The sequence below is a fragment of the Misgurnus anguillicaudatus genome, chromosome 8, assembly GCF_027580225.2.
Source record: "Misgurnus anguillicaudatus chromosome 8, ASM2758022v2, whole genome shotgun sequence".
Lineage (NCBI taxonomy): Eukaryota > Metazoa > Chordata > Actinopteri > Cypriniformes > Cobitidae > Misgurnus > Misgurnus anguillicaudatus.
In genome coordinates, this window is record NC_073344.2 from 11,305,270 (window position 1) to 11,377,358 (window position 72,089).

The 72,089-nt window shown below is 36.3% G+C and overlaps 3 protein-coding genes across 3 annotated transcripts in view; all 3 read left to right on the forward strand.

The window, feature by feature from the left end:
* Positions 1–17,267: 17,267 nt before the first annotated feature.
* Positions 17,268–23,557, forward strand: rhcgl1 (Rh family, C glycoprotein, like 1). Its single transcript, XM_055214254.2, has 11 exons — positions 17,268–17,537; positions 17,650–17,842; positions 18,149–18,299; positions 18,375–18,522; positions 18,632–18,798; positions 18,879–19,016; positions 19,221–19,357; positions 20,962–21,083; positions 21,171–21,244; positions 22,103–22,182; positions 22,444–23,557. The coding sequence occupies exons 1-11, from the start codon at positions 17,351–17,353 to the stop codon at positions 22,445–22,447; spliced, it is 1,401 nt and encodes a 466-aa protein (XP_055070229.2). The 5' UTR covers positions 17,268–17,350; the 3' UTR covers positions 22,448–23,557.
* A 30,941-nt stretch (positions 23,558–54,498) lies between these two features.
* The window catches only part of LOC129450915 (uncharacterized), a 20,881-nt gene continuing 3,290 nt past the window's right edge, over positions 54,499–72,089 (forward strand). Inside the window, exons 1-2 of the mRNA XM_073870958.1 lie at positions 54,499–54,742; positions 56,728–58,332. Of these exons, the coding sequence (XP_073727059.1) occupies positions 56,734–58,332 (1,599 nt within the window). The 5' untranslated portion in view covers positions 54,499–54,742; positions 56,728–56,733. The remainder of the gene's footprint in view (positions 54,743–56,727; positions 58,333–72,089) is intronic.
* Positions 62,581–65,414, forward strand: LOC141365657 (uncharacterized). Its single transcript, XM_073870288.1, has one exon. It carries the CDS (start codon positions 62,596–62,598, stop codon positions 64,849–64,851), a length of 2,256 nt encoding a protein of 751 aa, XP_073726389.1. The 5' UTR covers positions 62,581–62,595; the 3' UTR covers positions 64,852–65,414.

Here is a 72,089-nt window from a genome sequence, read left to right on the forward strand (position 1 = left end):
TTATTTATTTATTAAACTGGTTTTGTGTTTGTTTTTGTCGTTATATATGTTTTTATATATTTCCGCTGGTTGGTACTTGGGTTGACCTCTTTTCTGCAAATTTTCCACTGCCATGATGGCTATTAGGTACAGTATATGGTTTTGTGTTCTTGAAGCGATAGTGTAATAGAGTGAGAATTGATTCATGGGTTTAGCGTTCACTTTCTATGTCAGTTTTGTTTTTTCTCATTTTTGTCTAGCCAGAGGCTTGTACCTTAAAGATGGTTAAACAAACTCGGGTTGCAGGATTAGTTTCGAGTTGCCAAACCACACTCTTAAAAATAAAGGTGCTTCACAATGCCATAGAAGAATAATTTTCGTCTATAAAGAGCCTTTAACATCCAAACTATCTTTCTGTTTCACAAAATGTGACCCGTGCTGAACGTTTGACCGTATGAAGTCAAGCACATCCGCTTGTTAGTTCTGACACGACACAAATTCGGGGTCCAAATGCTCTCACAAGAAAACAAATAAACAATACACTCTAAAAATGTTAGGTTGTTTCAAACCCAAGCGTTGGGATATAAACAAACCTATGCTGGATTGTTTCTACACAGGCTCCCCATGAATATGCCAAGTGATTGATGTCCTCAGGGCAATATTATGTTGACCCTGGGACAACATTTCAATCAACCAATCATATTTCAGGAAATATGGCTGCCTGTTGTCATCGTTTATGTAAGAGAACTGTGACAGAAGATCAGACCAAATGTTTGTGGCGTTTAAGTGTTCCCCTCCGTGTTACAAATTAGAGTTTTTTGTTTTCCGGAAAATCAGTTTCGGTTTAGTTTTTATTATGGATTTTCGATTAAACCATCACTCGGTTTGGAGCAGGGAGGTGATGGTCCGTTGGACCATCCGAAGTGATCGGACAGTCTAACGGACTATCGCCACCCCCAGAGACCAGACGGCACTCACCATACCCGGAATTCCTGCCCACCGCAGGTGGAGAACCCGGCAGTGCGACCTGACAGCCAGAGCTACCCTCGGAGCCCAGCGTCGCCAAAACCCTGGATGTTCCCCCTGACCAGGTTGCGTGAACAGAGTTTCCGGTGTTTCGCCGCGGGAGCTGCTAGTGACATCATGGAGGTCGTCCATCTCCCCCCGCCGATGAGGGTGAGCCAATAATGGTCCCTGGGGTTTTCATCATCTGCTACGAGTGTGCTTTGGACTTTTCCACCCCTTATCGTCACCGCTGGTTCCGTTCAACCCACCCCTCATTAGTCATTCTTGGATAGCGCTGCCGGTCACGTCCGGTTTCCCTTTTCTCTCTCCCTTACCAGCCAATCTGAAGCTGCATCATCAGACACTGCGACACACCTTTGCTCATCCTCAACGTGTCACCGGCGCTGGTTTGTCGGAGCCTAGGTTTGCCTTTTTGCTCACTGTCTCAGGGGTTTCTCCAGTTCTCCTCCCCCGTTCCCTGAGACCTAGAGGCCGCCTTGGCCGTCGGACCAACGGCCTCGCTTCAGGTCTCTCCTCCCTCTTCTTGTCAGCTCCCGTCTCCACAGCAACGTCACCAGGCTTCGGTCACCCCTCTGGTTCTGCCCCTGGTCAGTCGCCGTCCCGCCCTCACCTCTGGTTTTTCCTTGTTCCCCATTGTGTCTCTCACTCCACCCTTCCGGCTTGTTGTGCTCCTCCTTCTCGTAGACGTCACCTTGGGACTCCCTAGCTCTGGCTCCGCCTTGTGGCTCCAGAATCTCTCCTACGTCTTGCTCGGGAGACCCACCAGCTCCACCCCATCCCTCCGGATCCTCGGCTAACCCAGGTTCTCCGCTCGCGTGGCCGCACCCTGGATCCTCCCTTCTAGTGTCAACGCCGTCGTATGCCCCCAGGGTGGGACTAGGACTTCCATCACCCTGGTGCCCTCCGCCAGCGTCTCCACCCTGGGGCTTCGTCTTGTCTGGTCTCTGGGCCCCACTCCAGACCATTCCCTCACCTCTCATAACAGTTTTTTTACTTTTTTTGTTGCTCCCTCCCTCTCGCCTCTTTTGTTTCATCTTCGGCGTGAGGTCGCACCTACCAGGAGGGGGCATACTGTCAGGGTTTTGGTATCATTTTATTTCATTTTTATCCTTGTTCATTAATACTCTTTGTGTTTGTTACCTTTAGTTAGTCTCACTTGTGACTAGTTAATCAATCATCATAATTAACAGCTATTTATCATTATCACTTACCCTTTATAGTCTGTCCTAATGTGCCTGTCCATGGTCTGATTTCATCTGTATGTATCCTTGTCATCGTGTTTTGCTGTCCTTCATGATTATTAAAGTCCTGTAAGTTTTATAATCCTGCCTTTTGTCATCATTTAAGTTAGAGAACTGTGACACTATCTAAATCCCATGACCACAAAAGCATTTTTTGTATTGGTGTGCGGGATGTCGTAAACCTGTAGAATGTAGTGTACACCATGAGTTAAAGGCATTCTATGCAGTTTGACGTTTTTGTCAAACAGCAACCCCTAGAGTCGCTGGGGAAAACTTGCAAATGTCCTAATTTTGCACCCCCACTCTGTACATACCTGTAAGGATAGTGTTGGGCGTGAATATGCAGAGATGGACTCTGAAGATAATGACCAGGTAATGTTTCACAATTTCATACAAATATTAGGCTACTGCATGTCTACTAAACTACAGATGATGGTAATAGGATAATAAGAAGTTTATGCCAAGTGTAGAGTAGGCATATAATAATAAAGTAGCCTACCGCGTTTGCTGGCTAATTACGTTTTTACAAGATTGCAGCTTAATCACAAGTAAACAGTCTATAGTCTTACGTTATGTCTACTGTATAATTTCATTTGTTTTTTTAATTGTAATGTAAACATTACAAAATGCATTGACAAAGTTAATTGTATACGTTGCATTATTTCATAACATTGGCCGTTATTCGTTGGCCATAAGAAATCGAAATTAGACAAATGACTACGTACACATCACAACACAACACTTGAGTTTAGATGGCAAAAAAACATGTAAGAGAAACGAGTGTTTGTTAGCAAGTCTGCTAAATGCTCTTATGATCGTAAGCTAGCTAGACCCATGTTGAAGTTATTTTACTGGTCTAATTATCAACACTGGATGAATGAACAGCATAGTAAAAAAATACACACTACAAGCAAGCGCAACCACATACAACATAGACTGCAAACAAATTTACAAATAAGAGATGTACTTACTTGTCCATCAACAAGATCGCCAGATCAGCATCCCTTTTGCATCCAGTGCTGTCTATTAGTTCACGCCAACGAGTAAAAACCTGACCGAGTGGGACTCTTGTCTGGTTCCTAACTCGGTCAGATTCTCTTTTTCGCTTTCTACTCTCTTCCGAACGGGTTTTTTTAGCTGTTTCCCTCATCGAGCATCACGTCTCAAATGCGCGCGTGCAGTTGTTGTCATAGGCTTGTTTGACTTCATGCAGCGCTGCAGGAACCGACAGCCGGATGACGTCAAAGTGCTGTCTCGGATCATTCTCGCGGTACTTTTACGTCATCCAACTGCCGGTTCTTGCAGCGCTGCATGAAGTCGAACAAGCCTAACGTGTGTGACGTCGTTGCCGTAAAGCAAGTCGTGATTCTGGCAAGATTTGTCAGGGGCGGTTCTCTCAAGCCTGCATTGGTGGTTTTGCAAGCGGCGTCCTTCCCGAGCTTCAACAGGAGGATGATTCGCCATACTATGACTTCGTTTACCATCGAAATGACTTTGAAGCTGTTATATTAAGGTAAAATAACTGCATAGTGTGTCTTTAATAACAGCTTAGCTTAGATGTGTGATATGAATACATTTCACCCAGCAGCATATCATATGATTAAAGTGGATGCTTGCAACCAGAAACGTTATTCCTTATGTCACGACTTAACAAGAGGATTGAGTAAAGGGCCTGTGTCCAAAACCTGATCAACTCTTTAAACTTCAAGCCATAATAAATTGCATAGTCAATATCCTTTTTCCTCTCACACACACAAACAAATAAATTACTATAAATAATTTACATTCTTATTAACAGTCTTTTAATGATTAAAAGCACTCAAAAAAACAACAATTTAAAAAACCTGGAGTGCCAGTCTATTATGCACTACCTTCAAGAAAATAATGCATTGCCTGCTGAGGCACTCAGGGCAAAATGTTTAACTTATTTGCTACATTGACCTCTCGAAGAGCAAATTGCAGGAGAACTTTGTCTAGCACCACAGCCCTTCCACATTTTTCATTTCACATAAAGTGTAAAGGGTAAAAACACCAGAGATATTACAATATTACCCTAGTCTCTCATTAGGTCGTAGAGCTGTATTGAAGTGTTGGACATTTTCATTCTCAGCTTTACCTCAGCTGTAGAGTACAGTCAGAGCCCATGGGAGAACACACTCCGAACTGGCTGTGCCCAGTGTCGGGAATGAGCAATGATGTAAACGCTCAGGCCGAAAAGAGCAATATCGCACCGAAAGCATGGGTTTCCTTGGCCCCAAGATAAACAGAGCTCATTATATATCAGCATTGATGAATTGCATACATGTTAAAATGTGCATTGCTGTATTTTTTAACGTTTGCATTCATGCACCAAATGTGACATGCTTTTTAATATGTGGTAAGGGAATGCGTTCATTGATGCCTTGTTAAAACAAAAGCTTAGATCATTATAAGCAAAGAAAAAAGGGTAAGGTTAAAGATAAAGGTTATGGATATTTGCAGAATGAATTCAGGATTGGGATTTAGGTCACATATGTAAACCTGACTTCAACACTTTAGGGTCCATGTGAGTCTTAATAAAAATTCAATTCATGAACAGCCTACTGTGAAAGCCAGTGAAAGCATTACTGAAAACAAAATGACCTACAGGTCTAAACCTTTCATCCCCTGACAAAGAAAGCAAGATTTAGTATGTAGGCCACATGAAAAATGGAAGGAAGATGCCCTTTGCTTTCTTCTCGCATTGTTACTTTTTAAGAGACTGCAGCAATACCTTTTTTTCCACATGAAATGATATTTACTTACTTACTTAGCATGCAATACAGAATAACAAATCAATTACGTTTGATTTTATGTGCTTTAAGGTCCAGTAACTTACAGTTTGCCGTCTGCATTTTCAAATAAATCAAATGCACATTGACAAAGTACCCAGTCCTAGGGCTGTCTGCAACATGCGTGTTTATTCAAATAAGTAATTTTTACATATTTTTTGCTGAGTGTATGTCTCTGAACATTGCAGTGTGCAGATCTCTGCAAACCTTCATTTTAAGACAAGGACGAGGAGGTAATTGTGCTAGGAAACATTAGCAAACCTGTGAATTAAATGTACCCTAAACTGAGCATTTCATACATTAACAATGCAATCGTTGTACATTGCGCATTTGTCTTCTAATTAATTTACTTTTTTTAGCTGAGTATATGCAATGACAAGCCATTGATTCTCCATCAAGACAAGTCAATTTATATATGACAGAAAATGCTGTTGATGGGTTCATAGAGGTGATTTCTTTAATGGACAATTACTGTAGATAACAGGTTAGCTGTTCTGTACTTTAAGTGTTTCATGTACACTGTCAGATAAGGTACCTTTTATACAATGTTGTTCCTTTTGGGTACATTACTGTACCTTTAGGATCTATTGTCCTACTGTACATGAGGTGTAACATGCTTCTTCGTTATGCTGTGTTGGCTCCTCGTTTGGCCCAAAACAGGGAAAGATGCAATTATCAGAATACTAATGTCCATCTGGCATGACTGCATCAAATGTACACTCACCTAAAGGATTATTTCGAACACCTGTTCAATTTCTCATGAATGCAATTATCTAATGAACCAATCACCTGGCAGTTGCTTCAATGCATTTAGGAGTGTAGTCCTGGTCAAGACAAGCTGCTGAACTCCAAACTGAATGTCAGAATGGGAAAGAAAGGTGATTTAAGCAATTTTGAGCGTGGCATGGTTGTTGGTGCCAGCCGTGCCGGTCTGAGTATTTCACAATCTGCTCAGTTACTGGGATTTTCACGCACAACCATTTCTAGGGTTTACAAAGAATGGTGTGAAAAGGGAAAAACATCCAGTATGTGGCAGTCCTGTGGGCGAAAATGCCTTGTTGATGCCAGAGGTCAGAGGAGAATGGGCCGACTGAGTCAAGCTGATAGAAGAGCAACTTTGACTGACATAACCACTCGTTACAACCGAGGTATGCAGCAAAGCATTTGTGAAGCCACAACACGCACAACCTTGAGGCAGATGGGCTACAACAGCAGAAGACCCCACCGGGTAAATAGGAAAAAGAGGCTACAATTTGCACAAGCTCACCAAACTTGGACAGTTGAAGACTGGAAAAATGTTACCTGGTCTGATGAGTCTCGATTTCTGTTGCGACATATCAGTGAACACCCCTGACCACTCGGTGAGTTTTACGTCTTTGTAAACGAAAGTTTAATGCATTTTAGGAAGGATTGTTCCAGTGCACCTATACAGCCATTAGAGGTGGGAGGTGATACTACAAACACCCGAAAATTCTCGGGCCAGCATCATATGTCCAAATTTCAGTCAAAACCGTTCTATTTCATCATAAACAATCTGAAAACAGGGCTTTAAGTGTAAAATACCGAACTTGTCCTTTAAAGGTGGATCGAGATCAACATGTTTGGGCATTGTTCAAACCAGCCTTTACATAATAACTTGTTCTCTCACATTTACTTGTATTAATACCCTATAAAACATAAACTTAGCATGTGGATCCTACAGTATATAACATCCCACTTTAATGTTAAAAAGGTCATATGATCAACTTTTCTTGATTTTGTGAGATAAAGCAGTTCATTAAACTCTAAAGACATACCGTATCCTTCAGAACTCAACTTGTGTAGTTTAAAACGCCCACCAAAAGCAAGTTACATTTTAAAATTCTTGGTTTTCTTACATTAATAATCTTAAACATCATGACCATACACATTTACACGACAGTGAGCTGTGACATTGACTAGTCAGAACACAATTTAAAATTTTCCATTTCAAGAAAGTCCCGTTTAAAGTTGCACGACCCATCCAGTAGGGGGATACTAAATCCAAACATTTTTATTTCTCCTTTAACATCTAAAGAACATTTATTTGAGGAGTTTAAAAGTGCCAAAGTGGCACCCAAAAGTAATTATTCAATGTAAGTGTCAAAGAGAGGCTGAAAACTAAATCACGACTATAAAGATAAATGGTTTCCAGCATGAAAATCCTATCTGAAGATCTGATTGACTTTCCTTACAGTAGCTTTTGATATTGCCAGGCCGACAATAGCAACATTGGCATGATCAGTCTAAAAAGCACCACCCTTCCCCACCTCCCAATGTTCACAGTACCCAACAAACCTGAGTTTCTAGATATACCTACTTTAAATCCAAACAATACTTTTGTGCAATCAAGTTGTCAAAATTGCATTGTTAATGAAAGACATGTCATGTGTCTTTTGGAACCCGTGACAGCATTTAGTCGGAAATAGGCAGCTTAACCCGTCAATCTTTTGAGTACTTAATCCCAGAACATGTTATCTTTTATAAGCATGTACATGAAATCTTTTGATATGTAGTCAATCATTTTGCATCTATTTTGTTTTTACTGTAGCTGTTTTTAGTCTGATTTAGATTGGGGGGCAGGTTTAGACAAGCACATAAAGCAAAACTAGTTATTGGCTGTCATTAGGTGCACACAAAACACTTTCGATAAATCCAGAACATTGGGAAACTGCTGGGTATCACTGGCTTGTGCACATAACTTGAGAACATTGTTATCTGTAATTGTACATCATTATTCAGGATAATATTCTGCCTTTTCCAAGGCTGCTAAAATCACACACACCTACTTTTACAAATCTATACCTTACTGTAGATAGGATTTAAGGGAAACGCTGAGCAAGGGAACTTAATGCAGTGGACTAACACCAAACAATGTATCTGGAATAATTTTATAATAAAGTATATGAAAACGTCCTTTAAGTGTACCCCGAAAAATGAATACACAACACAAATGTTTCCGGTTTGCTTTGCAGAAGACACAGTCCCAGACAATGAAACTGCATTCATTTGTAGATGTGGCATGTTTTGCTTTCATAATAGCAGATCATTTACAGCACGTTGTACCTTACCGGTAATATTAGACCTATTGGTAACAGTGCTGGCATTTCTTCTTCGGTTGAGATCTTTCACTTTAGAGTTAAAAATTAAAACTAAGAATTCTTTTTAGGGAATAAACACAAACTTTGACTGAAACAGCAAAGTTTGGAAAAAGATACTTTATGCATTTGAATACACCACAAAAAATTCTGACTAATGAGATTTCGTGTAGGGTTGAGCGGGGCACAAACTAACGTGGGGTTATTTGTAACCCAGCTACTTTACATATTTCTACAGGGCCGAGCAATCTGTGCTTTTGGTCTTTTTCTCTTACTGTCAGAAGATGATCTCCTGTGAATATGTGAAAAGTTTGAATGTGTTTTGTTTAAGATGTTGAACAAAGAGTGTTTTGGAGGAATAAAAGTAAATTTCTTCATCTTAAGTGTTTTTTGATTTCTGAGTTGGGTGTGTAAGTCACCAAATCCAACCTTATTCTATTTTAATCACTCTCTTGTTACCTAAAACATAACACCATTTTGAAACATGTCAGCAACTCTTAATAACTGATAGTTGGGATTGAAAACATTTTTACACAGCGGGGTTATTTGTAACTAGGGCCGCTTTAACCTAATGTGAGGCCCTGGGGCTGAGAGGTTTTGTAGTACCCTCAATTTATAGGCTCTTTTTTAAGTGTAAAATCACTGTGCAACCCTATATCACGCAAATGCGTGACTATTTCGCGTGTGGACCAACGTGAAAATGTCACGTTTTGCCGGGTTTGAACGTGAACATGTCACGTTTTCTGTTTGTGTCACTTTTACGTTTTGGTTACTAAACTTTTTTGTCCTATTTTCAAACCATTTTCGCTTCGGTTTAGGGTTAGATTTGCTGCTTGTGTTATATGTCACTTTAAGTATTGGTTTATATAAAACAAGATACAAGACTTATTCTTTTATATTTTCTAAACTTTAACCAATTGTCGCCTGACGTTGGGGTTAGAGTTTGTTTAGGTAAGGATGTCATTTTATGTAAGTCTAACCCTAAACCGAAGCGACAATGGTAAGAAATTAGGACAAAAAAGTTTAGTAACCAAAACGTGAAAGTGACACAAACAGAAAACGTGACATGCTCACGTTCAAACCCGGCCAAACGTGACATTTTCACGTTGGTCCATACGTGAAATAGTCACGTATTTACGTGAAATAGTCACGTATTTGCGTGATATTGGGTTGCACTGTAGGTAATCTACATCACAAAATGCATTAGTTTGTTTTGAGACATACAACAGTGAGTTTTCCCTCTTTGACCCAGAAAACACCATAATATCATTATTAACATATCACTGAGCCTACTTGAGTATAAACTCAAGACACTTTATTTAACAACCACATACAGCAACTTGTGGTGATAATAAAACCAACATGTGTGAAAGTATATGTTTATAAGCTTTATATTGTTTTTGGAATATACAAATTTGCAGAAAATTCATTGCCACACACTAACCAAATATTCAGCACAGTTTTAAAAATATAAGATGTTAAAGTTTATTTTAAAAGTGAAAATGCATTCATGATAACAAAAGATAAGTCTTTATAGACAAAATCTTATTTTTTAATCAGTTATTTATTTTGTAGGATATTGAAGATATAGTATGCATTGTATTTAGTACATACATAAGCATGTAAAACGAACAAGCATGAATACGCACAAAACAGATAGGGAACATACCTGTATATAAGATCTTAAGATAAGGAGATTATAAATATGAATGGTGCTATCAGGGGATGATCATTTGAGATGGTCTTTTCGCTCTTTACTTTCTAAGACTTGCACCTTTACCGTTGCATCTCTTTCTCGTCTTTCTAAACCAACTGTACTTGTACTGTGAGCAAACAACATCGCTCCAGCTGCGCACGTGTCACTGATATAAACGCAAGTAAACTTAAACTTTATAACAACTAACAGCATTATGTGCGGGAACTCCTTTCTTTATTTGGCGGCACAGTTTCTTACGCACGGTTGGAAAGACTTCTGCATGCCAGAGACTCAGCTGCACGAGCACAGAGAGAGCGAGCACGCGGGCGAGAGAGTGAGAGAGAGAGACCTGCACCTCACTGGAATTCAGAAATTACTCTTTCATTTGTTGGTGGATTATTTCCCGTTTCTCTGTCTCACGCAGTCTAACATGCAGGAATGCAAGTTGACAATGAGCACTTAATTACATTATTCGGTATGTTACCACGGACCAATCAGCAGACATGTAACGTGCAATTAAAGTGATTGACAGAAAACCTGACAAGTTACAAAACAAAATGACATTTTCAGCTCATCATGGTAGGCCCCTGAACTTCGGAGGCCCCTGGGCTTCAGCCCAGGTAAGCCGGTGCATTAAGGCGGCCTTGTTTGTAACACAGTGTTTACAATGATAATGAAATGAAAACAATGTAAATACTATTAATTAAAATTAAAACTGTTAATACAATATCAGGGTAAATAACTCACGATTATGATTTTTTTTGTCTTAATTGTCCAGCCCTTTTATTGATGCCTAATACAAGAATAGTACTAAATAGACAGAATTGTATTATTTGTGTTTAAACAAAATTTTCAAGCAGGTGTTACAACTCTGCCTGTTACAAGGAACCCCTGGGATAAGTTGTAACGTTTGCACTCCTGTCACTTTTTTGTGAAATTGTACGATAACGGTAGGTCCCACAAACAAACTTTAAGTGTTCATTTGTAGCAGAAATGTGTGTGTTAATTGTAAAAAAAAATATTAATCTAACTTAAATATTTTTTGAATGATAGAGCCAGTGTCAAAAGTGTTAGGTTGTGCCCCAATCTCCTCTACTTTTTAATAAAGATGAAATTTGTTGTGTGAGGCTCATTTTTAAAATTCACTAAAATTCTTGTCCGGGTCAAATCTGGTGTGCTTATGATCATTACAACGTAACGCATTACTGTAATTCCACTACTTTTATCAGTAACGAGTATGTAACGAAGTATTTTTTTTAAATCAAGTAATGCAATTACAATTTCTGAAATTTAAATGAGTTCGTTACTCGCGTTACTCTATTTTGTAAAAAATAACATTTACAGACAAGACATTTCTGATTTAATGTCGCAAGACTGTGGTGGGCGGCGCAATGAATCATTACACTTCATCATGGCTGACAGTTCATATAGAATGAACATGAAAAATCTAAACGGGACAACATACCTTTGTTTAAAAATTGTGCGAAAGTCATAATCCATCCGGTCTCATGTTTGTAAATTATCTTTGTCAAGCAATCCCAGTATGACCTTAACTTGCATTTGTAGTCCACAAAAGCAATAAATCTGAGAAATGTTAACATTTATCTTAAATGTTTACATCGGCCTTCATGGAAGAGAACGATCCGCGATTCTTGTTTCCAGAAAAATATTCACACTGCGCTGTACAACTGTTAAAACATGTTAAAACTCCATAGTATGTGTGAGTGCGCTTTAGTTTCAGGTTCACTCGCTTCGTATCCGACAAAACAATCCACTCGCTCTGTGTCCGTTGGACAAAACAATCCACGTACTCTGTTTTCTGATTAAATATCTTCCTTTAATCCTGAGTATCATTTAAATCCAACAAAAAACATATACTAACAATATATGACCAAAGAGCGCACTACCGCCGCAAGCTTCACAAGCTGTGTCACAATTCTATGGCCGCACCCTGATAACCAGGCGACCTAAAAAGGTGAGCACTCGGTCTTTCAAGGTGGAAGCCTCAGAAGTTCGCGAAGAGAACTGAAATGAGACGGTCTAACCTTCGGAGGACCCATAATTTGCGTCAGCTGCTGCATGCGCACACCGCAAGACGTTTCTGGCTTATTAAAATAAATATGGAATCATAAAAAAGATAATTTATTATAGAAAATATGACATGTTGCCACAATTGTCTCATAATTCTTAAAGAGACACTACATAATTTTAACACACTATATATTTTCATTGTAGACACACAGAATATTTGTCTAAATGATCTAAATGATATACATAAATAAACTAAGCTTACATATTAAGATAATTTCTAACAAAAATATTCAACTGCTGAATCTAAAGCAAAATAGGCTCCTACAGTATGTGATATATTAGAGTCTTACGTGTAAAATAACCCATCCATATCATTTTACTGTTTGACTGTTTGAGTAAATTATCATATAGTGTTCACTTATGTGAATTAGGGTTTAACTTCCGTAACAAGTGAGATGGAAGTTAGAGCGAAAATGCTAATAAGTTATTCTTGCCAAAAATAACCTTGAAAATTGATTCTGATTAAAGATATAAGCACACCAACCACCCACAACGTTCTGCTCAAGAGTGTACAGACTACACAGCATGAATTTAAGAACAAAGCTCATGGGTTTGAGTCCTGGGGAACAGACAACATTTGCAGATTTAATGCACTGCTGCCTCTTTGGATCAAAGTGTCTGCTAATTAAAAAAATGAACAGCAGTGACGTTTTATGTTGTATATGAACTATGCTTAAGAGTAAATAGTGACCAATATTACTTTAATTATTATTACTTTTGGGTTTAAACTATTATTTAAGTGATGCAATGCTAATAAAGGGGGACATATCATGAAAATTGGACTTTTCATGTTTAAGTGCTATAATTCAACGTGATCTCATGAGAATACGTATGTATACGTTTCAGTGTGGTTGTACCATACGTACATTTACTTATGTTTAAAACACACTGAAACGTATAATTTCAATGTTTTGACAGGACTAATATGTAAATTATTTACGTATTTAGAGCTTTACAGACGTACAAATTTGTGCGCAAGTTATTTCTGTTCATAAATATTAAAATTATGGGCATTGGCATTTCTTACTCATATTATGACATGTTTTCAGTCATATTTTCTGACTTATTCATTTAACACAGTTTACCCATTTACTTAATGAAATGATTATGATATTTAGAGAATTACACAATATTGAACATTTTAAAATGTTAAAACGAATAACATTTCTGTAATTATTTAAATAATTTTTTAATATTTAGTTTGTTTGCCATGACACACAAAAAAAACATGTTTTCTCCTATGCTGTCATATGCAATACGTTATTATTACTACTAAGCAATAATTACACCAAAATACCACATATTCACAAAAGATGTTACTTGTATTCAATTGAATCCATAATTTAATACTATTTTAATACTATTTAATCCACATCTTTAAAATTCATACGATTGCGAGGAACTGATCCAAATTCAGCCCTTATTTTGTTGCTTTGAAATTTTTTGTTGAATCAACTCGGATTTACAAATTATTTCAACATACTATTATTTATCTTGACAAGAGATGAGTTGTTATAAATACAGGTGAGTTGTTAGAACTTATAAAATTAAGTTGACTTTTCTCATCTATATTTTATAAGTTGTGACAACTCATCTCTGTTGACATGACTTGTAAATCTGAGTTTTACAGTGCAGCGATCTTGATCCGAGTTCCCACCAGCAACCGTAAATTGCGCATTTGTTATAATATTATAAAAATAGAAATTATATAAAAATACATTTGAATTCAAATATCGCGCCTCAAGAAGCTTCACGACAAATTGATTTACGGCAGTGATATCAAAAGCTCATTGGCTCACTGCCACGTGACACATTTGCGTAATTTCCATTTTCGGATCAACGTTTACTTGGAATAATAACTTTAATACTTCTCTTTACTTTACTTTATATACTCCAGAGAGGACCTTGGCTGCAGCACATCGTCATTTTAACTACTTATGGTACTGATTTTAATATTTTACAATAAATAAGTTGTTGTGGTTACACTTGTCTGTCCGTTATGCTTTTTGTAACAGTAACATTACATGATTTTAATCGACTCTTTTGCGCAGGACTGTAGTTGCTATATCTTTTAAATGCTATATTGTTACTATTGTTAGTAAAATGTTCCTAAACATATCTGTCCGTTAAGTTGCATAATATAAAAAGAGTACATACGTTTTTAACATTTTGTATAAAAAGGGTTTGGGTTTAGGGTAAGGTTTGGGTTTAGGGGAAGGTTTGGGGTAGGGTTAAGGTGGTAAGATATCCCTAAAATGGTTAAAGGGAAATTATACACCAATCTTTATGTAATGAAAGATAAATTTTTTAGCTGTAAAAATGTAATAATGCTACGTTTAAATTATGTAAAAACGTCTACATTGTACGTTTTAGCATCTATTTAAACATACAAAATTTTTGGGATTTTTTAAAGTTAAACCACAGCATTGCCATTTAGTACAGAGATCAGCTCATTTGCATTTTATGGGACACACCTAAAAAAGCACATTTTTGCTCACACCTACAAAGTGGCAATTTTAACATGCTATAATAAATTATCTGTAACTTCACATATGTACTCTGGGGACATCAAAGATCTATTTGACATCTTAAATAAAGTCTTGTGAAATGTCTCCTTTAAGACGAAGTTAGCATTGGTATTTAATAATGCAGTCATACTAATTAAATGGGGCACACAAACTATGCTGTCTGAAAAAAGAAAGAGGTGGAATGCTGCAGTTATGTCAGTTGTCACGGGTTGTACCTTTCATCTGTGACAGACCTTGCTCTTAAGAAATGACTGGAATGTATTACCAATCGAATGATATCCTAGACAAAAGAAACCTGACTCTGAACACAGAACATCAGATGTGTAAACAAATGGTGTATGGCATCTTCACACGTCTTCGTGGTATGTTTTCTATAACATACTGTTCCATAGTTCCAGCCCTGGAATCTGAGTTAATGAAAGAAGTATTCCGCAGAAATAGATCACTAGTAACTGTTAAAACTACCTTAAAACAATGTTATAGATTATGGCCTTTCATTGCAGTGCTCTGAAATGCTTGATTCTGATTGGCCAGTGTGATTCCAAGATAAAATGATAATGCAGCCTCATCCAGGTAAAAATTACAAATACATAATTAATAACACATAAGATTATGCAACCCTGTATTACGAAATTATGTACCTATAGGCATGTATGGACCAGCGTGACAATGTCACGCTTTGCCGCGTTTGAGCGTGAGCATGTCACGCTTTTCTGTTTGTGTCACTGTCACGTATTGGTTACTCAATTTTTTGTCCTATTTTCAAACCATTGTTGCTTCGGTTTAGGGTTAAATTTGGTGCTTGCGTTAGTATGTCACTTTAAGTATTGGTTTATAATTTTTTTTTTTAAAGATACAAGACTTGAATTATTTTATATTTTCTAAACTTTAACCAATTGTCGCCTGACATTGGGATTAGAGTTTGGTTTGGGTAGGGGTGTCATTTTATGTAAATCTAACCCTAAACCGAAGCAACAATGGTAAGAAATTAGGACAAAAAAGTTGAGTAACCAATTCGTGACAGTGACACAAACAGAAAAGAGTGACATGCTCACGCTCAAACGCGGCAAAGCATGACATTGTCACACTGGTCCGTACGTGCCTATGGGTACATCATTTCTGGATTATGCTGTTTCCCTAATGCTGTCTTGTTTGAACTTTGCATATTTGCTTAAAGCTGTTAGAAGGTTTCCAGAAGGTTTGCATTTCTTACAAATGAGCTAATAAAAAATGTCAAATCTATATTTTATTTATCTAAAATATTTATATATTTACTCATGTGGCAAGTCGCTGTGTAGTAAGTGGGATAATGTACATCTTGTACATCACGCAAAAAATAAAAAAAAACCTTCATGGTGATAAAGACCCGTCAGATTCAACTCCTGTTGGGATTTATCCTGCCAACCAAATTAAAAACTTTTAACTGTTTTTTACTATTTTAACTTTACTCATTTTATTCACTTTGCTCATTTACATGAATATAAAAATGAATGTGCATTTTATACCTACTGTTATGCGTAGCGAAGCAAAATTCCTTCACTTTGTACTGAAGTTGATCGATGAAGCTTGTAACAGATGCGCAGACTGTCTGATGTGTTATGTAACTCGTGACACACTGCAAGATATTCTGAGTGCCTGGTATGAGTGACTGAAATACAAAATGCTTTTGGCAGATTGTTATTTATTTATTTTTACGTTTCACAGCCCAACTCCTTACTGCCCATTTGCAGCTGTATGTTTTCCTTTTATTGCACGGGGACTGAGGGACCAGAGAACATTTTCGACATTATTTTCAGGCTACACATTTGTACTCATTTGTATTTCCGTACCTACTGTATTTGTTTGTGTGTGTCCTGGAAACTTGCATGAATTATTAAATCATAAAGAAAAATGTCTTCAGACCATTCAAGAATATAATCACTCCCCCTTTAAACAACATTGTAATGGACACCATGCATGTAGAGTTGCTACACATTTTCTTTTCATTGGTTGCAATAACCACTGGCGTCCTTATAGCAAATGCTTCATAAAATATATCAAGAAATAAAATAGGCCAGTTTTAGTAATTTATCTGTAGATAAGAAGCATTAAAATCTAGAAACATTGGTTCACTGAGTTAAAAGCCACAGTACCCAAACTGCAAAATGTTATTGAAAAAAATGATTCATTGAATTTATTAATTTATTTAAGCTACATTTAAACAAAAAAGATTACTAACGTAAAATGAAATAAAAAACTTTGATTAAATTGAATGAATCTTTTTTTTCAGTGCAGGATTCAGGAATAAGTTAAACTTACATTGAGAAGTTTTGTGATGGTATGCCACAATAGGAGGTTGTTCAGTTACCTGAATATTGTACATACCACTATATGAACATTGCATACGCCTTTGACGTGGGAAAGACCACAACCAATAATATGTTTTTTTAACTACTTTTAAAGTAGTGGTATTGTAAAATAGTACACCATGTGCAAGGCGGTAATTTCTGTAGAACATAAAAGTTTAAGGAGGGGACAAAATATGCATGAGTTTAAAATGACAATCAAACCTTTTCAAATGAAAGGTTAAAAAGTGCAATACACAATGGTGCAACAAATCTAATGAATTTTTTTTCCATGTGTTGCATAAGAAATTCATAGCATTGCATATATTAAGATCACCATAGCTTCCTCAGCCAATCTACAGACTTCTTTATGTGTGTGTGTGTCTTTGTGGGAGTGTCTAGTTGATGATGTAATGACACACCCCAAAACCTCAATATAAAACATATATGATGACAGGTGAGTCACATGTTTCTCTAGAACAGATAGAGATCAAATTAAAAGGAAAAGATTTTCACAGTGATCTCCAGAACTCTTCAAAATGAGCAAAAATACCAATATTAGAATCAGTCTTCCAGCAGTTTGCTTTGTCTGGCAGATTGGTATGATCATTTTATTTGGTGTGTTCATACGTTATAATGAGGAGTCCGATGCCCACTGGCATGAACACAGGAGAAAGAGAAACATTTCCAGTCATTTAGAGAATGACTTTTACTATAGATACCCGAGTAAGTATCATCACCCTTATTTACGCTGCGGTATTGTTTGTGCATCTTTAATGTTTTTATAATATATCAAACATTAAAACTCAACCTTTGTTTTTTTGTTGTGTCACATCAGGCTTTCAGGATGTGCATGTAATGATCTTTGTCGGTTTTGGGTTCCTCATGACTTTTCTGAAGCGCTATAGTTTTGGAGGAGTCGGCTTCAATTTCCTCATCGCAGCCTTTGGGATTCAGTGGGCTCTGCTGATGCAAGGATGGTTTCATTATTTTGACAATGAAGATTGGAAGATAAAAATTGGGATTGAGAAGTAATTGATCATTCCTGACCTACTTGGGTTGCACACTTGTAAAGAATAGCAATTGTTATAGTCACACAGAGCATTATGAAAGCTTTCCTGTATTTCATCAAGAGCATGGCACTACTGTAGCAATGCCTAGGTCTTGGGTTTAGTTCCCATGGAATGCACAAATTCATTTATTGTATAGCTTGGATGCAGTGCATAATGTACTATAGATGTCCAAATGCAATCTAAAGTAGATTTTGTGATAACCATCTGCGTAACATTTTTGCATAATAAATAGAACATGATGATACTACTTTTTTTCTTAAACAGCCTCATCAATGCAGACTTCTGTGTGGCCAGCTGTCTTATTGCATATGGCGCTTGTCTTGGAAAGGTCAGTCCAGTCCAGCTCATGGTCCTAACACTGTTTGGAGTAAGCTTGTTTGCAATTGAGGAGTATATTATTCTCGAGCTCCTTCATGTAAGTTTGAATCCACCGTTTTTTTTTTCAACGAGTTAAAGAAATCTTGAAATGAATCACTTTTGATTAAAATAGGTAAAAGATGCTGGTGGTTCCATGGTCATTCACACTTTTGGAGCATATTATGGTTTGACCATATCTCGGGTTCTCTATCGACCAAGTCTGTCTCAAAGCAAGCCTTTACATGGATCGCAGTACCATTCAGATGTGTTTGCAATGATTGGTGAGTAACAAATCAAGTATGCTTTCAACTGTCCTATGACGTATTAGTCACATGTTATTACACGATGTGGAATGTAAGGGACTATTCTGAATTTTTTTTCATTTCGCAGGCACTCTCTTCCTTTGGATGTACTGGCCCAGTTTCAACTCCGCCATTGCAGATCGTGGAGATGGTCAACACAGAGCGGCTATAAACACGTACCTTGCACTGGCTGCATCAGTTCTCACTACTTATGCTGTTTCAAGTCTTTCACAGAAACATGGAAAGCTTGACATGGTAAAAATGCACACGCTTTCTGTAATCATTTATTACAAACGTGCATGATGTTAGCATCTGGATTTTTTCACATTGTTCAGGAGCATATACAGAATGCCACTTTGGCCGGTGGGGTCGCAATGGGGACTGCTGCAGAGTTTATGATTACCCCATACGGCTCTCTGATAGTGGGATTCTGTTCAGGCTTGATTTCCACACTTGGATACTGGTTTCTGACTGTGAGTCTCTCCATGTTTAACAATACAGGGTCATGTCTTGAATATGCTAATATCAGCTATTATGCGTTATTTTAAAAGAACAGAAGCAGAAACTTAAATGCAACCATGCTGCATGTAAAATATTATTTTGAATTGTCAAAAGAATTAAAAGTGCTTCTGTTTAAAGAAGAATTAATTAATTATTTTATTGTTTGTCCTTACAAGCCCTTCTTGGAAAAAACTCTGAAGATCCAGGACACGTGTGGTGTACATAACCTTCATGGAATTCCGGGAATTTTAGGAGCAGTTGTTGGAGCCATCACAGCAGCTGCTGCCAGTAGTTCAGTTTATGGAGATGAGGGGTAAGTGTGTGTCAATGATACAGCAATCATAGTTAAAAAATTTAAGTAAAAAAATCAACATTACCAATTAATAGTTGCCTGCCAGCATTTTTTTTTTGTGATTTTCACAAAGTTTCACAAAATGTTTTACAGGAAAATTTTCTTCTAAAAATAGTTAAACATACAAATATATCAAATTAAAGAAAAGACCCTTGGTTTTCAAACAAACAAAGAACAAATCAAACAGGGAAAAAACAGTTTCATCTCTATATTTTTCCTCTGTTTATAAACTCTTAAAAATGGGTATTTATCTTCAAAAATATTTTTTTAGCCTGACTCTAGTAAGAATTTGAGTCTAATACCATTCCATTGGGCTATGATTGTGGGGCATTTCTCAACCGAAAAATGCCTCTGCACTCAATTGGATAGACCTACGACCAATCAGAGCAACGGAGTGTGTGACGTATGTTGAAATGGCGTCTTTTGCAGCCTGACCGAACTGCTAGTTATTTCGCTACAATGACACTAACATTGTGATTATACTATGAGTTAGCGAATGTACATCAACACCTACTATGTTTACAACAATTAATTTATATCACAACATTAAGTATTTACTAAGTCATACAGTAAGACTATCTCTTACCATTTGTACGTTCGGTGAACTTCATTCACGAAGATATCCATTACGTTGGCTTGAAAAATATCGGAGCCTAGCCTGTCCTTCCACTTCTTATTCAGCAGCCACCATTCCGGCTTCCGAAAAGAAACTGACAACGACCGCTAATTATATCCGGTTGCATCACCGTCATACTCATTTCAGTTGTTTCTTTAACTTGGTCCTTCATAAGTGCAACCAACTTTTGCAGAATCATGTAGGGAGGACGGCAAAAACATCTTTCCGATCAACAAATGCCCTAATCGCGTTTCTCTGTTCCTCTTTTAAAATCAATGCTCTGTCAATATCTTTTAGAACAGACTCAATGTCAGAATCCACACATCTGAATTCTACAGCAGCAGCCATTTTGTTGTAAATAGATTCAACACATGCGCTCTTTGGTGACGTGGTTGGTTACATTACTGTTGATCATCTGTCCATCATCATATAAATCCCGCCCTGACAATTTGATTGGTTCGATCAGCTTTGGGTCTAGCATAGTAGCTCTTCAACGGAGAAACCCCAGACCGATCTTCCCCTCCTCAAAATGTTGTGGGCGGGGCTAAGATCGGCTTGCAACCAGGCTATATTTTTTAGCAAAAAGCTGAAATAATTGCATTTTTGTGAAGGAATTTTTTTAAGAGATCCGATTCAGAATGATAATCAAAACATACATGGAGTGAAGAATTAATAAATATTTTTTGCTTCAGTTTTTAATAAATTGGGTAAATTGGCCATCTAGTGGATAATCGTGGTATTACAGATAACCATAAAAACTCATCAGGAACACTTTTTTTCATGCAAATGTTTTCTCTTAATTGATGAGATAACTGATGATGAATGAATTAAAGTAATTTTTGAAGCTGATCCAACTTTTACTTTTTACAGTTTATAACAAATATAACATATTATAATATAACAAATAAAACGTATATTTGTGATTAATTTTATGTGGTTTCTTTTTTAGGTTGCTTAATACCTTCGACTACTTAGCCATTTCTGACAGAACCGTCAATGTTCAGGGAGGTTACCAGGCTGCTGGTCTTTTTGTAGCAATAGGGTTTGGACTTGTAGGTGGCGCTTTGGTTGGTAAGTGCAAATATACCAGGTAAACTATACTGTATCATAGGTGTTTTGTGCACTATTCAATGTTTGTTTTGTACATTACATTTTTAGGGGGCATTCTAAAGCTGCCAATCTGGGGAGACCCAGCAGATGCCAACTGCTTTGATGATGATGTTTACTGGGAGGTATGCAAAATCCAAACCATTTTTTTTTTTTTTGTAAATCTAAACACCCAGCCATTAAAAAGATAATAATAAATAATTAACGTTTATGTAAATAGTTTTCATTAAAATGAAATCCAGATTAATGTGTTCGGTGTAATTAACATATTCAGCCCTAAACTAGTCCCCTGCTGCTCTGAGAAATGTTTTGGCTGAATAAATTCACTCATAAAGTCAATGATGGCCATTTATATAAGATCATCTTATTTTACTATGGATATTTAAAAGAGAATTTTAAAGGTGCGGTGAATCGAGGGCTTTCATTGTTTCATACTGTTGTCTGAGGTCTACTTATGACGTTCGCATGGTTTTTACATTCAAACATATAAAAAGCAATATTTTGTACCCTGGTTTTGAGGCTGGCTCCAGAAACGCTCTGTTTTAAATGGGCGGCACACTCGGAAGTAAAAGCCCACTGCTGTGATTGGATAACAGTTTTTCAAAGTACACTTGCTTTTAATCCTCTGTTATTACATTCAAGAACCTGGCGTTTGCTATGCTTGGTGTCAATAAAAGTTGTTCTAAAACATACAGGATGTTCATTTAAGTACAATGACCTTATATATAACAAAAGCTTAAGTCAAAATTGATATCCTAATTCACCGCTTCTTTAACAAAGGCCAGCTGTCTGCTATAACAACCTAGAAAACTATGTGATGTTCTATTTAAAATAATGGTCTTATACAACAGATGCTGAAATAAATGAGTGTGCTAGACTTCAAGTTCAGCTGCACATAAGCCATTCTTCTTCGCATGCATCATCCTTATATGCTATTGATGAATTATTTATCAAAAAAAAATTATATTTGCATTTACTCTTAGCTTCCTGATGATGACCATGACAATGTCTCCATACACCAAAACGTGAACCATGTTGCCCCCATAAGTATGCCCGCAGATCTGTAAGTATTGCTGCAAATACCCGTGCTACTATGTTTTGTGGTTCAGGGTCACAAATGCCTGTATATGTTAATAACTTAACTGAAATCTTTCTGAAAAAAGCAAAATATTTGTAGCTATTTATAAAATAAACTGTTCCTTTAGTAATAACTCTTTGAAGCAAATCCAGTAACAGTTATGACATGTTAACGGTTGTCAAAATTGCAACAATACATTATTTTTAATACAATTTCTTAAAATTTTGACCTTTCTCATGTACACAGATGAACGAAGCAATCTATAGACGGAGAATCAATGAAATCACAAGTGGAAATTTCCAGTCATGTGCTGCAGGTTATACATTGCCATAAATCCAAACCATCTTTTTAATAGCACCTGTCAAACTAGATTTTTCAATGTTGCTTCCACAAACAGAAGTCTCAGCGTCTGACTTCTTAAATTCTTTACATTCCGACATGATATAAGAGCTCATTAAAACCCCATGACATCAAGTTAATGAAGAAACCTATCAGTATTTGTAATGCCAATGACCTTTCTAGAATAATCATCTAAAACCTGTATGACTTTAATAGCACTTTATTCTAGTTTGTTAACTGTTGATGTAAATAGTTTCCATTAAAATAAAATGAAAATTAATGTGCTCAATGAAATTAACAGATTCAGCCCTAAACTAGTCTCCTGCTGCTCTGAGAAGTGTTTTGGCTGAATAAATTCACTTATAAAGTCAATGATGGCCATTTAAATTAGATCATCTCATTGTACTGTGGAAATTTTGAAGAGGTTTTTAACAAAAGCCAGCTATTGCCTGCTAGAGCAATCTGGAAAACTATGCAACAATGATGTCGTACATTTGAATAACAGGTGTTGAAATAAACACGTCATTTACTGTAGTTACATTTGTCACCCTAATTTTTTTTTTGCCTTATAGTTGTGTATATTTTTTCTTTATAGTATTCCCTTCTTGTTCTAATAATGTAAATCTGTACATACATGTTATTATATGTGCAGACACACATTATGTATCTGCACTGTTCAGTGTTTGCTTATACTTGTGCCTAAAAATGTAACACTTGTAAGTTTATATCGTATATACTGTTCGATTGTATTCTTTTTGAGTTGATCGTATGCATTGTATTTTTTCATTTGTTTACTATATATTTTATTATAATAATTTAAAATATATAAAAATATATATTAAAATGTCCCCAAAAATATTTGCTGAAATATAATTTGGAATATCTTTATAAAATATATTTTTTACAAATTTATTTTTAAAAATGTGTGTACATTTTAAAATACATTTAAATATATTTAGCCCTACATATATTAGTCTTTTGTTACAAACATAACATGTTTAAAAAGGTTAAACTTAAAAGTGTACTTTTTTGCACAAGAATATTTTTTTGTAAATGTAAAATTAGAAATGTATTTGCTTGCCCTTGAAATACATTTGGGAAAATATGTTATATTAAGGTTAATAATTTTAATATATATTTAATGAAGCTTTACTTTCTACAAAAATGTATTTAGCATATATTTAAAACATTTTTAAATATAATATTTTTCTTTTATTGTTTTTATTTTTTGCAGTTTATACAGTACAATGCCATAGATTACCAGGTGTGTATTAAATATATGATCCAAATTGTGTAATATGTGTTTTTTCTTTTTTTTTAAGCCTGATAATACATTTTTAAGACCATTTTTTTCCGATTCTTGTTGTTATTTTAGTACCCAAATATATCAGTTGTTAGTAACATACAATTTAATATTGGTCACTTACAAACTATTGTATTTTGGATTTTAATGATTTTATATAAATGATTCAACAGTGGAAAAACAACATATGACTAATTCTCTGTGTGAGGTGTTAATGCAAAGTGTCCTTTGCATTGCAGTAACTATTAGCTGAGATGCCAGTGGGCATGCTGTAGTTTCAGTCACAATGGAAAGGTCACAAGAATAAATGAAGTGATCATAGCCCCTCTAGCACGGATGCTCTTATGGATGCTGGTGCTATTGTAACAGGCACTTACAGTAAGTTTCAACAACCATAGACATCAAGTTCAACAGAGGACAGTGACATTAAATGCAACACAATTGTAGTTTTGGTGCATTCTTCATGACACTGTGTCTGCTATGTAGCCTATTATAAAAACAATGTGTGGTAATGTAAGCCATCTATTTTAATTAATGGGTAAGGCAGATGCATTTTGCACATCTAGCTGGTTGTGCAGGTATTTCCATTCACAGAAAGATATTCAGAACTACGTACAGTAACTGTGTCCTTCCCTAATAAGATCAACAGTTTTGTGCATTTTGTGCAACAGAAAGTTTTCCTTATGGAACTGTACTGTATGATAAAGACAATTTTGTGAGAATAAGGAGGTTTTCAGTAAAATGGAAATTAATATAAATAAAATACAAATAAATATGACAGAGACTATTTAACAATATCAACATCAAAGAGACACAACTTGCAGAACTTAATTTATTACCTTTCATTTTTAAGTAATCGACCAAAGTCATAGCAAGAACAACTGAATTTACACGCACACAAAAAAAAATGTAATCAAGTATGAAAACTGAATAGCCAACAGAAAGCAAAACTGAACAGAATGTACTCTGACACTGGAGAGATATCAAAATCATGTAATAGCTACATATATTTAACAACAATCTGAAGCATTACAATGAAAGTAATCATTTCAAATAATACTTGTTTTATGTGAATATGTGGAGAGACTGTGACATAAAAAATGTGCATCGAACAAGAGATCATTAAAGATACATAAGGAATATTTTTTTTCTAAAGTCTACTTCTATATAGAAACCTTAAAGGAAAACACCACTATTTTCAATATTTTACTATGTTCTTACCTCAACTTAGACTAATTAATACATACCTATCTTTTTCAATGCGTGCACTTTTAATATAACGCCTCGTGATTGTGTTAGCATTTAGCCTAGCCCCATTCATTCCTTAGGATCCAAACAGGGGTGAATTTAGAAGCCACTAAACACTTCCATGTTTTCCTTATTGAAAGAATGTTACATGAGTATGTGGCAATGTGGAACACAAAAAAAGGGAATTACAAATGAAACTAATTTCCGACTACGCCACCCGGAATATACCGGGAAATTAAACTATAAGGCACGAAGGTTCGTTGTCAAAGATGGGGCGAGAAGGACAACCCAAATATAGAAAAATATATAAATTCTTTATTTTATAGAGTAAAAAAAATCATCATCCCTCAAGAGTCACAATTTAAGCTTCACAACACATACGGAAAAAAAAGACAATAAAATTAAAGTGAGAGTTGCTGGCAGGGATTTTGTAGTTTACACCCCACACTCAATACAGCAAAGTTAGTGAAGCACTGCAAAACAGCACACCGCAATTTGTGAATTTCAATCCCCAGCCAACGCATCCCACTTCAAACAAAATACAATCAAAGCAAATAAACTTATACAAAAAGACAGACATTAATAACTAAAACATAAAACAAAAACAAAAAGCAATAATCAAGGCAATTTAATAAACCGACAAACAACCATAAGCGGCACCTGAAGGTAGTTGGGTCACGTGCTCCCAGCGACCAGAGAGAAAGGCTGCACTTTAAAAGCAGTGGATAAAAGTCAATTCAGACCTTCATGATCACAGTCCCGCAATCAAATGGCGTGGTCAAGGCCGTCAGCACCCAGTCGATGCCGTCAGCACCCCACCTCAGTCCTATAGCAGCCTAAAGGAGGGCAATATCATTGTCGCGGATTCGTGAGCGTCCAACTACCAAGTTGAGCAGATGAGACCCAGGCAAGGCAGCAGTGCAGTCATCTTCAGATTAACACTCGTCCCATTTAATGTGGTTACGGACACCGTGAAGGCGTAGGCTACATGTCACCAATTAATTCCCAAAGGTTATGAACATCACATACTCGGTGATGAGACACCCGATGGAACGAGTATTATCCATTCATTCATAAAATCCGCGTCCGCCAAGAGGGCGGTACCACTGGATGACGCATCTCGCTCCGAAACCTCTCAGGGCTTTTATACCCTCTGAATCAACATCCAGTTGGTCTGGTTTTACCACACGTTAACCAATGACTAAACGTCATCCTGCTACAAGTAGTTACATGAGTACAGTAAGTATGGTGGCACAAAACTTTTGTTTGGATCCTAAGGAATGAATGGGGCTAGGCTAAATGCTAACACATTCACAACGTGCTGTACAAAGATTAAAAGAGGATACATTGAGAAAAGATAGGTATATATTAATTTATCTAAGTTGAGGTAAGAACATAGTAAAATATTGAAAAACGGTGGTGTTTGCCTTTAAAATTCCACAAAAATAAGTAAGGATTAATTGACAACGGGTGCAAATAATTCAGAGGACCGAAGTCATTTATTCCACTTATACCACGGTTAGACCTTGCTAAGACATTGCTTTGGTGGTTATTTTAAGACATTAGACAGGTCAAATGTGCGTGTATCAAAACATAATGCATACCTGTGGAACATTTCTCAACCAATCAGAATAAAGCATTCAACAGCCCTATGGAATAATCAAATAATAACAAATTACATCAGTTATGGTCACTGCTAGCGTTTGTTAAACACAAAAGAAGATATTTTGATGGGAAGCACACAGTAGATTGTAAGGCTACCTATTAACTTCCATAGTACCATATTTTCCGGACTATAAGTCGCTCCGGAGTATAAGTCGCATCAATTAAAAATGCGTCATAAAGTCGAAAAAAACATATATAAGTCGCAATGGACTACACGTCACATTTATTTAGAAAAGTATTTTACAAAATCCAAATTGAAGAACATACATTTAATCTGGAAAGGCAAGTTATTCAACTAAACAATAGCACACAGAACAGCAGGCCGAATAGGTGTCCATACGTTAACGTAACATTATCAGTTATTTACACGATACACAATAGCATACAGAACATACCTGGAAGGCTGAATAGCCTAAATGAGCTGAACAAGCCAATGCACATCAAGTTTGCAGGCTCGTCCTTCCACATGACTGAATCCATTGAATTACATAAATACAGGAGCAGCATATAGCGGACTCTCGCGGCTCTAGACGGTAATGTTGACTCTTGGTTCATATATGTAAAATTTAATTCATACTGAGTTACAATTCGCTCCCGACTAGAAGTCGCAGGACCAGCCAATCTATGAAAAAAAAGTGTGACTTATAGTAGAAAAAAAACTAAATACGGTAGAAAAAAAACAAACGCTATGGAAGTCAATAGGTAGTCTACCATCTACTGTGTACTTAACATCACTTAAAGGATTAGTCCATATCCACATAATTTACTCACCACCATGTCATCCAAAATGTTGATGTCTTTCTTTCAGTCGAGAAGATTTATATTTTTTGAGGAAAACACTCCAGGATTTTTCTCATTTTAATGGACTTTAATGGACCCCAACACATAACAGTTTTAATGCAGTTTAAAATTGCAGTTTCAACGCAGTTTCAAAAGACTCTGAACGATCCCAAACGAGGAATAAGGGTCTTATCTAGCTAAACGCTTGTCATTTTTGACAACAAAAATAAAAAATATGCACTTTTAAACCACATCTTCTCGTCTATCTCCGGTCATGTGATGCGTAATACCATGGAAAGATCACATGTTACATATATGAAACAAATTATTATCATTCCACATACGACAATGTCAGAACGCTTTCTCTTTCTACACACTTGTAAACACTGGGGCGTAGTTTCGCATTCGTCATTTGTGACCTCTTGATGTGATGACGTATTGCGTGAGGTCGCGCTGGCGCATCACAGAACCGGAGATAGACGAGAAGTTGTGCTTTAAAAGTGTATATTTTTATTTTTCTTGTAAAATATGACAATCGTTTCGCTAGATAAGACCCTTATGCCTCGTTTGGGATCATTTAGAGTCCTTTGAAACTCCGTTGAAACTGCAGTTTTAAACTGCATTAAACCTGTGTTGGGGTCCATTAAAATGAGAAAGATACTGGAATGTTTTCCTCAAAAAACATAATTTCTTCTCGACTGAACAAAGAAAGACATCAACATTTTGGATGACATGGTGGTGAGTAAATTAAGAAAATGTACTAATCCTTTAACAAAATATCTTCTTTAGGGTTCAGACGAATAAAAAAACTCACACAGGTTTAGAACAACATAAGGGTGAGTAAATAAATCCAGATTTTTTTTTTTTTTTTTTGGGTCCAGTATCCCTTTAAAGCCTTACAGTCATATAGTAAATATTTTTTCTATGAGACAACTCCGAGTCCATAACATAGCTGCTGATATTTATTGTTTGCAAAACTACTTACAGATGATCCGTCTTTTGTTCTCGCCATGCACATACTAGTCTCAATGAGACCTGACTGTGGTCCCTGCATGGCTTTGTAACAGTTGAGAGAGAAAGTGGATTACATGAACAAAAGTCAACACGGATGGTTGAGAAAAATATCCTGTAGCCCACGGCTTTGTTTATTTTACTGTATCAGTTGAACCACAACGAACCAGTGTCACTAAAATATGCAATACGATCAACCAAAGGCCCAAAACAGAAAGCACAGTGGTTGAGGCATAAGCCATTAATAAGACTGTGCATGGGCTGAAAGTAGCAACAAAAGGAGTTATATAGTTACTCCCTTGATGGTAAGACAAAATCCCATGCACCTGTGTTTCAGGTTAGCCTTGTAATGTTTAAGAGGTCTTTTGGTAACTGTGAGTGAAAGACTCTGGTCTCAAAGCATTGGACCAGGGGACGACTGCAACCCAGCTGTGTTAATAAATGAGGAACATCCATCTGAACCTCTTTCTACTGGCAAAGGAGAACAGATAGAGAGAGAGCTCCACCCTGTGGTGAGATTTTAGCATGCATGCTATGTTATGCTCTTCACCTTAATGAAGAGCAAGATGAGTGTAAGTACATGATACATTTCGGTTATCTGCTGAATTAAGGTACTGTCGCTTACTGCTGTCTCATTTTATAATAAATGTAAAGAGTGCATTTGCATATATTATTTTTATTTATTTTTTACTTTTTTGTCTTTATACTGTGCATAACATTTATTTTATAAAAAACGGTTTGCATAACTGTATGTTTAGGCAAGAAATCTACATAATTCAGCCTGATCTTACAAGAATCTATACATATTACCTCACGAGCGAAAGCAAATCATACAAAAATGTATAAATATGTGGTCATGCAAATTAATACGAAGCCACCTCAGGAGATTGCTTTGTATATTCATATTGCATGAGAAAGTATCATGTGAGCATGACTTCTCAGTAGGAATAAACAGAAAAATATTTACATCAAATTAACAGCCTATAGATGTATAATTTACTTCTCATTTACATTTTTATAATTTAATTTGAATATATGTTTTTTATCAAATGCCTGTTTATGATCTTGGGAATGATGTGAAAGAGGACATCAAGCGGTTAACATCAAAATAAATAAAATCTCGGAAATACCGGAGTTTATTTTTCCCTATTAGAACAATGTCTGTCCTTAACTAACCCTATACAAGGAAACACACAGATAAACATGCTTTACTTTTGTAAGGAAGTTGTTTTTAAACCAAACTTGTGGGAAGCCAGCTGCATCGCCTGCATGCGCATGCGAAGACCCAGGGGATTCCCGCCTATCAGGTCGATCAGATGATGATGATGGCATTGTGGCGACTGAGCGTGGAATCCAAACTTTCTCATCGAAACCCAAATCTTTTTTGTATGTTAATGAGTGAGGAGGTGGATGTAAATGAGATGATTTAGATATGGAGCTCCCAATCCAGCTCCTGTCATAACAAAAGTTAATTAAGAAAATAATCATTCTATTCGGCACACTCATTCAGCTCTCGCGCCACATTCCCTAAAGACAAGGAAAAAAATCCACTTTCTGTTTTTCTTACAAATGAGCATCCTACATTAGCCATTCGGTATGCTGTGAGTTTAGTGTTGGATATTCAAATCAGGATTGCCTGTGGAAAAACTTAACTCAATTACTTTAGGGAGCCCCAATTGCCTATGCTAATATGGGGAGCTATACGTGATGTTTACCTTCACCGCCAACCCTCAAGTGATTCTTAATAACTAACTGTCTATTAAAGGCATCTTCAACATTTACATTTGAACAGTCATATCTCCAAGCTTGTTTGTTTTCTCTGAGTTTTGCATAGAAATGCTTTAACTGTGAGTCAATCTACCTGGCATTTTAGCATCACATTAAAGGGGCCATGGCACAAGACTTTTTTAAGATGTCAAATAAATCTTTGGTGTCCCCAGAGCACATATGTGAAGTTTTAGCTCAAAATACCATATAAATAATTTATTATAGCATGTTAAAATTGCCACTTTGTAGGTGTGTGCAAAAATGTGCCGTTTTGGGTGTGTCCTTTAAAATGCAAATGAGCTGATGAAATTCAAACACTGATCACAATGATGGTGGTTTGTTGCCATTAAAACTCAATTGTGCTTTTCTCTGCACTAAATTGCAGTGCTGTGGTTGGATAGTGCATATTAATGGGTGCTATAATTATAATAAGAGCTCCGTAGACATCACAAGGAGAGCCAAATTTTAACGACCTATTTTTTCATGTGCTTGTAAAGAATGGTTTACCAAAACTAAGTTACTGGGTTGATCTTTTTCACATTTTCTAGGTTGATAGAAGCACTGGGGACCACTTAACTCTTTCCCCGCCATTGACGAGATATCTCGTCAATCAAGAGAAAACGCTTCCCCGCCAATGACGAGTATTTCCGTCTTTCCGCAATACCGCTATTATCCACTAGGTGCCCTTCCGCAACTTTTTAAACACGAAAGTATTGCCCTCTGGCAAGCTGCTGCATGTCCGTGTCTGTTTTAAAGATCACTCTGAATGGGATCTCTATGAGAAGTCCGTCACAAAAATGGAATTATCTCTGCTTTTTCCTCAAAATGTGGTGTTTTGCAGAAACCTACCCATATTCAAAAGCTGATTACAAAAGAACTACTCAAGGTAGGATGAAACGTTTTTTTTTTTTTTTGAAAGGAGAGGGTATGTTGTTTGATTTGGTGTATTGTATGTTTATATATTTGAAGAAGAACATTTTCTGGAAGGCATTAAACTTTGGTGAAAATCATGAAAAACGCTGGCCCTGGCTGGCAATTTTTTTTAAAAAATGCTGGCGGTGAAAGAGTCATACAAAGAAAGACGATAGTAATATTAAATATTTGCTTCTCATTACTACAAATGGTAAAGTAAGTTATTTGGATATTCAAATTGGATATTTGGGCACCAATTACTACTCTGATAGATTAATACTTGGCAGTGATCAGCTCTGACAGATTTTTGCTCAGAATTCCCAGCTGAGCTTCACAAGTAAATCCCACCTGCATTGGTCTTTTACAACACCTGTTCACTTCTTTTCCATGCGAGCTATGCAGGTTTTTTGCAGCTGATTAACAAATCACATCAGGTGCATAAATGGAGTGGACAGGATGCCCATTACTCTTGTTATCATTCATTCCCATGGCCCACCCCCAAACCTGCCTTCTCAGATAGAAACGCTCTTCCAGTGTAAGAGATAAATTGATAAGAAGTTTATTATGATAAGACTTGAATATTCTCACATTATTTATATATCATTTTAAAAAGAAACCGTATAAAGATATATGATAAATAAATGAGTCACCTGTGGTTTACAGTAGCATCTGCCAATATGTTTGTGCAGTCTTCTGTGTGGGATTTTGAGAATTGCTTTAGAGAATTTTGAGCAGGGTGGTGAAGTACTCAGTGTTAAATATGTTTACCCATAACTCTAGGGAATCTCTTGAGATCCTTGGGATATCTGAGGAGTGTTTCAGGAAGTTCAGTGAGAAATATTTTATTTCAAAATTTAACATACATCTTTGTCCTAAAGTCTATGATGCTATAAGTCCTCTGATATTTTATAAGACATTGCAGCTTTCCCCAAATCTGTTGTGGATAAAATACATCACAAATGTTTGATTGTAAGTTTTATGCTAAAAATATTCTCAAAACCTATAATGCATTAAAATAAAAATCATATATTGCAACAAATAACCAAATGTCTTTGCAGGCTAGGCATAGTCACTGTTCTGCATGCAGGCGTCTTGATTTAAAGGGTCCTTGCCACGTTCACATTCTTTTCTCCCTCTAAACTTCAAAAGGGGCGAAGCGTGCCAGATGTCACTAATCCGAGGTGTACGCTACGTGAATATTTTTATACTGGAGAGTGCCGTTCTCTGCAGGGATGAAAAAATGTAAGTAGAAATAAAAAAGAGAGTAAAAAACAGTAGTGCGTACCAGACGACTGATAGAATTATTTTTTGTGGGGGGGACGCTCAAACTGATTTTGCCAAGTAAGAGATGTCCTCAGGGCAACTTATTGTGTTGACCCAAGGGCAACATTTTTCAAAATAAAACCTAAAACCCACCCCAAACCCTAACCATAACCAAACCCAAAAGTCAGAGGGCTATGATAAGTGAAAAACAATGGTCTACAAACAGTTAATCCCTGTTTTAAGCTTAAACTTAAAACAAACTGTAAACTTATTTCTGAAATCTGATTGGTTGATTAAAATGTTGTCCCAGGGTCAACATAATGTTGCCCTGAGGACATCAACCACTTGGCAAAATCAGGAGAGCCTAAAAATAAGTTTGTCCGGACAGAATGTAGTTGTTAGCCATTTGACATGTGATGTAACCATGTGTCATCACTGCATAATTAAAATGAAAAATTATCATAGAGAATTTGAATTTATTGTGTGTTTACAGCAGTAGTAAGGAACCAGACCAAATGAAAAACACTGTAGTGTAATTTATTATAGTCAACTCTAGTAAAAAGTTTTTGAACTGTTCCATAAATATTAATGTCTACTACAGTATTTTCTACAGTTAACCAATTCACTATATAGGGGAGAGCGGAGCACAACGCTTTTTGGTTTTGGCTCAATCATTAAAAAATGTTTGATTCATTATATTTTTACACAAGCAACACACACATCTCTGCTACAAATGAACATTTGAAGTTTGTTTCTATTACTAAGAATTACCATTCCTTATTACACCAAACATGGCAGAAGTGCAAACGTAACCGTAGGTGGGTTAATTGTAACAGGCAGGGGGTAAGTTGTAACATTTGCTAAAAGTTAAGTTGGGGGCAAATATTTAAATACTATTTTGTTTATATTGAAGTGGATATTGTTTATATATCTGTCTAAAACAGACATGTACCTACACTATTTATCCCTCATCTAACCATAGTTGAATTATAACTGAATACAAATGTCTAAATATGTGAGAAAAAGCAGAACAATTATGACAAAAAATACATTTTTATATGTGACCCAGCCTTAAAATCAATTTCTGAGATAATGAAAATCAAAGTCTGATTTTAGCCATTAATTTCATTATGATTTTAATCTTTGACCTGACCTTATTCAATCAATATTAAAGATATGAACAAAAATACACTTTGACACAATTTTTGATAAGACAGGCACATTTATTTTGTTGCCATGCAGCAATAATTTGTGTGTAGCCTATTTAAAACAACAGCAAGAATTACCCTAACGTTAGCTGTTTTCATATAGTTAGTGCTGGGGGGTTAGTTGTAACATACCGTTACAACTAACCCGGCTGGGTGAAAATATTTTCAAGCCAACCAAAAAAGTTGCTAAAAGCTGCAGACATATTTCAAAACGATGCTATGTTTCAGTCAACAAGACACTGATTAATAGGACATGGCATTGGATTTGGTATCTTACACACCCAACTAAGAAACCGAAAAAAAACATATGATGAAAAAATTTACTACATGGCACCAAAACACTCTTTCATCAATAACTCTCTGGAAAAACATTATACCTTTCCATAATTTTGTAGGAGATCGTCTTTTGGCAGCGTGAAAACAACACCGGAAAAACAAATCGCTCAACCCTGTGCAACAATGTAAAAGGTCTATGTTATAACTAACCCTGCATTCGTTTTTGCCCCGCGCACCCCTACTACTGAAAACGTATACATACATTAATAAAGAAATTGCTATAAAATATAACAGTAAACTAAAATTTCCTACATTATATTATAGTAAATTCTAAAGTGCACTCACATGAGGTCAATCATGTAAAAACAATATCAGTACGCGATCAACAAAGTAGGATGGTCCAGAGGATTCAAAGCTATGCCTTGTGCCCGAGCCAATCGAAGAACAGCCTCAGGTCACCTGCCAGCCAAAAGTTTGTGTACCTACATAGACACTCATTTGGCTACCTTAAATTAACCAAATAAAATTGTGAATAATATTTTATTATAAATGCTAATCAGGCATGAAAATTTTAAGTTGAAAAATGTTTTTACCATTAAAGTATTTTTTTTTTAAGTTAATCCAACTTTTCAATTTTTACAGTGTGGTTTGAACACATCTTACCTTCTCATATCAAAACTCCATACATAAAATGAATTTTCTTTCCAGTTCCTTGTCATCCTTGCTTTTTTCAGTTTCTTGTGACAGTATACAGTCTGTATTCGATATGTATTAGTAGTCTGTATTATGTATGTGATCTACATCCTGACACATTTTAGTTCTAGTTTTGGTTCTTGCCCCTTATGTTAGAATCTAAACTCATGCTCTGTGTCTTTTGTGCTCAGTGTTTATCCTTATATGTTGGAAAACATACCTTATGACCTTCGTTTGACATGTGCTTTTCTGTCTTGTCCTCTCTGTTGGAAGCACATGGCCCATGTTTGTTTTCTATGCACTGTATGCTCTCCTGTCACGAGTCTTGACAGCGCCCCTTTGTTTCCTCATTAATTATCCTATTATTAGTTCATGCCCTTTACCTGTTTTCCCTCGGTACACTTCTCAGTTCTTATCCTATTTAATGCCCTTGTGTTTGCTGTTCGGTGCTGGTTTATTGTGTAATGCTGTCTTGTGGTCTCCCTGTCTAGTCTACTAAAGAGAAGGGATTTATTTTGTCCTAAGTGTCTTTGTTAATGCTGGTTTTGCCCTCTTGAAGGACTTTTTGTTTTAGGCATTTTTTACGTGTGGATGCTGGGCCCCTTTTGTCCCTGTCCTGTACTTTTGCCCTTTCAAATATTTTGTTGCTGTTGTTGAAGAGCTGGGTGCATCTGGGTTTTGTCAGCAATCCTTAAAATTCCAAAAGAGGGCCAGAATCAACACATCATTCCGGTCCTCTTTAAACTTGCCTGAAAATTTGGACCTGCATAGTGGATTTTAACACCATCTAAGCTCTGTATCTATTATTTTTCTGCTTGCCTAACAAATGTTTACAGCAATGTGTATGGTTTCAAATAATGAGCCTCTGTCTGACCTTTGAAAATAATTTCAATTCCATATAGCATCACGCTGACAACATTACATATTATACATTTAAAATTGATAAAAACTTCTCAAATAAGCAAACAATATTTTATAATAAATTGTGTTTTCTGCCTTATCAATGTTGTGTGGTCAATTATTGTATTTTTATTGTATGTGGTTAATTATTGTATCAAGGTTGTGTGGTCAATTATTGTATTATTGTAAAACAGTCTATTATTGGTCCCTAGCTGTCTCTGGGGCGGTACCCTTTTAAAAAGTACACATTTAGGGGTTTTCTTGCAAAATCCAGATTTAGAAAGTGTCCAGCATTAGAATTTTTAAAAAGCCTTTGAAGACAATATTTTTTTACACATATAAGATTAAGGTCTGAACTTACTATAACCATTATTTTAGAGGATTTAAAAAATATTTCCTGTAGAATTATTTTTTTTAATTTTTTTTTAAGATTATCATTATCAAAAAAGTATCATTACCGCAACATGATATTACATTAAATATATGCATCTACAAAGTCATGTTTCGGTAATGAGAACTAAAAAGCTGTCTAGGTACTATGACAAACAAAATTTCAACTTTTATCAAATAAGAACTGCTCACATGGTAGCCATCTTGAGTGTCACAGTCAATTATGTCCCTTCCAACAATATTTTTTTTTTTTTTTTTTTTTTTTTTTGGAAATGTTAGTTCCTTGAGGGCTTAAACAATGATTGAAAATTGTTGCGGAGGATGAGAAAATTCTTCTTGGAGACATTTATATTCCTTATTATTGTCTCTACATTTACCAATGATCACCAAATACCACATGTTTCTTTACTGTAAAAGTTTATAGTATAACATGCACCGAACCTTTTTATATTTTAGATTTTTAAATTATTAATATTTCCATGTCAAAGAACCCAAATTCAGTCATGGAAACATTGCGGTAATGAACATTTTCCCCTAAAATGTGGAAAGAACAACAAAATTGGTTTTGTCATGAAGAGATGTTTGTAACTGCAGCTTCTTATTTTGATAGCATTTACTTTTTTATCAAAATGTTTCATGACACTGCATAAGTCTAATTTCGCGAGAATCACCCATTTGCACCTACAGTAAAGACTTCATATTAGTTTCTGAAAGGGACATGTTGGTACCAAAGAGTACATATTAGTGCCTCACATTGTAAACAAATGTACACATATCTTTAAATGGTCCATATTAGGACATTTTAAAGGGTACATGCCCCAGTGATAGCGTAAGATAATTTTTGACAATTTTTTTCCGTAATGTGTTTGGTATGTTAAGTTATTTTATTAAAGACCCCATACATACAAAATTCTCCATTAATTGTTATTAGCATGCATATATCTGTATACTACTGTACAGTCCTAAGCATTTAGCAGGTATAGTTGTTTTTTTAAGAAGCCAAAGGAGGCAGTGACTCTTATGAATATGAATAATGTGCATAATGCACTCGTGGGTCGCGTATAATATAGTTCTTTACTTTGGTTGTCTCCCTAATAACTCAAAAAGTCAGTGGTTAAATTTCATCCTTTATTTGAGATGTCCAGAGAAATTTCAGGAAAAGCATTATCTGTATTTATAAGGCAGGGACCAGATTAGAATGGAGATGAATTGCAAGTCCACAGAAGATGTGGGATTTTAACGCTGTGTGATTTTCATTTCATCTCAGTCTCTCTCTCTCTCTCTCTCTCTCTCTCTCTCTCTCTCTCTCTCTCTCTCTCTCTCTCTCTCTCTCTCTCTCAGTTTGGGTTTGTTTGAAGGTGGCTAAAGGGCAGCGATTTGGTCTCATTCTCTCCCTCTCAGTAATTACATTTATGGAAATGGTCTTGGCAGCCCCTGCCCTTTAGTTCTATCCTAGTGCAAGAAATCATGGAAATTCATGACTTAGCAGAGGAAAAAATGCTTTTTGAAGACTTTAGCTGAGTAGATGGCATGGATACACGGCACGAAACTGTGGGGAGGGGGCAAGAAAGCTGGGTCGCCAAAGCACATATTTTGTCTTCTGTTGATTACTGTCAGTTTCTCCCACAGTGATTTATGTAAAGCAATTAGCATGAGTAATGTGGGAGCACCAGCTTCTGTGTTTGTTTGTTCTCCCAAAAGAGCAGTGAAAAATTAAGCACCTGCACAGATCTATAACTAGGCTAACCATTCTGGAAACAAACAGCCGGGCATAAAAACAGCTTATGACAGCATTTTCAATTACTGGGGATTTGATATGCTTCCATCACTCTTTGCGGGAAAATAACGATTTAAAGGAGCACAAGTAAAGGCCATTAACAAATTGATATATTATAGTACGCATAATCTCTATTTATAGATCTTTTTTTTTGTTTTCCCCTTATCTTTCTTTTTTCTTTGCTAATGTACAGGTGATTTGCAATAATGCAAAATTGAGAAAAGTTCTATAGAAATAAACCTGAATGACTTTTTTGTAATACAGGCTTTTTGAGTCTAATATAGATGGTTTCATTTGACCCGCATGCTTTGTCAGAGTTATGTGCCTGGCCCAAAGTTAACTTCTGGTTTGTGTTTGTTTATCAGTCCGGATAGTGGCTAAACTGAACAAATAATTTGTCTAAATTATTTCCTAAAGATGCAAAATTTTCTTGAATTTTTCTTGAATTTAGTGTTTAAGAAAAAGGTTCAAGATTTTTTTGCTTACCCCACTGGCAGATTTTTTTTAGCTTGTTTTATGCACAAAATCACTTAAATTTGACATTTTTGGTCTAAAAACTAGACTTATTTTCTTGGGTAGTTTTTGCTCATAAAGAAAAATCATCTTAATTTAAGAATTTTTAGATATTTTTACTGAAAACAAGACAAAAATACTAAGAACATTTTTTCTTGAAAATAATTTTTTGCAGTGCACATCACAAATTACATTTTTTATCATTAATTTTATGCAGTTTATTCAGGTTATGATGTTGGCATTGTTTAAGCACTGTTTAATGCTAATTTTATTACTAAAAACACCTGCACAGTGCACACTGCAATAAATGACTTTCTTACTTAGTATTTTTGTCTTGTTTTCAGTAGAAATATCTAAAAATTCTTAAATCAAGATGTATTTTCTTGATGAGCAAATTGACCCAAGAAAATAATACTAGTTTCTAGACAAAAAAAATGTACAATTTAAGTGAATTTGTGCTTAAAACAAACAAAAATATCTGCCAATGGAGTGAGAACATTTTACTTGAATTAAGTGTTTAAGAAAAAAGAAATCTTATTTCAATTTTTTTTTCTCACCCCATTGGCAGAAAATGTTGCTTGTTTTAAGGACAATTTCTCTTAAATTGTATATTATTTGTCTTAAAACTAGAGTTTTTTACTTAGGTAATTTTGCTTATCAAGAAAAAGCATCTTAATTTAAGAATGTTTAGATATTTCTACTGAAAACAAGACAAAAATACTAAGTAAGAAAGTCATTTTTTTGCAGTGCATTGTGTTAAGTGGATGGCAAGCCCTGGAAAGACAGTTCAGAATAAATGGTTAAGTTGATTTCAGCTCTTTAGTGTTTGTTCAATTTTATTTGCTTATAGACAAAGATAAATTCCCACACATCTGAAATGCCTTTGATTATTTTATTAACTTCTCTGATGGCACACACACACACACACACACAAACACACACACACACGCATGCACGCACACACACAGACAAGAAGTGCCTAATCATATGCATATTTCACATTTTATCATAAGTGTTTTAATGCAGTGACTTGCAATGGTCTTGGTCTTGACTTGGTCTCAGCCTGTCTTGGTCTTGGTCATGACTTGGTCTCGGTTTAGGTGGTCTTGACTACAACACTAGTTCATAGAGTAAATTACCCTGGAAACAGACTGAGTTTTAATGACCTCTTCTTCTGAAATGGGCTTGACTTACCCCGCTGTCTCAGGTTTAACATACCTCCCATTCTGGAACAGAAAATCCAGAGTTTCCCTCATTTCAGGTTTAACATACTTAAAGTTTGCACTTAACCTCCTCTCTGAAATGGGCCAAGTTACTCTTTACACAGCCAAAACAAATGTACCACTCTATAAACATGGTTACAAACCATGTGTTGCTTCGATAGGCAGCATTTCATATTCATCTAAGCATTTATTGCTTGCTCATCTTGACAGAGTTACGTGATCGACAGGTGAGTGTATCATCTGTACTGTACTTATTCACAACATTCAATTTGGTTAATAAAGAAAATGAGTGACTTGCTAAAAACATAATGTAATCAATGTCTCGTTGATAAACAAAGTCAGATTTCTTGTCCAAATATTTAAAGCTACCAAAAGAGCGGACAAAAACATAATAACTGAAAACTCAGCCCATGTTCTCTCTAATTATTTATTACAGTTCGATTTTGTTTAGGATGAAAATAACACGCTAATGGCGCTTTTCCATTGCATAGTACCCCCGGGTTTGGGTCAGTACAGTACATCTCACTATTGGGGGGTTTTCCACTGGGTACAGACAAAACCTTTTTAGTACCACCTCGATTAATGTTCCATGCAAGCTGAGCAGATACTAAAACGTAATGTGAAAACACTGTAGATCACTGATTGGTCTGACAGAATCATTACTACCAGCGTCAACGCAAATGCAAAATTAGCTACCCTTGTGCGTTGTCTTGCGCAAACCAGTGATGTTGTCATCTGTGCTTTGTTGTTAGTTCCCAAACTCCTTATTAGCTGTGAAAAACATCCTCAGGCTAAAAAATTAAAAACACCATACCAATGTTTTCCAGACTTGCAGTTTGTGGCAGCACATCTGCCACATCTTGTATGCACGGCATTTTTGGAAATTAAATGAGGCTCAGCAGAGCGCGTCGACTGATGCCACAGGTATTTGTACAAAAACTGTCATGTTAGACAGAGGTAGTGATAAATGTGATGTGCAAAAATCTATTTGTTATGGTGGTCAATTTTGATTTTGTGGCAGACTGACAAATAAATGAATGTATGGGAAACCATCGAGGTTCTTGCTCCCACTTTTTGTATGATGTCACAGCAGTAGGCAGCACTAATATGAGAACACGCCTATAATCCCACCCACTCTGAAAAATTGCTGTTTTCATGTATGTACCTTTAAATGCAAATGAACTACAGATTTTGGTTAAAAATCCCTGTGAATACAGAATGGGACAATAGTATTTTTAGCATCATTAGTGCTACAACCGGCTAACAATCACGTTTAGAAAAGCTTTGGGGTAAAATGAACCAGTCAGTAAGTGGCTGTGGAAAGGGCTCTGTTTGTGTGACATCACATTAACATGTTTAATGCTGCTTTGGTTTAATGGAAATAAATAAGGAGTGGGTGGATTTTTTCGTTGTTGGGTGGTTTTCTTCACACACTGCCAACACACATTTATGTCCAAACACCTTGAATTTTGCATAATATGGGCCCTTTAAATAATTAATTTTTGCATGAGTGTTTTCTGGGAATCAAACCCACCACCTTTTGCACTTACACAATTTTCTACTAGTTGAGCTTCAGGATAATTTACTTTATATTTACATTTATAAATTTGGATGATGTTTTTTATCCAAAGTAAATTGCAGTTGATTTTTTCAGAATTTGTCCCATGCATTAAATTTATGACCTTTGCATTTCTAATGCAATGCTCTGTCAGACGAGCTACAAGAACCCAGATAATAAAATTGTAGTATTTAATAATAGTCGAACAGTCTAGTTTGGTGTTTCTTTCTGTTGCATTACTTTTTACAATTAGAATTCAGCTGGCCACCTCAATACAATACAATCAGCCAAGCATTAACAGAGGCCAAGGACTTTGTCTTGCCCCCATGTTGCATCCTGTTATCTTACTCAGTACAACTCAAAGGATCCTGTTCCCTTGGCAACACATCCCACTGGATATTCTAAAACCACATCAATATCTTTTCCATTTTCTTTAGCTCTCTCTCTCATCAATGTAATATGTTGTTACACTACATGTTGAGACACTACAACAGTTAACCCTGACCAAGTGTGGGAGGTCACATCCCATACAATCCTTATAGACCATCTAACACAGTGATTCTCAAACTGGGGGCTGTGGCCCTCTGTGAGGCTGTGAGATGGTGCCAGGGGGGCCCAGTTTTATGACATTTTAAAAAATGAATTAAATTATCATCAATACTGTGTAATTAAACATCAGGACAATAAGGCTGCTAACCAACAACAATACATTGTATCATTTGATTTGTTTCAAATTCAAAATTCTAAGTCTGAGATTGTTTTATGTCATGAATTTTATTTATAGAGCCACACAGATCCAAAATCAAAAATGACCTGTATTGCAGTGTGTCATGTAGCTGTTCATCAATGTAAACAATGTGCAAAGTAGTTGAACCAAAAAGTGCATGATTAATAAAGTTTTTGGCTTCTAAAGTAGGGAGTCGACTCTAAATCGCTGAAACTAGTCATCATATGTATTGAATCTCCTGCCTGACTTATCCACGTCACACAAACACTTTGCATAGTAATCTCTGCCTACAGCCTTGCCCGCAGGAGAAACGAAAACTATGACCTGCCCACAGCTAGTTAGAGTGTAAACATCATATCACGCTGTGTTTTCAGGTTGTGTTGTTTTCACTACCAAAGGATGAAGATATATGAAGAATCTGTGGTTAAAATTACTTGTTCAAGGAGGGATATACTAAACGTTTGGCTGTGAAGAATCAGTGGTTAAAATTAATTTTTAACTGAGAGATTTACTAGACGTTTGGCAATGAAAGATGCAGTACCCACTTTATTTGGAACAACAGGCATCTCCTAACCACAACCTGTAAGTATGATTATAGCTACATACTTGCTTAAATGAGTGTAAAATGTTAGTTTCTATTGTCGTTTTTATTGCTTGGATTAATGATGAATGATGTCGTTGTTTAAACTTTTAATATACTGTCAGAGAGTCACGTTAGTAAGCGGCTAGCGTATGTGCACTTATGGTTTTGCTACTGTATGACCCGGTTAGCTTACATAAATGCTTAAATGAGTGTAAAATGTTCGTTTTTATCGTTGTTTTTATTACTTGGATTAATGATGAATGATGTGTATAGATGTCGATAATGTCTTCTCACTAAATCATGTTAGCACTACCCTACTGAAAAATCCAGCTAAAACCAGCATAAGCTGGTAGCTGGTTTTAGGTGGTTTTGTCACGAACTGGTACGGGAGTGAGGAAGTGAGGACGCAAGTGCAGAGTTCTGGTTGAATAAATAACATTTAATAAATAAACAAAACGAGAAACAAAACACGAGGAGTAAAAACAACAGGCAAGTAAGTAACACAGGAACATCAAACGTGGAACAAGAACAGACATAAGAGTAACGACAATGATCCAGCAGTGAGCAAACAGAAGACAGAGGTATATATACACACAGACTAAATGACAAACAGGTGTGATGAGGCAGGTAATTAATCAATGAATGTCCAGGTGATAACAATCGGAACAGAGACAAGACATGACACGGATTAACCGTGACATTACCCCCCCCCCCCCCCCCCCTTAAGGAGTGGCTTCCAGACACTACAACATAAACAACCAAAAGTCTGGGAGGGAGGATCTGGGGGAGGGACGGAGGGCTTGGAGACCAAGGTGAAACCGGCAGGGCGGGCGCTGGGATGAAGCCGGCAGGGCAGGAAGCCGGGCGAAGCTGGCAGGGCAGGAAACCGTGGCGAACCCGGCAGTGCAGGGAGCCGGGATGAAGCCGGCAGGGCAGGAAGCCGAAAAAACCAGAACAGCCATCTCGGGGACCGACCCAGATGACTCGACCCTCCTGGGAACCGATGAGGATCCGATCAACCCGTGAGTCGACTCCCACCATCTCAGGAAAACAGGCTCATGCACGGTAGCAACCACCCCGGGGAAATAATCGGGCGTGGTGTCCGTTGAGAACCCTGAATTGAGCATGGTGGTGGACCTCCCAGGAACCGTACCAGACGACTCCAACAGCAGGGGAACCAACTGATTCGACGCTCGCAGGAACAGGCTCGTGTGTCGCGGCAACCACCCCAGGGAATGAATCGGGCGTGGTGACCGCTAGCTTGAGCCTGTCCTGGAGTTCCGAGTGATCCTTCTCGGTCAGCTCCAAGGGACATCAGGGTTTTGAAGCTTGCGGGGCCCGATGTCCAGTACTCCCCCTCAAAAAAATATATGGGGAAGCACTCCTCCGCGAACTCGCTGCGTCCTTTGATGGCTGGATCATTCTGTCACGAACTGGTATGGGAGTGAGGAAGTGAGGACGCAAGTGCAGAGTTCTGGTTGAGTAAATAACTTTTAATAAATAAACAAAACGAGAAACAAAACACGAGGAGTAAAAACAACAGGCAAGTAAGTAACACAGGAACTAGTGATGGGACATCTGAAGCGAGGCTCCGGAGCTTGTGTCGAGCAAAAAGGGGCGTTCCAGATGAAGCCCCGATTCGAGGCTTGTATCGTTTCCGTGAAAATCACGTGACGATGACAAACGAGGCCTCGTTTTCTGTTGAATACGTCATTGCTTCATTCTGAGTTTCGCTTACGGTTCGAAACTCGCGCCTCTTGTGGGTTTTGCAGTACGTTTGCATTGATGTTAAAGTGTTGGTTGTAGCGAGTAGTGGCGAGGTTGTAGTGAGTTTCTATAGTTATCATTATATATCATAGCCTGGATTATATATTATGTTACACTTAGTTTAGTAGATTATTAGAGTAAATTATACATAGCCTAGTTCAGTAGATCATTAGAGTAAATTAGCATATGTCTCGTTCTAATACCTATAATACGTTATTATATTATATAGCCTATATTAGTAGTAGTGTTATTATATTATTGCTGCTGTTATTATTATTATAAGACTAGACTGTATTAGGGATAACCTAGAAGGACTGAGGATCCATTGGGATATTGGAACAAACAGAAGGTCCAATATCCCAATTTATATAAGCTGGCACTGATCTTCTTATGTTGTCCAGCATCATCAGTGCCCTGTGATAGGGTGTTTTCTAAAAACAGAAACCGCCTCAATCCAAATACTGTTAAAAAACTTTTGTTTCTAAATAAAAACCAGTAAACCCTTTTCCGTGTTGCAGTTTGCTGTTCCACACTTCCAGTCCCATAAGCATTGCACTTGCAGCCCCAGTTCAAGCACTGCACAGTCACGATAATTTGAAGAGTTTCGTTGCAAAATGAGATAACCACCGTTTTTTAATTGTTCAGAAATCTTGTTTTTTGGTTGTGCATTCCAATTAATTTCAATGCAACTGCAGTTGGTTTGTTTTGATTTAAACCTTCATAACTTAAAAAATACAGCTAAGTAGCACCATAAAACAAAATAATAACATGATAACGTAATAATAAACATGTTTTGACAAAAATGTAAAAAAAATTATTTATCTCGTTTTGCAACGAAACTCTTCATTTCTTTATTTTGTGCATCACTGTTATCACTAACTCAAGAACTACTGTATAGTTGAACACAAAGTTGTGTATGTGTGAGTTGTGTGTACATAGGTTAACACAAGCAGAGTAAAATACTTTCTTTAATATACTTTATTCAAAAGCCCACACCATGACAATTTGGTTGCTCAAAATGAATAGATTTGTGTGCGTGTGCGATACATTGCTTTGCACAGCAGGTGTCACTGGAGAGCACAGTGTTTCATGAGGCTTCGGGTAAATGAACCTTTTGGCGAACCAATGGGCTGGAAAGCCTCATTGGTTCAGGAAGCCTCGTTTGGCCATCACTAACAGGAACATCAAACGTGGAACAAGAACAGACATGAGAGTAACGACAATGATCCATCAGTGAGCAAACAGAAGACAGAGGTATATATACACACAGACTAAATGACAAACAGGTGTGATGAGGCAGGTAATTAATCAATGAATGTCCAGGTGATAACAATCGGAACAGAGACAAGACATGACACGGATTAACCGTGACAGGTTTACGCTGGTCCTCCCAGCCTGACAAAGCTGGTCATGCTGGTGGGCCAGCTGGTATTCCAGCATGACCAGCTAAGTCCAGCTAGACCAGCTTAAAATGTGACCAAAACACAGCTAGACCAGCTTGCTACACCAGCAAAACCAGCTTCCTACACCAGCAAAACCAGCTAAAACCAAGCTGGGGACCAGCTAAAACCAGCTTATGCTGGTCTTAGCTGGATTTTTCAGTAGGGTAGGTCAATACATGTTGCACTATTAGGGTTGCCAACCGTTCCGTATAATACGGAATCGTCCCGTATTTGACACATAAAATTCTTGTTCCGTATTGAACTGATACGGAACGCAGTTTGTTCCGTATTTTATGAAAATTAATTCAGTGCAAATACATGACAGACACATAGCTTATAATATGTCAGCCATGAACAAAGACCGCGTCATTTGTATAAGAAAACCCTGACGGTGCGGTAATGTCTCCCTCTGTTTATCTATGATCAGCGTAGCATTTTTAACATCCTGCAGCCACGTCAGGGAATGCCCTTTTAATTGGTCGTTTCAGTCATGTGATGTCGCGTATCATAGCAACGATGACGACAAGTGACAACAGCGGGAAATGTAAAAATGACTGCATCCGAGCAGCCGGCGAAAAAGAAACGAGCACAAAAATATAGAATTGAATGAGAAAATGACTACCCGTGGCTGGAATGCGTGAGGGGCAATGAATACACGGCCAATTGTACCATATGCGATCGCGTTTTTTCTGGTTGTCACGGCGGAGTGTGTGATATAAAGCAGCACGCATGAGGAGATAATCACAAGAGGAGGGAGAGACTGCGGGCACAGGATGGAGCTATGTCAAGGTTCTTGATCGTCAGTCGTCTCCAGAGGCTCATATGGTATGTAATTATGTGGATTTTTAAAACTCAAATATAGTTGATAAGAAAGTGATTATATTAAAAGAGATAGGCTAAACCTGTACTCTCCAGTGCTCTCCCTCTGTTCCTGTGTCCCGGTCCCTCCCGTCTCAATGTGTCAATCATTTCTGATGGGTTTCTTATTAAATAATTATGGATTTAGATTGCGCAAGGTTTAAAAAGGGGGTGGGGTCTAAACCATGGTTCATTGTTGGCAAAATGATCATGATTGCCTTTATATTTCACATGTGGTTCAGTCATGTATACTTATTAGGCATACTTTGCTTTTCATTAAATATTTAGGCTTAAGAAGTTGTATGAAATATATTTATCTAAATTTATTAATTAGTTTCCACTGTTTTCATCAGAAGTCTTCATTTCAGGGGTAATTTTTTTCAAAATTGACTTTCGTGGGGGCATGTCACCGGACCCAGGCACCCCCCCCCCCCCCCCCGTTCCTTATTTCCATTTCAGAAAGGTGGCAACCCTATGCACTATTGTTGGTCTGTGCCACTGATCTGTGGTACCTTTTGAGGCAACTCGGCTCTGCAATCATGAAATTCATCATGAATAACTTGCAGTGATATGAATGAAATGTTGTAAACATAGTAGGTGTCGATGTACGTTCGCTAACTCAGACTTAGTACAATCATAATGTTAGTCTCATTGTAGCGAAATATAGCAGTTCAGGTCAGGCTACAAAAGGGGACAGACGCCAATTCAACATTCGTCACACACTCGGTTGCTCTGATTGGTTGTAGGTCTATTCAACTGAGTGCAGATGCATTTTTTTGTCCTGGTTCGGTTGAAACACGCCCCATCATCACAGCCCAATGGAGCGGAATCAGACTCAAATTCTGACTAGAATTGAGTATGACAACGTCAGGCTATATTTTTACTTCATTTCACTAAAATTTTGAAACTAAAGAAGATAAATAACTTCATATTTCCATTCAAGAGTAATAAACATCCCCATGTACAAATAAGGAATGAGAAATTACATTACAAAGTCAATTTTTGGCTTCTGTTCATCATGAGCTCTGTAAAATTATTAAAATGGCATACTTGTCAGAAATTGGAAAATATGGGACATCCTTGCATATATTGTTACCTACAGAAAATGGGTAGAAATAAGGTTGTAATATAAGTCTCCACTGTAAGTTTAGTTTTTGGAAATGCCACCACTTGTTACCTCTCAAGGATCCCTTTGCTCCTGCAATTTTATGGGCTTGTTTTGGCAAACCTTTCTTTGGCAAAAAAATGAAATATGCATCTAAAATCTAAAATGCAACACGTTCTGGACGTGTTTCAGATGAACCGTTATAATCAGAATTCAACAGCACCCACTGTGAATTTCTTCGGCTTAGTATATGTTTTAAAATATCTCACTCACTTGGCCCAGCTGGGAGTGGTTTTTTGATTGAGTCATTAAAAATTAGGCTTTTTACGAATAGAAACAATCGGATGGATATAATGAGATTTTTCTGATTTACAACGCGACATGGCACAGACTAGCATGGCTACATCTGAATCATTTTCATGTGGAGTAAATGAAATGGACTGCTTAATAGTCAGCCGTAATGCAAATGTGAAACAGTAAAATAAAACAAACGACATTTGGGAGTTTGATTTTAAGGTGGCCTTGCAGACTGTTGATAACGTTAAGCGTATGCGGTGATTATGTTTTTGCCAAATAGCAGGTGGGTACACAATTCAACCCATCTGTTATGCATTTGCGTGAGGAGAGAAAACACTAAGGTTGGAGATTTGGAATATTTAAGCGGTAATGTAGATATAAAAGCAGAACATTGAAAGATAATGACTCATTCCTGTAATCTGTGTAATAGTTTTGTGTGGTTTATAGTCATTTCAGCAGGTCCTTTATTAGGATGTAAAAGGCGTTTTTAACTGTCTGTCCATTCTCTTGTTGAACACGAATAAAGATGTTAATGCATTGGTATTTCCACAATACACTGTTTTGATCACATAAAGAAGTACTGGCAGTCAGAACAGCGAGAGATTTTATATTCATATATTCTGTTCTGATTGTGGTTAAATTGTTGTATTCCACATGCATTTCTATATCAAAAGGGTTACTGCATAAAACATTGTTTTTAGACAATGTATTACATTTTATTTATTTATTTATTGCATTTTTGGTCTTCTTTCCACCTAGCCACCGATACAGATAATGCGGTACAAAGAAAGATTATGCCTAGATAAAGAGGTCATGTTTTCAGTAGCAAGCCATATCAAATGAAATAGACATGAGGGTCAGTTTTTGCTGACAAAAGATAAGTGTACAATCTAAATCCTGATGGAATTACTATATATTTTATATTTCTCTAAAGGGTGATGTTTGATTATAACTGACTGTTGGGAATGAAGGAGGGTCAGATGTGGGCTTATCTGGTACGTAGTCAAAATAATAATTCAGGTGAGATAGAGACGTAGGTGGTTATTGACGTAAACAACTGTTGGTTGCTGTAAAAGGAATCTGTTAAAGATAAGACTCCCGGGCCGCTACTGCGCCCCAAAAACGATTTGTGGCATCGGTTGTGGCTACGTGAACACGCCTCAGATTATCCAGCAGTCATGTACAGAGCTTCACAGGCGAAGAAACAGGTGTTTGTGTAATATCTGTGTAAAGTTACTCCTTTGATTGATTTCAGTTTGTTATAGAATCACTGGTGAAGGCAGTACCACTGACAAGAATATTCATTCATATATTTATTTATTTTTTTGTGAGCCAAACATGCACATAGTGACAGTCCAAAGATATGAAATGCCATTTTGAAAAGAGGCATTCGAATATCTCAACGCTTGTCACCTTGCTCTGCCTGTCCAAAACATCCACCTTCCTGCCTCGAAATGTCCTCCCCCATCTTTTCTCCTCAGAGCTCATATATCATTTACAGGCACCGTGACATTATTGTCTCTCTATCATACTAATGATGACAGTGATATAACCTCATCATATCCCTGTAACCATAGTCAAAATCCAGACAGGTGTAAACACTGAAGTGATAGACAGGATGCCAGATGAATTAACAATCTTATGTGGCCCTCTAGTGGTAAAACAGCAATAATAAATATGAGTAAGTGCACCCAGCAGTAGGCACATATTCCTGCTCAAAATTACCCTTGAGAGACAGATCGAATAGATGTAATTTGTAATATTATATATTAATGTTCATGTTAATGTGGATGTATTTGGAAAATCAATCCATGTAACTGAATACATTATTATTCATTATGAATGTTGCTATTGGGGATATATCCTACTTGCTGGAGACCGTGCACACTAAAACATGTTACGCAGGGTAATCTATTTGCTCCGTCATAAAAATATTTTGTCAACTTTATTTTATAGCTTTTTGTTAGCATCTTACAATAATACATGGTGTATGTAAAATTACAGAAAAAAACTGTATTTGTGTATTACGGAAAATTCTGTAATTTATTGTGCCTGTTATTTTACTGTATTTTTCTCGCACTCCAGCTGTCGGAATTGTATCTTTTTCAAGGGATTTCTTTACAGTGTTAGTGTAAAATTACAGAAAAAAACTTTATTTTTGTATTTTTCCAGCACCACAGATGCCAGAATTTTACAGTTTTTAACAGAGTTTTTTACGGTGTGTGAAAATCAGATAAATGGTCTACAAGGAGTTTAAAGACTTATGTTTTCAAGATAATGCAATCTGTTGGAAAGAAAGTATTATTGACTATGAAATATTAGGTATTGCTGTACTCATGTTCCCAAAACCATGTAGGTACATGACAATAGGAAAAAAATAGTCAAAAGCTATAAATGTTTTTATGTTATTTCTATGTTTGGCCCTTACCTCAAACTTCACAGGCACTTTAGGACATTTTCCTTTCTCAGAACTATAGGTGGCACGACCATTGTTATCTCATGGCAATTATATTTTACGAGGTGGTTCTTTTATATTAATTCGTACACTTTTGTATGATTTGCCTTTGCCCTTTTGACATTAGGGTTAGGGGTGGGGTTTTGTTATTTTTTATGATAATCATATGTTTTGCACGATTAACTTCATATGAATTCATATGATTTAACCAACTTATAAAATACGTACAAATTCTCGTGACATAGCAACTTTCCGTCAATACACTGTAAAAAAAATCCGTAGAAATTACAATGATATTGCACCTGGGTTGCCGGTAATTTACCGTAGATTTAAATTTATGTTATTTACTGGCAAGAGTTTGTTCAAAGTTAAATAAATTTTAAATATTAACAAGTCTTTATCTTTACAGAATTAAACTATACAATAACAGCCTCATGCAAAGCATTCTGTGAACCAGAAATCATCAACAACCTTTTTCTGTTTTTTGCTTCAGATTTTGTTTCCCAGAATGTTTTGCTTGATGCTGTTTTTTTATTTTGTTTTACTCTAAGACAAAGACTTGTAAATGTTTAATGTTTATAACTTTGAACAAAATGTTGCCAGTAAAAAACATAATTTTAAATATACGGTAAGTTACCGGCAACCCAGCTGCAATTTCTACAGAATTTTTTTCACATCATCCTTTACAACATCCTACAGTAGGCCTATAAGGTTATTATGAGAATGACTAATATTCTGATATATTAATAATATTCTATTAATTTTAATAAAAAAAACTAAATAATATGAAGGATCCAAATATAGATGCAATCAATCTCAGCGATGACTAAAGTTTTTTGCATAGAGAGATCAAAAGCACTTTGTTGGATAATGTTTATCTCCCACTGTGTTTTGCTCAGATGTTATCTGGCAGGAGGGGGGGGGTGATTTCATGAAAAATGTGTCAGAGGAAATCCCCTCTAATAAAACAATTGGGAATGTGTGCATCAGAGGTAGGAATACCAAAACTAAAATTTCCCACATCTGACCTCAAAGAGTCTCCTGTGATGTTATTTGACATAAAATAATTTTGACTAAAATGTATTTGTCTAAATGTAAATAATCTAAAATCCCCTAACCTAGAAAATACACTTTCAAATTTGTTTCTAGCATAAAATGAGTCGCCAGTGTGTGTGCAGAAACATCTTGTTATTATACAAATCCATCTATTCTTCTTTGTGTAATCTAATTTAAACCGCAAAAGTCACACAAAACAGGCTGTTGTCACATTGATTACGCCTCAACCATAACTGCGCACAGACTCCGCCTTAGGAACGCATAGTTTAACCTTCTAAAAGAGCCACATGTTTTGATGTAGTCCAAACCACAGTTGTAAACACTTTACCCTCTACTTTGCATACGGGGAGGGGGACAGCAGCTTTCTTTGCATTTAAAGAAACACAAACAAAAGCAGCCTGTTGAAAACACCTAGGTTAGCAGCCCTTTAATATTCAGAGGCGGACACTACTTAAGTATTTTTACTTCCTACATTAAAGTCAAATTTTAAGTATTCGTATTTTATCAGTGTTTTTCTTTGGAAATCATACATTCCAAAGCATATTATCATAATTGTTAGTCCATTACATTTCATAATTTCAAGTTTTTGGTTTATATTTAATATTTAAGTACATTAAACACCTAGCATTTTTTTACTTTTACTCAAGAAAAGTAAAAGTATATTTTTTTATGTAATTAGGTATTAAATCAATTTTTAATATGCAATATAAAAGGAATACACAGTATGATTCTATGCTTTAGAATGTAGTGAACATTTTTAAGTAAAGTACTTTTTTTTCTAAACACTCTGATAAAGCATAGATGCTTGGAAAATGTACTTAAAATACTCAAGTAGTGTTTGCCTCTGTTAATATTGCACAGTATATTCATTTAATAACATACAGTACTTAAAAGTTGATATCAACTTAAAAATGACGTCAAATAATGAGGTTGGCGTTGATATGTCATCCAAATGTATCCCTGCTGTATTAGTCAGATATGAAATGCATTTTTTTTCTCTAGCTGAACAACACAAATTTATTATAAATAACATCCTGACTAAAACACAACAGCACATCAATAATGTCAAATCTTATTGGTTCTTGTGTATCTCGTGATGAAGACATGTTCGACATATTTAAACTTAATACAGTATGCTGATTTGCAAGTTTACAATTATACATAATGTATCGATTGCTAATAAGCTCAAATAATTATATTTTTCCCCATAAAAAAGCCAGCATAGGTCCAGACTAGAGTAACACTGGAGTGATTGTCTGATCAAACCATTCACAGCTTTGTATTCTGATATCTTTTACTCTTCACTTGCCCCAGGCACTGCCACAATTCTTTCTCTTGCTGACCTAAAGTCTCATCTCTTCCACATTGTGTGCTTCTGGATTTCAGCCAAAGCACTGCCGATAACAGGGATTCATTATCTGGACTTTTCTCCATATCAATTCCTTGACCTGGAGGAGGGGGGCAACTATGTGTCAAAAAAACACAGGGATTTCTTACCAGCATCTGTGACTCATACTGTATTGTTTTCAGGATTTTACTCAAACAGCATAAAATGTGAAAAGATAACATGTACAGATGATCATTTTTGTGAGCACAGATGGTGGAAAATCCACTTCAGCAAAATGAGCAACACTTAGGAAATACGTTTGGGTGGGTCACTTGATCTATTTAAAAATAGAGAAGTTACGAAAAAGTAAAAACGGAGGTCAACCCCAATGCAGTAAGATTTGTCCTAACAACTGTTTTTAACAGTTTGTTTGTACATTGCTGATTTCTTCATTTTGCTATTCAAGTTGTACCAGTTCACACAGTTTAAAAATAGAAGAGGAGAAAGTCTTATTTAAATGTACTTTTCAAGATAAAGTGTAATATTGTGGTATTATATGAATTAATTTTAACTTGATTTTATAAGTTATGTAAACTTTTCTTAAATTAGTAAGATGAATTGACTTAACATAAAAAGTTGTTTTAATGTCATGTTGCATCAACTTTGAGGACAAACAAGTTGATGTGTTAGAAGCAGTAAAAATGGGAAGGCGTAAAGATATGAGCAACTTTGACAAGGGCCAAATTGTGATGGCTTAGACGAGCATCTCTAAAACTGCAGCTCTCATAGGGTGTTCCTGGTTTGCAGTGGTCAGTTCCTTATCAAAAGTGGTCCAAGGGAGGAAAAGCAGTGAACCGGCGAAAGGGTCATAGGCAGCCATGGCTCATTGGTGCACGTGGGGAGTGAAAGCTGGCCCGTGTGGTCCGATGCAACAGACGAGCTACTGTAGCTGAAATTGCTAAAAAAGTGAATGATGGTTCTGATAGAAAGGTCTAGTGAAGTCCATCCCTCTACAGGTCAGGGCTGCTTTGGTGGCAAAAGGGGGACTTACACAAAATTAGGCAGGTGGTCATAATATTATGGCTGATCAGTGTATATATAAAAATAAAAATACACATATTTATTTACATCTGCATGTACAAACAACAATTGGATTGCTTTACATGTCAGTCAGATATGTACTATTCCAGGGTCTACAAACTGTTTAGCACAGCAGAACAGACTTTACAGCCAATTAAATACATTTTGTGAGTTATTTAATAAGCACCATCTGTTCTCTGATTTCATTTATTTTTACAGGGTGCCGTATAACGTATGCATTACGTCTATTCTCAATAGACAACCCATCTGGTTATGATGAGCTCTCTCTTAAAAGCTTATAATGAGCTGCATAAAAACCTCACCCTTGTCATAATCTTATATGTTAAATATCTTACAGCAATTCAAAAATGTAAAAAAAAAAGTTGTTTATACAATTGACTGCGTACGGTAAGTTCACGGAATGTAGACCACAATAAGTATAATCAATGGAATTTGGTGGATATGGTCTATATGAGAAAAACAAATACAAGCACATGTTGAAAATCTGTCTAAACCCAAAAGCATGTACATAAGTACATATTGATAGTTTCCAAATGTAAACAGGTTGGTAATGGAATCCAATAACATTCCATTTACGTAATATATGCCTGTTAATGCACATTTAAAAAAATCCAAACCCCACAATAACAAATCTATAAAAAAATGTCCTTAGCAGAGTCACATATTGTTGTCAATAGCCTTCAACATTACTTCACCCTCCCTGTTATCTGATTACTCACAAACTTCCTGCGTCTTTAAATAGGGTGGGGTCCCAAACTAGCGGTTTCCCCACCAGCTCTTCTCTTTATAATGTGGGTGAGTATATGAGAGCTTATGTACTGCGCTGACTGAACACTGAAGTCAACGGTTGACTGTGAAGAGGACAAGGCTATTTCTACCATGAGGAGGCAGAAAGGAATCTGACAAAAAACACATTGCCATCATATATAAGGAAACTGGGAAACTGGTGTGAAACAAGTGAAGCAAAGGACAAAAAATCACTACATTTTTTGAGTTTAGTGGTAAGGTGCTTTGTACTTTTTATTTTGCTTTTAAAGAATACTTGACTACTTAATATACATTATGAAAAAATGGCTAAAAATCATTTTAAACTTTCAAAATAAAACAAATAGTTATCTAATGCCTGATTTTAAATCAGTTTTACTCTTACATACTGATTTAAATTGAAACAATTATTAAAGGTTGAATGCTTTTGCAAACTACCGTATAGTTTGGTATTACTGGAACTGATTATAAAAGAAACTATTTATTTAAAGAATATATCCTTTTTATTTTGTCTTTATCTAAATTAATTATGTTATGTTCATATTGCCAATAAATGTCTGTGACAAGATACTAGCCAAAGGTATGTGAGTATATAAGTAAAAAACAACACTTTTTATTTTTTCCCAACTACATTTTAAAGTCAGATGCAATGAAAAGTGTCGTACCACAGATGTGTTTGTGTGCTTATGGTGAGAAAAGAAATTTCCTTAATCTGGTGCATTTCCTGACAGGAAACATTTATGTGCAACAGACTGTTTCATCATGAGGTTCACGTAGCACATAGTTTATAGCATGTTCAATTACACAAATCACAGTTTTGAACTTGTACTGTAGTGTTCAAAGCATACATTTATACGTAACACATGTTGCCCTTCTGCAGCTAGATTTAATTAGATTTTACTACTGCAGCTTAACTTAGTCATCTGCTATTGAGAGCGGAGCATGTGTGCTGCTTAGAGTAGCTGTTTATCTACTTTCTATTTGATTGGTGAATTGTAACTATTCAAAGGTATCTTATAGCAATCCATATGTATTTTATGAGGTGGCTATTCGTATCAATTCACATTCGTAAATTTTTGTACGATTTACTTTTGCCCCATGACATTGAGGTTAGGGGCGAGGTTATGGGTGGGGTTTTATTGTTGTTTAGCATTTATGCTAAATGTATGTTTTTGTATGATTCGCTTTGTATAAATTCATCTGAATTAGCCAACTTATAAAATATGTAAAAATTGTAAATATTTCTGAAGAGATTGTGCTGAATTATTATATTGTTTTTTGGTAATGTGTCCTGTTATAAATATCTGCTGTATAGAGAATAGCTTCAGACAGAAGAGTCTATAAACACTGTCTAGGTTTATTTCTGTGATAACAACCTGTTGTCTATACATTATCCCTTACATATTATCCATTTATCAAATACTTTTGCATAAAATCTGCTTAATCCACACTGTAAAATAATTGATGTGATTATGCAGCTGGTTGCCAGTAACTTACTGTAGAAGAGAAAGTTTCATGTTCATTTAACTTTGAACAAACTGTTGCCAGGAAATAACATAAATGTAAAATCTACAGTAAGTTACTGGCAGCTAGTTGTAAATCACATTAATACTGTAATTTCTACAGAAATCTTTTACAGTGCAGGCCTCAGGTCATTCAGAAATATTGCTTTGTTGGCAGAATAAGAGTCCGATATTATTTACAAGAAAACATGTCAGACACGTCAGGAAAACATGTCAGGAAAAAAACAGATATTGACAAAGCTTTGTGGTTCTTACTTTTGCTTTTTCATTTCAAATAAATTGTATATAAATATGTGAATATCTATCGAGCCCCTAAGGTGACATTGGAGTAAAAAATCTAAAGATAGTTTCACGTGCGCACGTGATAGTTTCACGCGCGCATGTGATAGTTTCACGTGAGCACACGCAAGTTTCATGTGTGCACTCGAAAGTTTCACGTAAGCACGCGATAGTTTCATGTGAACACGCGAAACTAAATGCGGTAGTTTCACGTGTGCACGCAATAGTTTCACGTGTGTACGCGACAGTTTCACACGTGCATGCGAAAGTTTCACGCGAGCACGCAAAAGTTTCACGCGAGCCCGCAAAAGTTTCATGTGCGCATGCGAAACAAAACTTTATTAAATTTTTGCTCCATGTCCCCTTAGGGGCTCCGTAATTTTCATATTTAAATATTTATATTTTCTGTTTGTCTGCAGGAGTTAATGGACCTGTTGTGGTATGTGATGCTCGGCACCTGCGCCCTGAGTGCTGTTGTCTCTACTTGTCCAGAGCACTGTCAATGTAACGGCATAAAAATCCGATGCCTGGGGTTTATGATAAAAGATTTTCCATCTCCAATTCCACCAAACACCACCAGTCTCTTCATTACCAACACCAGCATACCAACATTAAAACCATCTGATTTTGAGAATTTGACTGATACGCTCACTACATTTCTAGCAAAGGATTCAAAAATAACTGAGGTACAACCGCATACCTTTAACCAAACGCTGAAACTTATTGCCTTGGGAATAAGTGGGACTGAGCTAACTTCTTTACCAGAGGATCTGTTTCAAAATCTAAAGCTGTTATCAACTCTGACATTGAGTAATAACAAACTTAAAGATATTCCCCCTTCGCTTCTCCACCCCCTTACAGCTTTAACCAAACTGGACCTGAGCAAAAATAATCTTACCTCTTTGGCAGATGATGTGTTTCAAAATTTAGGACAGTTGCAAGATCTTCAATTGCAAAGAAACTCTATTGAAAAGCTTAATGTACGTACTTTTAAAGGACTTAGTCAGCTCAAAGCTCTGGTCCTACAGCAAAATAATCTAAAAGAGATACCAGAAGGAACCTTCAATGACCTGGTGAACCTTGAGACGCTGCATCTTCAAGACAACAAAATCACGCAGTTACCAGCTAATCTCTTCTCTAATCTACAGAAGCTGAAGAAACTGTACCTCTCTAACAATAGGTTAACATTTCTTCCCCATGGAATATTTTTTAATCTTCACAGTTTATCTACTATCTCACTGTACAAGAACAAACTCAACCGTTTGTTGCCCGGGACCTTTGGTCCAATGGCTCTCCGAGAGCTCTGGCTGTATGACAACATGTTAACTCACCTAGAGGAGAATGTTTTTAGCAACTTAACCGAAGTTTACCTTTTGGTACTTAGTAGGAACCAAATTCAGCACATTTCACCTGGTGCGTTCAACGGCTTGATGAAGGTCGAGGAGATCTCCATACACACGAATCGATTAACTAGCATCAAAGGAGGAATTTTCAAAGGTCTTCCAAAGTTAACTAACATTTCTCTGGAGAACAATGAAATCAGACAAATTCCCGTTGATCTCTTAGATGGTGTATCTCGGTTACATCAGCTGGAGATTCAAAATAACTCTCTTCCAAATTTACAAAAAGAATTTCTAAAGTCTTTGTCTGTGGTCGATAATGTCATACTTACGCCAAATCCATGGAGGTGCGATCACGGCATAATACCTTTATGGGATTGGCTGAGAAACTTCACGGATAAAGTAAAGAATCTTACTTCTGTGGTGTGCGACAGTCCCACACACCTGAGTGGCAGACAGATTGGAGAACTTAAGGATGATGACATCACAGCAGGCACACAAGAGCTCGACGACGCATATGGAAGTGAGACGGAGGGATGGAAACTATCTAAAAAGAGTATCATCATAATTGTAGCCGTTCTTTGCACTGCTCTCATTGTCAGCATCATTGCTTGTGTTTTATGGAGGAGGCACATACGGGGCAGTCAAGACTTGGACCGTCAAAGAAAGAAAAACTCAGTCATCTGACATTATTTGAACACTTCTGTAAAGTATCATCACTGTTTAGTATTCACTGTTTTTAATATCCACCCTTATTATTTTGCGTTAGTGGATTCATATTAAAAAAATTATGTTTGTGTTGAATATTTGTCCTTATGAAATTGTGTATGCATGTGAGAGACTGAATTTATCACATTGACCCAAATGTTGTCATATACACTCACCTAAAGGATTATTAGGAACACCATACTAATACTGTGTTTGAATCCTTTCGCCTTCAGAACTGCCTTAATTAAATGTAACGTTGATTCAACAAGGTGCTGAAAGCATTCTTTAGAAATGTTGGTCCATATTGATAGGATAGCATCTTGCAGTTGATGGAGATTTATGGGATGCACATGCAGGGCACGAAGCTCCCGTTCCACCACATCCCAAAGATGCTCTATTGGGTTGAGATCTAGTGACTGTAGGGGCCATTTTAGTACAGTGAACTCATTGTCATGTTCAAGAAACCAATTTGAAATGATTCGAGCTTTGTTACATTGTGGTGCATTATCCTGCTGGAAGTAGCGATCAGAGGATGGGTACATGGTGGATATAAAAGGATGGACATGGTCAGAAACAATGCTAAGGTAGGCCGTGGCATTTAAACGATGCCCAATTGGCACTAAGGGGCCTAAAGTGAACCAAAAAAACATCCCCCACACCATTACACCATTGCGTTAATGAGAAATTGAACAGGTGTTCCTAATAACCCTTTAGGTGAGTGTATATTAAATGTTCAAAAACTCAAACTGTCATAAGTCTCACATTTTAAAAAAAAGTACAGTATCTGTATTCTTCCCTTTTTTGATCACTCTCAATGTTACATAGTTTGAATTAAATCTATTTAAGATGATCACAGCAGAAGCGATTTTTTTATGTGTATAAAAAGAAAGTCTTAAAATAAATCATGAATCATCCGAAGGTTGGAAGTTGGTATGCACTAATGCTAGGCATTTGTGTGGGTAGACTTAAGAGGCCATGACCTCAGTGAGTGTTTTGAAATACCAGTATTAGGTTTTAGACATCTGCTGAGTAGTTCGCTGGGTTACATATTTAGAAATCATGTTGGAGCAACACTACACAGAGTTTTTTAATAAATGATTTAATAAGACATTGGTAACTATCGATTACCAAATCAATAATTTACATTCAAGTAAAAAATTGAGATAGAGCTGTATTTTAAAGAACGTGCTTGTTGTTTACAATTTCTTATCTATTTGAACAGAAAACGAACTTTCCACACCCTTACAGAAGCCTTGCAGCCTCACAGTAAAGACTTGGACAGAGTCATTTGTAGATAAGAGTTGCAAACTGCGTTCTTTACATTTTCTTTTGAGATCAGCGCTTTGAGTGGTCTTACTAAAAACATGAACAGGTAGGAGTAATTATTTTACCTTTGGTTCTACACATACTGTACAAAGTGTTAAAAATAAAGGTGCTTCACGATGCCATAAAAGAAACATTTTTGGTTCCATTAAGAGTCTTAAACATTTGAGAAACCTTTCTGTTTTCCAAAAGGTTTCTTGAAGTGAAAAAAGTGTTCATTAAATTATAAAAAGATATGAAAGAAATTGTAATTTTTTTTAAGAACAACAGCAAGTTCAGACATTGTGGTCATGACGAAATATTTATCTTGCAAAACACTGTTTATATAATATATAAATAAAATAATATTATATTGTATTGTATTGTTTTACATTACATTATATTTAATGAATATTGTATAGACAGCAGGTTGTTACTTTAAAAATAGGCCATGACACTGAACACAGTAGGTAATTTGCAATAACAACCGGCTATTTACTTCATAAGTAAGATAAGATTTATTTGAAATATTTTATTTGCTTATTTTTAATGAACACAGACCCTTTGCAAAGGTAAACCCATTTACTTTTACTTTTTTAAGATAAGGCAAGAAAGACGTTAAAAAATGTCATGATCACAATATTTGGTTTAATCATTTGTAAATATAATGTCACATATGTTATGAAAAAATATTTATATTTCATTTTTGTGTATTAAACTGTGCCTGTCAAAATGATTTGCAGCATCTGTGTTGCTTGCTGCGTGTTATTAGTTTTAAGCAGTTGTTATCTGGGAATAACAAACCCGCCTATGTTGCAAAGGGCCAATCAGTAACATAGATACATATATACATACATACATACATATATGGGCGATTCCACAGTTTCAGTCCCCAAGGGGTGTAATTAACAATATAAATAATACCCAGTTGTTGTCATTTTTTTATTTTTAGTTCACTCTTTTGTTTAAGATAGATGTAAGAAATAATAAAGTTAATTTTATCCCACTAAGCCTAGGCATTATCGTGTAATAAGACTTTATTTTATTTCCATCCCCAGAAATTGGGATGTCAGTGCATCTGGTCATTTCTTTCATTTCCTTATTTTGGTTCCTGAATTTTGGTGCCTAACATTTATATTGATGTGTCTTTTACAAAATAATACTGCTAACACTGAAAGTATAATTTCCTTATTCCACCACGATGCAATGGAAACATTCACTAACGTCCGTTACTCCTTCTGTTCAAACAGTTACGAATGTTAAACTATGAATCTAAAGGAAACAGAGATATAATTTTTCCATGTAATTTTATCAGTAGCAAAATGATAAAAACATCTTGTGTGGGACAAATTCTGATATGCGTTGCTAAATAAACAGGGGCACAAAGTTTCAGTCAAAAAATCATAACGTTTGAACATTTTATTCTGACACTAATTTTTGCTAATGGTTTCGGACCGAAAGCGGCGTCGTGTTCATCTTGAAAGAGCATGCATGGTGGTTGTATACATTTTGACAGATTCTGCACATTAAAGCTCCATTTAATGGCAGCTAGAGAAGAGGTCCTCAATCACTGGATCGCGACCCAGTACCGGGTCGTGGACAAGTTGCCACTGGGTTGCAAGGATGTCCTGATTTTTTTTATAATAGCCACATAATAGCTTGCTCGGGTATTTTGTCCTTTAAGAGCCGGCTTCAAATAAAATCGATAATTTCTTTCTCTTTTTTTCTGTCTCTCGCATCAGAGTTTTGAGCATACACTACTTCTAAAACACAATCGATCAAAGAATTGTATGACTTTATGAATCATTTGCAAATGTACCTCGCAAATAATGTCAATACGTGAAAACATTCAACTGTTACATCGCAAATGACTGAAAAGTAATTGCAGAATTATCCAGCAAGTGTGGCACCATGATCAAAATAAACTCCTTTACTGCAGTAATAATATGTAATGGGTACACTTTTAACGTATAGGTTTGAAAGGAACCTAAACATTTAGTCATGTGTCAATCATCATTAAAATCATAACGTAAACGGGAGTCTCCGTGACTCAGCGCCCAGTGTTACATACATCAACTCAACTTTGATCAAAGTTTACTAGTTTACTAGTTTACCATTGCCAGATTAATCCTGCCTTTCACACAGCTGTATCCCAGGTTTTCTTAGGATGTTAACCTGAGAACAATAGCTTTCTCAGTGAAGATTGATTTTTGCAGATTGATTTTTTTAATATGTTTTACTTATCATCTGGAAAATTTATTGGCATCGATTATGCATGGGATGTATAATTTAAATTATTATTGATATTGAAATATGTTAAGGTATCTCAGTCATGTTGCCTATAATCTCACTCTAAAAAATGCTGGGTGAATACTGGACAGAAAACACAGCTCCGTTTGTTTCAATCCATGGTTGGGTAACAACAACACAGCATAGGGTAATTTTTAACTCAGCAGTATGTTCTTTCCAATACTTAAATAAAATAAAAATAAAATACACAAGTCAATGACTAATGGCAACAGAACATACAGCTCTGACCACATCAAGATTATTTTCAGTTTTTCTAAACATACTACTGTAGATGTATGCCCTTTAGGAAGACTATCATTTTTGTTTCATTCTGTCATCTACCGACATGTTTTTATTTGCACTGATTTGCAGAAAACAGATAAACTAACAAAAAGATAAGTTTATATTCATTTTAAACAGCACTAATGTTATTACATTTATTTTAGGATTATTTAAAGAATGAATATTTGATGGAATATCTCAGATCAGATTTTTTCATACTGTATCATGATCTCAATCTTTTACATTGTTGTTGGGTGACTTTATGTCATTCCTGAGGTTTGCTTTTGTTGTAATTTGAACAGACACTGGACTGAAATGGTGACAAAACATTTACTGTAGAAATTATGATTCTGGGAAATATTTACCATGAACGTTTTGTTCTTCAGCAGGTATATGCCTTTAGGAAGTGCACTGGTATTCATCTGCATACTTGTGCAACTCCACTGGAGCCATGAACAGGGCTGTGAAACGGGTGAAGAATGCAAAAACAAAGATGTGTACGACAAAAGCGTGACAGCAGTCCCGGAAAAGCTAAAAGATGGAGCTGATGAATTATATTTTGTAGGCAGTAAGATAAATACCATACCAAAATGGGATTATTCTAAAAAACCTCAATTAAAAAAAATTGAATTTTTAGGAACCTCAACTCTATCTGTAGAGATAGGAGCCTTTGAGGGTTTACCTGATATCACGGCCATCGAGATATATGGCACCGAAGTGACATCATTACCTGTGGGTGTTTTTAAAGATCTCAACAACCTTACAAAACTTACTTTGAAAAGTAACAAAATCCAGAGCCTTGAAAAAGGGTTATTTGACGATTTAAAAAAACTTGAACAAATCTTTCTAAATATGAATGAAATTACAGCCATTGAGGAGGGGGTATTTGATAATTTGGAGAATCTCAAAATCCTGCATCTCGGAAAGAACAACCTTAGCTCTGTATCAACATCTCTCTTTTCAAAACTTAAAAACCTGCAGACTTTCAGGATTTATGAGAACCAGCTGACTGCTATTCCTGATGGGATTTTTGATCATTTCCCTGATCTGAAAGAAATTAGTTTGAATGGCAACAAAATCTCATCTTTACAACCGAATTTGTTTCCACATAAAAGTAAATTAGCAATCCTAAATTTGGACAGTAATCTTTTATCTGAACTACCAGAAAATCTTTTTGTTGGTTTCCCTGCACTAAAGACTCTAACTCTGCATAACAATCAGCTTACCAGCCTGCCCAATGTCCTCTTCGGAGAAATGCCTAAATTAACAGATCTGAACCTTAGCCAGAATAATCTTTCTTATATACCAACTGGAGTCTTCAGCCCACTGAAGAGGGTGAGAAAGTTAGATCTCTCCTCAAACCAGTTTTTGAGTTTATCTGGAGAATTTTTTGAAGGTCTCGAGAAACTGTCTGAACTTAATCTTCAAAACAACTTCATACAATCATTAAAAGCGGAGGATTTTGAGAAAATTCAGTCTCTTACTACCCTCAAATTAGAAAATAACAATCTTCGAATCCTTCCTGGAGATGTTTTTCAAAATCTTCCAAAACTCAGTAAAGTTTACCTGAACAATAACCCGTGGCAATGTGACTGTGACCTGTTGCCTTTCTTTGAATGGATGAAAGACAATAAAGAAAAGATCAAGTCGAAATCTCCAGTACTTTGTGAGTCACCTATAGATATGCATAATCTAACTATATTGGATTTAAAAGAAGAACAATTGATATGTCGCACAACAACCCAATACGTTACCACTACTATGATCACCACCACATTGCCTACCACAACTTTATTGACAACACAATTAACAACAATTGCACCTACCACAACTACTTTAACAACAGCTCCACCTACGACAACAACATTAACAACAGCTCCACCTACGACAACAACATTGACAACAGTTGCACCTACTACAACAACTTTAACAACAGCTCCACCTACGACAACAACATTGACAACAGTTGCACCTACTACAACAACTTTAACAACAGCTCCACCTACGACAACTACATTAACAACAACAGCACCTACAACAACTATACCAACAACTATTCCGATGACTACGACAACACCACAGACCACCACAGTCATCACCACCGAACCAACTACTCAACTCACAACTTCACTGCCTACCACTGTCGCTACAACGAAATCTCCAACCACTACGTCAGCCCCCACAACTGCATTAACAACCACAATACAACCTACAACCACCTCGATTGTCACCACCACGTCAACAACCACAGTACAGCCTACAACTACATCCCTGATGACAACAATCGCTACGACTTCTTCAACTACATTGAACCCCACCACCACAACACCTTTTCCCACCACGAGTAGCAGTTTCATCTACCTTGACTCCCATCAACAATCTTTCTCAAGAGCTACACCTACCCACAGGTTCTCATCATGCAAGGCTCTTCTGATATATTACTCAACAATGCTGATAATAGAAATCTGCTGTACGGTGGTGCTGGCTAAGTATACATATTCACTATACTGCTCTCTCCAGAACAGAGAGAGACTCTACAACCAGGTAAAACTGACCCATTTCTCCTATACTAAGTCCATAACACTCAGACCTGTGGATGAGGCAGAGACTGTAGCTCTGTGAGGAGTTTTTTAAAAGACTACAAGAAGTTAACTGCTGTTTTTGATAAGAATGCACTTTTTGACTTGATGAGGATTTCACAGGGCGATAGTCTGGACTACAAAAATGTTCACAAAAATCAACACAGGATACTTTTCCATATTACTTTCAATGCTCCCACTTGCACTCACTGTCCTTATTCTGAAGTCATCTAAAACTATATGTATTCATCTACAGTATCTGGTCAGTAGTGAGCAGTGCCTGGTGGTACCATTGCAGAGAGATGTTTACTGTTAATGTTACACAGCAATGTAATATGTTTCAAAAGTCCTGTGAAGCTTAAGCCAACTGTGACACAACTATTTCATAAACATGTGTAGTATATAAATTCACTTTTGTTTAAATACATTTTAATATTGTAAATGTTGACTTATGATTAATTGCTTGGCACTGATGTTTCCTCATTTGTAAGATGTGAAAAAAGCAACTATAGTTGAAGGATGTTTATGCACTTTGGATACATGTTGGAAGATTCTTATTGTATATGTTTAACAAAACATAAAAAATATGTCATTTAAATAACAAAATGTGTTGAAATATCCATTCAGTCATCGGAAAATCATAGCAAAATTAACTGACAGCAAAAAATATGCCACTGTTAAAGTCTAGGCCGACATATTCCACATATAATATGATTTTCAACTTATTTCATACTTGTGCAAGAAAATCATCTTGGATCAATGCTTACCAATTTTCAGTAGCCTACTGTGAAACATTTCAGTCATTCAAGACCTCGGCGTGTATTTTCTTATTTTCAGCCACTAGGTGTCAATATTGATTTAATTACTGGTGGTTTCTAGCCAGTCATTTTCACTGGTATTTTTTAAATCATTTTATATAATTTAATTGAAAATAGGCAAATGAAGACTGACTTAATGTAAAGGACTGCAAAATGGAGGCTTGTTTCCACCATGTTGTAAAGGGATAATGCAATCAAATTCTGACTTTGTATCTCAGAATTCTGAGAAATAAAGTCACAGTTGTGAGAAACAAAGTCAGAGTTTCTTTTATTGTTTTTTGCAGCATGGCGGAAACAAGCTTCCATACTGCTACTTGTTGCGTGCACTGTTATAAATTAAAACCTTTTGCCATAATGGATGCTTTTACGCTGTGTGTAAAAATTGACCTTTCATTAATGTTTTTTATATATATATATAAATTATTTGTAATCAAATAGAATTTTTTTTAAATTGTTTTGTATCATGACATTTCATTGGGTAAGGGCTACAAATGGATGCACCCTACACAAGGAGAGTTCACAGAGATAAAGTCTCAAAGCCGCTGTTGTTAAACATCTATCATATTACTAAATAGCCTACACTATTTTCTGCTGGTGAAGATATGGCTTGGGCGGAAATATTGACAACATTTGCAGTGATTACAATAAATTCAACACAAAGCTAACATTAAACACATGTTCAAAGGTAAAAAAGATAAAAATATACATTTTTCTTTATAATAATGAGTCCGGTTACTACCTTGTCTCCTCCTGACATAAACACTGACGCAAGGCAAAAAAATTCTCTCAGCCAATGAATACTAACAGAACTGATAATGATTCAGTATTTATGTGATAAATACAAAACAGTGGCCATGAAGACAAAAACACAGAGTATACAGAGAATAACACTAAATAATCACTATTTTAATAATATAATACACTGGCAGTGATACTATTTATAAGAGGATGCTATATAAACTGAATGTCACAGAAGATAGATGCTATTGGCTACTGTCAAGGGTAAACGGAAACAATCAGCCTATTGGTTGCAAACAGTGATGGATGCTATCCACACAAAGTGTAAATAGTTATGTGGCAGTTGTATTAAATGCAAATGGCCTGAGGAATAATGGGCGGAGTGAGTGTAAACAACCTGTGCCAACAAAGCACTAATATATTTCAACTCCTGTAAAAAAGAAAATACACAAAAAGAATAGTATAGTTTAGTACAAAAAACATTCAACTTCTTGATATGCAAAATATCAGAAGGACAATAATCCATCACTTTCATTTGGGTATGATTCAGCATTGGACAGGGCTACGCCTACAAGGACAACTAGCCTGTCTGCCCTATGCCGACCATAACATATCACACACTGTTCTGAAAAATACAGTCTTGCAAGATGACATCCACAGATTCACAATTAAAGCTCGTCTTCAGGAATTACCAAAAAGTACAACTCAGCAACAAGGTTTTTATCTGCACATGAGCTATTTCGCCTGCAACATAACAGCTGGCAAAGGGAGACAATCACGCATATCCTTAATGGCTGTGTAGCCTACAAAGGATTGCGTGCCATGACGGTATTGTTGCACTGTTAGTGAAGGAGCTCAGTGCCAATGTTAACTGTACTACAATCCATCATAACGAAAAGATCAAGACAGACTGCCCCCCCCCCCCATACGTACAGAGCACTATATTGGAAACTGCCATAAATCATTTACCAAGTAGACCCGACATAGTTGTAATTAATGAATTGGTTGCTCTTTTGATGCTTACATGGACACCTGTTATGCTTCAAAACTGTTGAAATATCAACCATGGTACAATGTTTTTAATAACTTTGGCTATTCCTGTAAAATCATTGCCCTCATTTTTGGTAGTTTAGACCATGTGCACAAGATGTGTGTAAGAGGCCTGCAGATCAGACTACATAAGAATAAGGCCAAAAAACTGATAAAATATTGCTCTGTATCAGCAGTAATTGGTAGACTTAAAGGATAATTCTGGTATTTAACACTTTGAGTCTCATTTCTGGTTTGTTTTGGATGAACTACAGTGATGGACACAGAAATTTTGACAATGGGTCGTGTCTTGACTTTTCGACTCATTTAGAAGCGTCTCTTGACTGCTTCAGGATGGAAGTCAATGACCATGCACAAAATGTCATTAAAACAACACTTAACGTTCATTTTCAAAACTGCACCACTCACCGAGCGGTTCGCGGCGCTCGTTGATGACCAAAAACAAATATATTGGCGCAATGTATGATTTCAATCCGTGTTATTTGCTATAGTGGAACTATTTTTTCAGATACCTCACAACCGCGTATATACTTCCGCTCTATATTTAAGTGTGAAGCATGAATGAACGTAGTCCAACAAACTGTAATAAAACGGTAGCATACTTTCAAAATCAAGTTTATTTATAACACTTACACCATCCAATATGTTTTTTTCATCGGCAGAACAACAAAGATGATATTTTGCAGAAACCCCAGTGCTCCTTCATGCAAGTCAACAGATCTGCACACTTTAAGAGCTAAAGCATATATATCCAATACAACAGCAATCCCCCATAACTCCGTGTGACATATTGACGTCTTGTGAAGCAAATCAATCAGTTTTTGCAAGAAACTGAATGTTATTTACAACATTATTAGCGTGAATGCCAAAGCAGGAAGCGCGTTTTCCGTTTGAGGCGATCTTCCACTGGTGCCGTTTGGTGGCTGTTGGCTATAGATGTTGGTCTCTCTGCGCCACCTATAGAGCGGGAGCGTGAAGCGCACTTCCTGCTTGGCAAAAGCTCTGCATTAACGCTGTAAAATATTTATATATATATATATATATATATATATATATATATATATATATATATTCGAATCTCAAAACTGAAAATCGAATGTCGGAACGACATATTCGAATATTCTGGTCCAGCCCTACAAATATGCGAAAAATTTATTCTGAGAGAAACCGAGCGAAAAAACTACATCCACATGTAAACAGTCCATTTTCTGTTTCCCGGCGGCGGAGTGATATATCAGCGAGCAACGAGTCTTCCAAGAGAAGTCAATGGAATTTTACAAAATGCCAAATAAAACACGACAGAAACTGTATTTCGCTACACAACTTGTTTTTAATCATCAACGAACACCATGAACCACTCAGTGAGTAGCACAGTTTTGAAAATGAACGTTAAGTGTTGTTTTAATGACATGTTTGTACATGGCCATTGACTTCCATTCTGAAGCAGTCAAGAGACCCTCTAAACGAGTCAAAAACTCAAGACATGACCCATTGTCAAAATTTCTGTGTCCATCACTGTAGTTCATCCCAAACAAACCAGAAATGAGACTTAAAGTGTTAAATACCGGAATTATCCTTTAACATGGAGGCGTAGGTGCCACATTTACCCTTAATGTGCATGATGGACTGAGATATTGGCTGCTGTTGTACACCTTTTTGCTAAATTTGGATTATGCCATGATATATGCTTATCTTTTAATCCAAATAAGGTATTCAAATGTGTGTGCTGGTGCTTGCGTGTGTGTGTGATTAGAAATAAACTTAATTCACAGATTCACATATTCAAAGTATTTTTTTGTTTGTTTTAACAGTTTACTTCAACATTAAAAATTTTAGCATTTAAACGTTATGAAGTGAGGTGAAAGTGACAAGCTTGTCAAATACTGTATGTACTTGACACTCGAAATGTGACCTCTGCTTTTAACCTATTCTAGTGAGTAGTCATGGATATGTACACTAGATGTCGCCTTGGCTACGGCAGTTCATTGGACCGAATGCGTCGAACAGAGCCGCCATCTTGAAACAGGGGAATCCCGCATCAGCCTCATTGTAGGCAATGGTGGAACAGAAATAAAATCACCATAAATCGTTGTGAACGCGATTTTCTTGGTTTTCTTTTGGTTCGCTTCAACAGTCAGACTTGTATTTAGCATTTAGTCCAGGAAAAAATAAAGGATTTGATTTTATGAAAATTTACTTTTGCATTGTGCTAGTAGCCCTAACATCCATACGCAGCACAAAAGTTCAGCATCGTCCATGAATTCGAAGTACAGGCAGAGATAGCAGCTTTACCTAGATACTTCCTATGACAAGACCCCTGTTTTAAGATGGCGGCGGTTTTGACGCATGCTCAGAGCCCCAAGGCGACATCTAGTGTATATATCTATGGTGAGTAGTGAACACACGCACAGCAAGTCGTGAACACACACACACCCAGAGCAGTGGGCGGCTATCCCAGCGGAGTGTGAGGGGCCTCCTGTGGCCACGAGAGGGGCTTTAGGGTCAGAGTTTTTATGGCTGGAGTGGTGCATCTCTGAAGAGGTTGAGTGAGATGGCATATCCTCTTATCCTCTTAAGTTATCAAGTGCATTTAAAACCCCAAATATTTAACAAGAAAAAATAGAGTTAAATATATACTTGAATTAGAGTTCACTAAATTAAAATAAAAACATTCTTAAAATGCTATAAAATTAATATATGTGTCTATACCACTGATCATTTATATAGATCGGTGGTCTAAACATGAATATTAAATATGCTGTCTGAAAATCAAAATCTTCAAAATAAGCCAGATCAGAGCATTCTGCCTCCGTCACGGCAATGAGAGGCTGTCATTGGTGATGTACTGACGTGAACCCTGCACGCTGGCCCCACATAACAAGTACATTAATACTTTGTGTCTTCCGTCCTTGCGTCTTTCCTCGCTTGCATCCAAGGAGGGTGGAGCTAAGACGCGGGAAAGGAAGCGAGAAAAAGGAAACGAGGGTGCACAAATAAGAATTGAGAAGCACCCTTTGCCATCATATATACTGTAAGAAAACTGGAGAACTGGTGTGAAACAAGTGAAGAAAAGGACAGATATCACTACGTGTTTGAATGGTAAGATTAATTTGGTTTTAAAGAATACTTGACTAATGAATGTATTTATAGAAATAGAAATTAGCTAAAAATCATTACTAAATATTTTGGCAGTTTAAACTTTTAAAATAAAACAAAATGTTTTTGAATGCCTGATTTGAAATCAATTGTACTACAACAAACAGATGTGAAATGAAACAATTATTGAAGGTTGAATGCTTTTGCAAACTACTGTATAGTTTGGTATAATTCACAGATTATAAAAGAAACAATTTGCAAACTAAATTGCATTCTGTTATGTTCATGTTGCCAATAAATTTCTACTAGCCAAAGGTATGCGAGTATATTTTTGTGCTTTTGTGAGAAAAAAAATTCCTTATTCTTGGGCATTTCCTGTCGGGAAACATTTACTTGCAGTTTCATTATGAGGTTTTACAAAGCACAGCAAAACTAGTTTACTGAATATCATGTTCAATCACACACATTATAGTTTTTAACGTGTATTGTTAAGAATTTCCTTTTTTCTCCATATCAATTCCTTGAACTTGGGGAGGGGGCAACAATGTGTAAAGAAAACCTAAGGATTACTATCATTTGTGACTCATATTGTTTTCAGATTTTCCTTAAACAGCATAAAATGTGAAAAGATAACGTGTACAGATGATTATACATTTTTTGGTATGTCACAGAGGGTGGAAAATCCACTTCAGCAAAAAGAGCAAACTTGCATAAAAAGAAATAATTTTGGGTGGGTTACTTGATCTTTCTCTGTAAAAAATAGAGAAGTTGAATAAACGTAAAAACATGAGGCACCCCATGCAGTAAAATTGAGTTGACTCAACCAGGGTTATTATAGTTTTTAAATGTGTTATTTTATGTCAGTTTAGTTTTAGTTTTTTTTAAGTGCTGCATAAATAGTTATGATTTAATTTCTATTTTACAAAAATCATTACTTTTAGTTTTATTTAGTTTGAGTTTTAGTCTATAGCATAATATTATGTCAGGATCTTGTCTTGTATTACATCTAGTTCAGTGTGACAGGGTTCTGACAGTTTTATGTGGGAACACGTGGCTATGGATTATTCATTATCAGGCCACGTGTTTTCCTTGTCCCGTCACTTTTTACCCGCTCCCTTACTTGTTATTATTTTCACTTGTTCCCCTCATTAGTTCTCCTATTTAATGTCATGTGTTTGGTGTTCGTTGATTGTCCATTGTCTGATTCCTGTGAGTACTTTGTCCTTCCATATACAGTATCTAGTCTAGTTTTGTACATTTGTAAGTTAGTGTTCTGTGTATCGTTTTGAGTCTAGTCTAGTTTAATCAGTGTTTAGTTTATCTTGCTTGTGTTTCCTTTTTCCCCCTTGTGGATTTTGTTTTTCTGTTTTATAAATAAAGTCCAGTGTTTTTTCTATTGTTGTCTGCGCCTGGGTTTGTGTCCTGCATTTCCTGACAGGTAGTGGTGGTCAAAAGTTTACATACACCATGCCAAATCTGGAAATGTTGAAAATAAGAGGAGCATAAAAAAACTTTTTATGGGTCTTTTTAAAGACAGTATTTCTCCCGTGTGTTCAAGTCAAATCACAAGTGATAGAGC

What these genes read in the sequence shown, in the direction of transcription:
- rhcgl1 (XM_055214254.2), top strand. Translation starts at nt 17,351, where the DNA reads ATGAGCAAAAATACCAATATTAGAATCAGTCTTCCAGCAGTTTGCTTT. An exon ending in CTTTTACTATAGATACCCGA is followed by an intron (nt 17,538 to 17,649) that starts GTAAGTATCATC and finishes GTGTCACATCAG; the next exon opens with GCTTTCAGGATGTGCATGTA. An exon ending in ATAAAAATTGGGATTGAGAA is followed by an intron (nt 17,843 to 18,148) that starts GTAATTGATCAT and finishes TTTCTTAAACAG; the next exon opens with CCTCATCAATGCAGACTTCT.
- LOC141365657 (XM_073870288.1), top strand. Translation starts at nt 62,596, where the DNA reads ATGAACGTTTTGTTCTTCAGCAGGTATATGCCTTTAGGAAGTGCACTG.